Genomic DNA, 67,259 nt, shown 5'->3' with positions numbered 1-67,259 from the left:
GCGCGGCCCTTGGAGGAGGCGGGGTAGGCTGCCGTCACCTCTTAGGGGCCCTTGGAGGAGGCGGGGTAGGCAGCTGCCACCTCTTAGGGGCCCTTGGAGGAGGCGGGATAGGCTGCTGCCACCTCTTAGGGGCCCTTGGAGGAGGCGGGATAGGCTGCCGCCACCTCTTAGGGGCCCTTGGAGGAGGCGGGGTAGGCAGCCGCCACCTCTTAGGGGCGGCCCTTGGAGGAGGCGGGGTAGGCAGCCGCCACCTCTTAGGGGCCCTTGGAGGAGGCGGGGTAGGCTGCTGCCACCTCTTAGGGGCCCTTGGAGGAGGCGGGGTAGGCAGCTGCCACCTCTTAGGGGCGGCCCTTGGAGGAGGCAGGGTAGGCAGCCGCCACCTCTTAGGGGCCCTTGGAGGAGGCGGGGTAGGCAGCCGCCACCTCTTAGGGGCGGCCCTTGGAGGAGGCGGGGTAGGCAGCCGCCACCTCTTAGGGGCCCTTGGAGGAGGCGGGGTAGGCTGCTGCCACCTCTTAGGGGCGGCCCTTGGAGGAGGCGGGGTAGGCAGCCGCCACCTCTTAGGGGCCCTTGGAGGAGGCGGGGTAGGCAGCCGCCACCTCTTAGGGGCGGCCCTTGGAGGAGGCGGGATAGGCTGCCGCCACCTCTTAGGGGCCCTTGGAGGAGGCGGGGTAGGCAGCCGCCACCCCTTAGGGGCCCTTGGAGGAGGCGGGGTAGGCAGCCGCCACCCCTTAGGGGCCCTTGGAGGAGGCGGGGTAGGCAGCCGCCACCTCTTAGGGGCCCTTGGAGGAGGCGGGGTAGGCAGCCGCCACCCCTTAGGGGCCCTTGGAGGAGGCGGGGTAGGCAGCCGCCACCTCTTAGGGGCGGCCCTTGGAGGAGGCGGGGTAGGCAGCCGCCACCTCTTAGGGGCCCTTGGAGGAGGCGGGGTAGGTAGCCGCCACCTCTTAGGGGCCCTTGGAGGAGGCGGGGTAGGCAGCCGCCACCTCTTAGGGGCCCTTGGAGGAGGCGGGGTAGGCAGCCGCCACCCCTTAGGGGCCCTTGGAGGAGGCGGGGTAGGCAGCTGCCACCTCTTAGGGGCGGCCCTTGGAGGAGGCGGGGTAGGCAGCCGCCACCCCTTAGGGGCCCTTGGAGGAGGCGGGGTAGGCAGCCGCCACCTCTTAGGGGCCCTTGGAGGAGGCGGGGTAGGCAGCTGCCACCTCTTAGGGGCGGCCCTTGGAGGAGGCGGGGTAGGCTGCCGCCACCTCTTAGGGGCCCTTGGAGGAGGCGGGGTAGGCAGCCGCCACCTCTTAGGGGCGGCCCTTGGAGGAGGCGGGGTAGGCTGCCGCCACCTCTTAGGGGCCCTTGGAGGAGGCGGGGTAGGCAGCCGCCACCTCTTAGGGGCCCTTGGAGGAGGCGGGGTAGGCAGCCGCCACCTCTTAGGGGCCCTTGGAGGAGGCGGGGTAGGCAGCCGCTTGGAGGAGGCGGGGCCCTTGGAGGAGGCGGGGTAGGCTGCCGCCACCTCTTAGGGGCCCTTGGAGGAGGCGGGGTAGGCTGCCGCCACCTCTTAGGGGCGGCCCTTGGAGGAGGCGGGGTAGGCAGCCGCCACCTCTTAGGGGCGGCCCTTGGAGGAGGCGGGGTAGGCAGCCGCCACCTCTTAGGGGCCCTTGGAGGAGGCGGGGTAGGCAGCCGCCACCTCTTAGGGGCCCTTGGAGGAGGCGGGGTAGGCAGCCGCCACCTCTTAGGGGCGGCCCTTGGAGGAGGCGGGGTAGGCTGCCGCCACCTCTTAGGGGCGGCCCTTGGAGGAGGCGGGGTAGGCAGCCGCCACCTCTTAGGGGCCCTTGGAGGAGGCGGGGTAGGCAGCCGCCACCTCTTAGGGGCCCTTGGAGGAGGCGGGGTAGGCAGCCGCCACCTCTTAGGGGCGGCCCTTGGAGGAGGCGGGGTAGGCTGCCGCCACCTCTTAGGGGCGGCCCTTGGAGGAGGCGGGGTAGGCTGCCGCCACCTCTTAGGGGCGGCCCTTGGAGGAGGCGGGGTAGGCAGCCGCCACCTCTTAGGGGCGGCCCTTGGAGGAGGCGGGGTAGGCTGCCGCCACCTCTTAGGGGCGGCCCTTGGAGGAGGCGGGGTAGGCAGCTGCCACCTCTTAGGGGCGGCCCTTGGAGGAGGCGGGGTAGGCAGCCGCCACCTCTTAGGGGCCCTTGGAGGAGGCGGGGTAGGCTGCTGCCACCTCTTAGGCCCTTGGAGGAGGCGGGGTAGGCAGCCGCCACCCCTTAGGGGCCCTTGGAGGAGGCGGGGTAGGCTGCCGCCACCTCTTAGGGGCCCTTGGAGGAGGCGGGGTAGGCTGCCGCCACCTCTTAGGGGCCCTTGGAGGAGGCGGGGTAGGCTACTTTGGACCTACTAATCCTACTTTGGACGCACGTCGCCCAAAGTAGGATTCACTTTAAATTGTCATTATGAAAGTTTTGTTTTGGCGGAGCAGATTAATGTAGGCTACATAGAGCAAGGGGCACTGACGGTAGGTACAGCGCAGTCAGCACGCGCGCACACACACACACACACACACACACACACACACACACACACACACACACACACACACACACACACACACACACACACACACACACTCCACTCGCTCGACATCTGAGTGTAATTGGCCGTCCTGTCCATTTCTTATTATATATAATTATACAATACTTATTATTCTGAGCGGAGCGCAGTGAGTGTGCGAGCTGCGAGGTTTGATTGATTGATTGACATATTTATTAACAGTTTGCAGAATTACAGTACATTTCAAGCACAAACTCAATACAAAGGCTGTTAACTGTGATTGGACGACCCAATTAAGCATTACACTTGTTTACAAGAGGGTCCACCTTGTTCAATTCATCAAAACATTTAGAGACGTACAAATAGACACTTCTAAATAGACAAAGAACAGGGGGGGGGGGGGGTGGCGTGCCCCCACGACGATTATATGAACATTTCGTCCCTGGTGTGAGTGCTTGCCGTGCGTGCGCGCACGTGTGTGTGACTGTGGTGTGCGTGCGTGCGTGCGTGCGTGCGTGCGTGCGTGCGTGCGTGCGTGCGTGCGTGCGTGGGTGCGTGCGTCTGTGCATGTGTGTGTGCGTCTGTGCATGCGTGTGTGCCTTGGATACATTTAAATATAAATGCAGCTATTTTCAATTTCTTTACCATTTTAGCAACGATGACGTGTTGTGAGTGACATCATCCGTTGTGTACTTCCTTACTCTGAGGTTAGTGAGGTTGGATCCACTTCCTTACTCTGAGGTTAGTGAGGTTGGATCCACTTTACTCTGAGGTTAGTGAGGTTGGATCCACTTCCTTACTCTGAGGTTAGTGAGGTTGGATCCACTTTACTCTGAGGTTAGTGAGGTTGGATCCACTTCCTTACTCTGAGGTTAGTGAGGTTGGATCCACTTTACTCTGAGGTTAGTGAGGTTGGATCCACTTCCTTACTCTGAGGTTAGTGAGGTTGGATCCACTTTACTCTGAGGTTAGTGAGGTTGGATCCACTTCCTTACTCTGAGGTTAGTGAGGTTGGATCCACTTCTTTACTCTGAGGTTAGTGAGTTTGGATCCACTTTACTCTGAGGTTAGTGAGGTTGGATCCACTTTGGTTCCACTCTGAGGTTAGCTCACTAACCTCAGAGTGGAACCAAAGTGGATCCAACCTCACTAACCTCAGAGTAAGGAAGTGGATCCAACCTCACTAACCTCAGAGTAAGGAAGTACACAACGGATGATGTCACTCACAACACGTCATCGTTGCTAAAATGGTAAAGAAATTGAAAATAGTTGGATCCACTTTGGTTCCACTCTGAGGTTAGTGAGGTTGGATCCACTTTGGTTCCACTCTGAGGTTAGTGAGGTTGGATCCACTTTGGTTCCACTCTGAGGTTAGTGAGGTTGGATCCACTTTGGTTCCACTCTGAGGTTAGTGAGGTTGGATCCACTTTGGTTCCACTCTGAGGTTAGTGAGGTTGGATCCACTTTACTCTGAGGTTAGTGAGGTTGGATCCACTTCCTTACTCTGAGGTTAGTGAGGTTGGATCCACTTTACTCTGAGGTTAGTGAGGTTGGATCCACTTTGGTTCCACTCTGAGGTTAGTGAGGTTGGATCCACTTTGGTTCCACTCTGAGGTTAGTGAGGTTGGATCCACTTTGGTTCCACTCTGAGGTTAGTGAGGTTGGATCCACTTTGGTTCCACTCTGAGGTTAGTGAGGTTGGATCCATTTTGGTTCCACTCTGAGGTTAGTGAGGTTGGATCCACTTTGGTTCCACTCTGAGGTTAGTGAGGTTGGATCCACTTTGGTTCCACTCTGAGGTTAGTGAGGTTGGATCCACTTTGGTTCCACTCTGAGGTTAGTGAGGTTGGATCCACTTTGGTTCATCAACATCTACACACCCGTATAGAATTTAACAGAATTCTCCTACACAGCCCTACAGCCTTAAAGGGACACTTCACCCTTTTAAATTAATGATTTAACCAACTGTCCTACACAGCCCTACAGCCTTAAAGGGACACTTCACCCTTTTAAATTAATGATTTAACCAACTCTCCTACACAGCCCTACAGCCTTAAAGGGACACTTCACCCTTTTAAATTAATGATTTAACCAACTCTCCTACACAGCCCTACAGCCTTAAAGGGACACTTCACCCTTTTAAATTAATGATTTAACCAACTCTCCTACACAGCCCTACAGCCTTAAAGGGACACTTCACCCTTTTAAATTAATGATTTAACCAACTCTCCTACACAGCCCTACAGCCTTAAAGGGACACTTCACCCTTTTAAATTAATGATTTAACCAACTCTCCTACACAGCCCTACAGCCTTAAAGGGACACTTCACCCTTTTAAATTAATGATTTAACCAACTCTCCTACACAGCCCTACAGCCTTAAAGGGACACTTCACCCTTTTAAATTAATGATTTAACCAACTCTCCTACACAGCCCTACAGCCTTAAAGGGACACTTCACCCTTTTAAATTAATGATTTAACCAACTCTCCTACACAGCCCTACAGCCTTAAAGGGACACTTCACCCTTTTAAATTAATGATTTAACCAACTCTCCTACACAGCCCTACAGCCTTAAAGGGACACTTCACCCTTTTAAATTAATGATTTAACCAACTCTCCTACACAGCCCTACAGCCTTAAAGGGACACTTCACCCTTTTAAATTAATGATTTAACCAACTCTCCTACACAGCCCTACAGCCTTAAAGGGACACTTCACCCTTTTAAATTAATGATTTAACCAACTCTCCTACACAGCCCTACAGCCTTAAAGGGACACTTCACCCTTTTAAATTAATGATTTAACCAACTCTCCTACACAGCCCTACAGCCTTAAAGGGACACTTCACCCTTTTAAATTAATGATTTAACCAACTCTCCTACACAGCCCTACAGCCTTAAAGGGACACTTCACCCTTTTAAATTAATGATTTAACCAACTCTCCTACACAGCCCTACAGCCTTAAAGGGACACTTCACCCTTTTAAATTAATGATTTAACCAACTCTCCTATATAGGCCTGACGTTGAAATAAAAAAAAAACTTTCGCTCTGGAAGAATATATGTTCAAAGATTTGTGCCGCATTTTTACGATTCTTCAAAAATAGCAGACCTACAAGCTCGAGTGGCGCGCTACGAGCTTGTAGATCTGCTATTTTTCAATAGCTAAAGTATAACATAATGCTTTAAAACACCAAAAGGGGTTCCCGATCAGAATGGGTTAAAGGGACACTTCACCCTTTTTTGCAAAAATATATACGTTGAAGGTATATTCAGTGATTTCACTTAATTCAAATATCACTTATTTTTTCTTATTTTTTGGATAATCCTCCCTACTATAAAGTGTGCTGACCATATAAGGAGGTCCTCCCTGTCCCCAGTGAGCCCCTGGGGTCAAAAAACCCTAGTTTCGGTTTTGGCTTTGGGTGGCAAAGCCTTCATCCAATCAGGATGAGAGGGGCCTTCCTCCAATCATGATCAAGTGGGGCGGGCATTGGTGCACATGCTGTTGGTCTGTTGTACTTCCCCCACTGTAGAGCGTGTGCATGTGCACATCTTGTTACCGGGTGGACCGTTTTTTTTTCCAAATCACCCAAATCACTGAATGCTCCTTTAAAGGACAACTTTAGTTTTTTTCAACCAAGGTTCATGTTTTAGGTTATTAGAGAAAGTAAAAGATGAGTGTTAATTGTTTTTCATTTGCTGCTTTCTTTTGTTTTAGGGATTTTAGCTGTTTTTCACAGGGGGGGGCGGGGGCATTTGAGCATGGGGCTAAAGATCACAGGATCTACTGAATGTGAAGGAGGCCTACTAAGCCACACTGTGTGTCATAGGCTCAATAGGTCAGTTTGACACATTCAGTAGATCCCGTGATCTTTTGTGGCCAGATGTAATTTCCAGATGGCCGCGGCCCCATGCACCGCGGCCCCATGCACTGGCCCAATGGCTAATTTGGCCCTGATTACATGTGACATCTGACACAGCATTGTTTGGGGAATCCATTCCTTACAGCTCATGAATGATTGACACTTTCCTCTTGATTGACAGGAATGACCTGACGGAGGAGGAGTGACGTTTACCATCTGGACTCATTACAGGAATGACCTGACGGAGGAGGAGTGACGTTTACCATCTGGACTCATTACAGGAATGACCTGACGGAGGAGGAGTGACGTTTACCATCTGGACTCATTACAGGAATGACCTGACGGAGGAGGAGTGACGTTTACCATCTGGACTCATTACAGGAATGACCTGACGGAGGAGGAGTGACGTTTACCATCTGGACTCATTACAGGAATGACCTGACGGAGGAGGAGTGACGTTTACCATCTGGACTCATTACAGGAATGACCTGACGGAGGAGGAGTGACGTTTACCATCTGGACTCATTACAGGAATGACCTGACGGAGGAGGAGTGACGTTTACCATCTGGACTGATTCCTTCAACACTGTAATAAGGTAAGACACTGAGTGACAGCTGTCAGTCATTACTGATGTCATTAAACACTCTGAGTGACACCTGTCAGTCATTACTGATGTCATTAAACACTCTGAGTGACACCTGTCAGTCATTACTGATGTCATTAAACACTGAGTGACAGCTGTCAGTCATTACTGACGTCCCTGTAACACCCAGCGTTGCAATAATACAACATATTTTAATTATTGAATTAATTAATTAATACGAATTATGATCTTTTTTCACCTAAACGTCATCATTGATGTTCATTGCAATGCCATTGGTCCTGCTATTTGCATATAAATGCCCCCCACAGAGGCTGACATTCACACAAATTAAAAATCTCTGGACAATTTTGAACCTTTGACCTTTAACCCTGATACAAGTAAGTAAAATAACTAATATATGTTTTTTTGTGATCATTAGAATGTCTAGAACATGTTTTATGTATTATTATTATAGATATCCCCCAATGTAAATTATTAACCCTCTTATGGCCAGCCTAATTAATGTATTATTATTATTTTAATAATTATTATAAATTTGCATAACATTTGCATAAAACTTGTTTTTTATTTATTTTTACATAATTTCCTCTGATAAGTCCTAGTAGTAAAACTATTAGTAAGGTTGAAATCTCTTTTTTACAAGTATAAATTAATCCTGGTGTTGCTTAGAAAAGCGCTCTAAAAAGGCAACTCATTAATAAAAAAACACATCAAAGGTATCTTCAGTGATTTCACTAAATTCAAATATCACTTTTCTTTTTCTTTTTTTGTGATAATCCTCCCTACTATAGAGTGTGCTGACCATATAAGGAGTTCCTCCCTGTCCCCAGTTCACCCCTGGCGTCAAAAAAAGTGTAGGTTTCGTTTTGTGGAGACCTTCTTTAATGTCATGTTCATGTAGGTGTGTCCAGTTGGCTACAATGTGGAGACCTTTAACACCTTAGAAGCCCGGAACTATTTAATCCATTTCATCCAGGGTGCCCATCATTTGTAGCGCACGGACCACTTTTACCGGTGCACCGGAAGCTGGTGTGCATGTCTGTGTAGCAGCTAACAATAGCCACACCAGAGTCGAGTCAATCGACAACAACGGGAGGTAATAATAAATCTATCGCGACTAGCGACTGGACCGCTGAGCGCCGTCTAACACAGGATATTTTTTCAGAATTAGACGGGATGATTTAGATCGGGAGTTATGATCGTTTTAAGATTTTCGTTTTCGTCAGCTAAACAGGCAGGGGAGATTTTCGATGACGTGTCACTTTTTGACACGTCATCAGATCGGGCAACAATCGCTCCAAGGCTCTAGAGCGATGCGAACGGTTTTGTTTTCATTAATCTCCGTCTTGTTTATCAATCTCCGTGTTGGGCCCTTGACCGTGACCTTGAACTTGGACGGAGAACTCCGACTTGGACACTTAAGGTGTTAATGTCATGTTCATGTAGGCGTGTCCAGTTGGCTACAATGAGGAGACCTTTAATGTCATGTTCATGTAGGTGTGTCCAGTTGGCTACAATGAGGAGACCTTTAATGTCATGTTCATGTAGGCGTGTCCAGTTGGCTACAATGAGGAGACCTTTAATGTCATGTTCATGTAGGTGTGTCCAGTTGGCTACAATGAGGAGACCTTTAATGTCATGTTCATGTAGGTGTGTCCAGGTGGCTACAATGAGGAGACCTTTAATGTCATGTTCATGTAGGTGTGTCCAGTTGGCGACAATGAGGAGACCTTTAATGTCATGTTCATGTAGGTGTGTCCAGTTGGCTACAATGAGGAGACCTTTAATGTCATGTTCATGTAGGTGTGTCCAGTTGGCTACAATGAGGAGACCTTTAATGTCATGTTCATGTAGGTGTGTCCAGTTGTCTACAATGAGGAGACCTTTAATGTCATGTTCATGTAGGTGTGTCCAGTTGGCTACAATGAGGAGACCTTTAATGTCATGTTCATGTAGGCGTGTCCAGTTGGCTACAATGAGGAGACCTTTAATGTCATGTTCATGTAGGCGTGTCCAGGTGGCTACAATGAGGAGACCTTTAATGTCATGTTCATGTAGGCGTGTCCAGTTGGCTACAATGAGGAGACCTTTAATGTCATGTTCATGTAGGTGTGTCCAGTTGGCTACAATGAGGAGACCTTTAATGTCATGTTCATGTAGGCGTGTCCAGTTGGCTACAATGAGGAGACCTTTAATGTCATGTTCATGTAGGCGTGTCCAGTTGGCTACAATGAGGAGACCTTTAATGTCATGTTCATGTAGGTGTGTCCAGTTGGCTACAATGAGGAGACCTGACGTTGGCTCAGAATGGAGGAAACAACAGACTTCTTCCACCAGTGGAGCCACCGGCTATTCAGAAGCACCAGGTGAAACATTATGATAGAAATGAGGATTAATTTCATGTCAAGTAGGACTGTGTGTGTGCGTGCGTGCGTGCGTGCGTGCGTGCGTGCGTGCGTGCGTGCGTGCGTGCGTGCGTGTGTGTGTGTGTGTGTGCGTGCGTGCGTGTGTGTGTGTGTGTGCGTGCGTGCGTGCGTGCTCGAGCATAATAACCAGCTTCCATCAGAGGTGTGTTCTATTCACCCATTCAGGACAGGAACCTGTTGGTGTTTTAATCATTATGATCATCTGTGGTGAACACCTCAGATTGAGCACTGGCTGGGTGGTAACGGGAGGATGTAGGAAGTGATAAAGGGAAGTGATGTACCTGTGTATGGTTGTTGTTTGTTTGTTGGAAGTAAAGTTCAGAGACTCACATTCTCCGTCTGCTCGTCTCATTCCTCAACTTCCACAGTGGTGACCCTGAACGTTTGAAATTGAATTACTATGGATGAGGCTGTTGCGCCGGCTCCCGCTGTATATGCGGCGACAGTTAAACTGCCAGAGTTTTGGCAACACGATCCAGACCCGTGGTTCCAGCATATCGAGGCACAGTTTCACCTCAGAGGGATCACGGTAGATGAGACAAAATATTATCATGTCGTCGCGGCGTTGGATTCCACCACCACCCGCCGTATGATGGGATTTCTGAGGGATCCACCAGCGGCCGGCAAATACGTGGCTATCAAAGATAAGCTTCTGCAGTTGTTTCAGCTATCCGACGAAGAGCGCGCAGAGCGCCTACTGTCTCTGAATGGATTAGGAGACAGTAAACCCACGGAACTGATGGAGAATATGCTGGCACTGATCGGTTCAGGTGACACTACATTCCTTTTCATCCAACTTTTCCTGCGGCAGCTTCCCACTCCAGTGCGCACGGCTTTGGCCACCTCGCCACTGGTGCGCACGAAGGATTATCGCGGGTTAGCAGAAGAGGCGGACCGAGTACTACTGGCGTCCCGCGACTCCCGACAATATGTGGCGGCTGCGGTGCCTCAGCCTGAACGTCGGAGGGATGGTAATAGCAGCTCACTTTGTTATTATCATCGCCGTTTTGGCAACAAGGCGAAGCGGTGCATTCAGCCATGCTCTTGGGTGGAGCAGGGAAACGCACGAGCCAGCGCTCATTAACAGCTGTGAGCGCTGGCGCCAGCAACAACAAGCTGTTGTTCATTGAGGACACGTTGTCGGGTAGGCGCCTGCTTGTGGATTCTGGCGCCCAGCTGAGTATCCTGCCTGCATCATCAGCGGACGCGTTGGGAGACGGACAGGGGCCGCCGCTTGACGCTGCTAACGGCACTCCTATTCGCACGTTTTGCACTAGGGATGTAACGGTGTGTTTTCATGGACGTAAGTTCTGCTGGGACTTTGTCATTGCCTCTGTGTCAGTGCCTATACTGGGGGCTGATTTTTTGTGTGCTCACAGGCTATTAGTGGACATTTCCAACTGTCGGCTGATTGACGCTGTTTCTTTTGCCACATATCCATGCACACTGGGGGGGCCAGGGCCGCTTGCCCTGGCCAACTTGCTCGCCACGGGGGATGTGTACCAGCGCCTCCTCGCCGAGTTCCCTGCCCTGACCGTGCCCACCTTCTCCGCTGCCGTCGCTAAGCATGGGGTGGAGCATTACATCCCCACAGTTGGGCCACCCGTTTTTGCACGAGCGCGCCGTCTTGATGCGGCCAAGTTGGCAATAGCCAAGGAGGAGTTCTCTACAATGGAGCGGCTCGGGATTGTGCGCCGATCTAACAGCCCATGGGCCTCTCCTCTGCACATGGTCCCCAAGGCGGATGGGAATTGGCGGCCGTGTGGTGATTTCCGCCGCTTGAATAATATTACCACAAATGACCGTTACCCAGTCCCACACATACAGGACTTTTCTGCCCACCTGGCGGGGGCCACCATTTTTTCTAAGGTGGATTTGGTGCGCGGCTACCACCAGGTGCCGGTCCATCCGGTGGACGTGCCTAAGACTGCTGTCATCACTCCGTTTGGGCTGTTTGAATTTTTACGGATGCCATTCGGCCTTAAAGGGGCAGCGCAAACATTCCAGCGGCTGATGGACTCGGTGCTGCGTGGCATGTCATTTCTATTCACTTATTTGGATGACATTTTGGTGGCTAGCGGATCGGCACACCAGCACCAGACACATCTCCGGCAGCTTTTTGAGCGACTCAACGAGCACGGGCTGATCGTGAATCCGGCTAAATGCCACTTCGGCCTGCCGGCTATAGATTTCCTCGGCCACCACGTTTCCCCCCAGGGGGCTGTGCCATTGCCCACCAAGGTGGAGGGCATTGCTGTTTTTCCCCGCCCCCTCACGGTCAAGCCCTTGCAGGAGTACCTGGGCATGGTGAACTTTTATAACCGGTTCATACCACACGCGGCCCACCTCATGCATCCTTTGTACGAGGCGTTGAAGGGGAAGAAGGACAATGAGGATGTGGGCTGGTCCCCGGAGCGGGTCCAGGCGTTTGAGGACACTAAGGCGGCCCTCGCCAAAGCTGCCATGCTAGCACACCCGTCCCCTGCTGCTCCTATAGCCCTGACCACCGACGCTTCCGATTACGCAGTAGGAGCGGTTTGTGAGCAGTGGGTGGCCGGTGCCTGGCAGCCCCTCGCTTTTTTCAGCAAGAAGCTCCGGGACGCAGAGAGGAAGTACAGCACGTTTGATAGGGAGCTGCTGGCCCTTTTCCTCGCTGTACGGCATTTCAGATTCCTGCTGGAGGGAAGAGAGTTCACCGCGTTTGTGGACCATAAGCCCCTGACCTTTGCCATGGCCAAGACTACGGAGCCGTGGTCAGGGCGGCAGCAGCGCCAACTCTCTGCCATCTCAGAGTTCACAACGGACATTCAGCATGTGGCCGGTAAGGACAACCTGGTGGCGGACTGCCTCTCTCGGGGGCACATCAGTCCTGTGCACCTTGGCATCGATTATGTGGCACTGGCTGCTGACCAGCTCACAGACGTGGAGCTCCAGGCGTTCAGGACGGCCGTGACAGGACTGCGGCTGGAGGATGTGGCGTTTCATGACAGTGGCGCTACGCTCCTCTGTGACGTCTCCACAGGCCAGCCCCGCCCCATGGTCCCAACTGGCTGGCGCCGCCGCATTTTCAGCGCCATTCACTCCCTTTCACACCCAGGGGTGAGGGCGTCGGTTAAGCTGGTGGGGGCCAAGTTCGTCTGGCCGGGCCTCAGGAAGGAAGTAAAGGGGTGGGCAGCGTCCTGTGTGGCATGCCAGCGATCCAAGGTACACCGTCACACTAAGGCCCCCCTGGAGCCGTTTCTTATTCCAGAGAGGCGGTTTGACCACGTCAACGTGGACCTGGTGGGCCCACTTGCCCCGTCCCAAGGTTTCACATACCTTCTCACTATGGTGGACAGGACCACCAGGTGGCCGGAGGCGGTTCCCCTGAAGGCTAGCATGTCTGCGGAGGTTGCCCGTGCGTTCATCTCCGGCTGGGTGACACGGTTCGGCACGCCAATGGATTTGACTTCGGACAGGGGGGCCCAGTTCACTTCGGAGCTGTGGAGCGCCGTGGCCGAGAGCCTGGGAGTGAAACTCCATCGCACCACGGTGTACAATCCTAAGGCCAACGGGATGTGTGAGCGGTTTCACCGTTCCATGAAGCGTCTCTCCGGGCCACGCTCACAGACAGCAACTGGATTGACCGGCTGCCATGGGTCATGTTGGGCCTGCGTTCGGCCCCCAAAGAAGACCTGCAGTCCTCGTCAGCCGAGCTGGTTTTTGGGCAGCCGCTGAGGGTCCCTGGGGAATTCCTCGCTGAGCCTTCTGCCCCTTGGTCCGCTGCAGCTCATCGTTCTGCCGGTCGGGACGCTGCAAGAACTTTTGCCCCGTTCCCCGCACATCACTGCCTTCCCCGCTCCTACATCCCGAAGGACCTGATGGCGGCCCGCTATGTGTTCATCCGTCACGATGCCCACCGTTCTCCACTGCAGGCTCCCTACGATGGGCCCTTCCGAGTCCTCGAAGCGGGGGCCAAGTACTTTGTGGTAGACATGGGGGGTAATAAAGAGCAGATTTCAGTGGATCGTCTTAAACCTGCTCATGTGGTCCGAGACGAGCCGGTGGAGCTGGCGCAGCCCCCACGCCGGGGTCGTCCACCCAAGTCTGCCCCTGTCCCGTCCCCCCCATCCGTGGCTACCCCTGTTGTTCCACGTGGACCTCCTGCCCCTGCCCCTTCCACATTCCCTGCGACTGTGAAATACAGCCGGTATGGCCGCATGGTCAGACCTCCTGAAAGACACTAGAGACACTGTGTTGGGGGGTTGTATAATGATGTTTTGCACTGCAGGTCAATTCTGAAGGTTCGGGGGGGGCCTGTGTGGTGAACACTAGATGGGGTCTCTCACCTCAGATTGAGCACTGGCTGGGTGGTAACGGGAGGATGTAGGAAGTGATAAAGGGAAGTGATGTACCTGTGTATGGTTGTTGTTTGTTTGTTGGAAGTAAAGTTCAGAGACTCACATTCTCTGTCTGCTCGTCTCATTCCTCAACTTCCACACATCCATTATACTTTAGCTATTGAAAAATAGCAGATCGACAAGCTCGTAGCGCGGTGGTCTGCTATTTTTGAAAAATCGTGAAAATGTGGCGCAAATCTTTATATATTCTTTGTGTTTTTAACTCTGGGGGGGGGGGGGGGGTGGGGGACAACATATTTTCAGATGGGAGTCGACAGCCAATTACGTTATATATATATTTATAGGACCCCTATATTTTTGGGGTCCTTGACATGAAATATTGAGCACCACTGATTTAGAAACATGGGGTTTTTCAGTCAAACTGTCAGGATCTAGAAGACATTTTTTAAATTTCTACGTCAGGCCTAAATGGGTTAAAACACACAAATACTGGTTCTGTCTCATCTGTGACCATCCGGTCACTCTACCGCTGAGCCACCGCCGGGGTGGTGGGTTAGGGGTAGAGTGACCATCCGGCCACTCTACCGCTGAGCCACCGCCGGGGTGGTGGCTCAGGGGTAGAGTGACCATCCGGCCACTCTACCGCTGAGCCACCGCCGGGGTGGTGGCTCAGGGGTAGAGTGACCATCCGGCCACTCTACCGCTGAGCCACCGCCGGGGTGGTGGCTCAGGGGTAGAGTGACCATCCGGTCACTCTACCGCTGAGCCACCGCCGGGGCGGTGGTGGCTCAGCGGTCACAGCCGGATGGTAACCGCAAGGTTGCCAGTTTGAACCCTGTGGGCTCCCCCAGAGTCAGTGTCGAAGTGTCCTTGAGCAAGACTCTGAACCCCTAATTGCTCCTGATGTGCAGGTTGGTGCCTTGCATGGTTTCCTCCGCCATCAGTGTATGAATGTGTGTGTGAATGGGTGAATGTAATGCACAGTCTATGTAAAGCGCCTTGGATAAAGGCGCTATATAAATGCACCATTTACCATTTACCATTATATTTAATTAACTAATAATACTGGTTTAATCTCATCTGTGATCTGTATCAATATTATGTTTATTTTTCCAACCAGGGAAGAACAGCGACCCGTCAGAACTGAACATTGTTCTGATCGGGGAAGAAGGCCAGATAAACTCAGTGGAAAGAGTTCAGTAGGAAACATCATCCTGGGCAGAGAGGCTTTTAGAACAAACACATTCACATCTCAGAGTGTCATGAGACAAGAGTTAGTGTCAGGGAGACAGGTCAGTGTGGTCGACACTCCAGGATGGATGTCTGATTATCCCCTAGATCTGACCCCAAAACTGACCCAGTTGGAAATCCAACGGAGTGTGAGTCTGTGTCCTCCAGGACCACATGCCTTTGTTCTAGTGGTCAGATTGGACCTCCCATATACAGGAACAGGGATGTCAGCAGAGGAACATGTGAGATTCCTCCTCAGTGACACAGTGTGGAAACGCACTATTGTGGTGTTCACTGTAGCTGATAAAAACAACATGAGAACTGATCTCATTAGATCTAACCCTCAGTTAAGATATCTCACAGAGAAATGTGAAGGTCGCTTCCATGTCCTTGACATCAGTGACAGAGGAGATGGTGGTCAGGTCACAGAGCTGCTGCAGAAGGTAGATCAGATTGTGCAGAGTAATGGGGGTCACTATGAGACAGAAGAACACGTCTCAGAGGAACTGAAGGAGAAGGAGAGAAGTATCAGAAGAAGAGCAGAACAAAGGAGGAGAGACGCCCAGAAACCACCAACTGGACCTCCTCTGGGCCGCGGCTCGTCAGAAAGAGGTAAAAACACTGGATGAATTCATGAATTAATAACTGGCACTTAAAGAGTTAACCCATTTAGGCCTGACATAAAAATTAAATAAATGTCTTCTAAATCATGACAGTTTTTACAGTATACCAGTGGCTTTCAAACTATTTCATGTCAAGTACCCCGAAATGATCTGTAGTTGGCCGCCGACCCCCATCTGAAAATAGCCTATGTAGTTCCTGGACCCCCCCCCCCCCCCCCCCCCCCCCCACCCCAGAAGCAAAGATATGAGTTAAAACATTCGCTCTGAAAGAATATTCAAAGATTTGCGACACATTTTCAAGATTTTTCAAAAATAGCAGACCTACAAGCTCTTAGCGTGCCACTCGGTGCCGCGCTACGAGCTTGTAGATCTGCTACAGCTGAAGTATAACATAATGCTTAAAACACCAAAAGGGGTTCCCGTCCTGAATGGGTTAAAGCCCATATGGTTGAGCGGAGTTCCTCAGGGCTCTAAACTAGTATCCTGTCTGTTTCTGTTATTGTGGGGAAAGCTTTGTCTGAATATAGCAGATCTACAAGCTCACAACCCAAAGCAATATATGGATGCTGGGGTTTAAGTGGTTAAAAAAAGAAAAGTTCACCAAAACTGTTGATCTACAAGCTCACAACGCATCACAGTGTGAGGTGTTGTGAGCTTGTAGATCTGCTCTGTTCACTATTTGGCATAATAATTATAATAATGTATATAGGGCTTATACCCACATCCCCATTCTGGGGAAATAGCTGATCTACAAGCTCACAACGTGTCGCGTAGCATCGTGTTGTGAGCTTGTAGATCAGCTATTGTAGGCTAATATATTTAGTGTAGAGTGAAAACATGTAGAGGCCTAGTACACTTCCCTGGGGGACTCCACTCAACTAAGTATAGGGTTGACCGTGTATGTCCAAAACCCTTCCTTTTAGTTAGTATTCTTAAAACATTTAAAATATGTAAAAAAATATATATAGCAGATCTACAAGCTCATAACGCAGCGCATAGCAATGTGATGTGAGCTTGTAGATCATTATTATTATTTATTTTTTAAATAGGGACACCTGGGTCAGCGTGTTTAAACATTAACATGAAATAAAATCAAATTGTAGATCTTCTATTTTCACTACTTTAGTGACACTCCTGTATTATATGGTGAGGCAGGTCGTTAATTTACAGCAACGATGTATTTTGTTATAATGACAAATAGAGAAAACAGCAGATCTACAAGCTCACAATGTGTCACGTTGAGAAGCAATATGAGCTTGTAGATCGGCTATTGTAGTGTTTTTAAACTAAAACAAAAACGTTGAAGATGTCGTTAAACAAAGTGAAAGTAAACAATGTTTTCTCTGACAGGACGGACCGACCTCAGGATTGTGGTGTTGGGAAGGGAGGACTCTGGGAAGAGTTCAGCAGGAAACACCATTCTGACAGGAGGTGGTTTTCAAACTGAACTGAGGTCAGTGCAGTGTGAGGTGAGACAGGGCAGCGTAGCAGGGAGACATGTGACAGTGGTGGACTCACCAGGCTGGTGGTACAACCGTCCACTACAGGACACCTCAGAGATGGACAGACTGGAGATCCAGGACAGTGTGTGTCTCTGTCCTCCTGGACCACATGCTGTTCTTCTGGCCGTTCCTCTTGATGAAGCATTCACCAAAGAAATGAGAGTAGCAGTAGAGGAACACATGAGCCTTCTGCCACAGAGCCTCTGGAGTCACTCTATAGTTCTGTTCACCCATGGAGACCGTCTGGGAGAACGAAGCATTGAGCAGCACATTGAGGCTGAAGGAGAAGACCTCCGCTGGCTTCTTGACCAATGTGGGAACAGATATCATGTCTTCAACAACCAGAAGAGAGATGTCAGTCAGGTCACACAGCTTCTGGAGAAGATAGATGAGATGTTGTCAGGAAACACAGCTGGACACTGTGAAGTTGATGGAGACGTTTGTGAGAAGATGTCAGCGAGGAAGAGGAAGACGGAGGAACGTGTCCAGACACTGACCAGGAAACTGACCGCTCTGAAAGCTCTCTGTGAAGGTGATCTATCTGTCTGTCTGTCTGTCTGTCTGTCTGTCTGTCTGTCTGTCTGTCTGTCTGTCTGTCTGTCTGTCTGTTCTTTCTTTTGGACTTACAACTACCACAATATGTAAGTGTTGTACAATACAGTTACATGTTATTTTACTTACAGGGGTCCTTGAGGGTTAGGGTTAAGGGGTAAGGACCCCCAGGGGTCCTTGAGGGTTAGGGTTAAGGGGTAAGGACCCCCAGGGGTCCGTTAGGGTTAAGGGGTAAGGACCCCCAGGGGTCCTTGAGGGTTAGGGTTAAGGGGTAAGGACCCCCAGGGGTCCGTTAGGGTTAAGGGGTAAGGACCCCCAGGGGTCCTTGAGGGTTAGGGTTAAGGGGTAAGGACCCCCAGGGGTCCTTGAGGGGTTTCCAGGGGGTCCCACTGCAACATGTTCCATATGTTATACGTTGGTTAGTCATACATAGCAGATCTACAAGCTTGCTGTGCATCACTTCACTTGTACATCTGCTATTTTTGAACTTTTTAGAAAAGATTTGTATATATTAGCTTTTTTAACACAAATCTTCTCTTCTGGGGGTCCCTGACACACAGAACACTCTGATATGGGGGTCCCTGACACAGAACACTCTCACATGGGGGTCCGTGACACAGAACACTCTCACATGGGGGTCCGTGACACACAGAACACTCTCACATGGGGGTCCCTGACACAGAACACTCTCACATGGGGGTCCCTGACACAGAACACTCTCACATGGGGGTCCCTGGCACAGAACACTCTCACATGGGGGTCCCTGACACAGAACACTCTCACATGGGGGTCCCCGACACAGAACACTCTCACATGGGGGTCCCTGACACAGAACACTCTGACATGGGGGTCCCTGACACAGGACACTCTCACATGGGGGTCCCTGACACAGAACACTCTCACATGGGGGTCCCTGACACAGGACACTCTCACATGGGGGTCCCTGACACAGGACACTCTCACATGGGGGTCCCTGACACACAGGACACTCTCACATGGGGGTCCCTGACACAGAACACTCTCACATGGGGGTCCCTGACACAGAACACTCTCACATGGGGGTCCCTGGCACACAGAACACTCTCACATGGGGGTCCCTGACACAGAACACTCTCACATGGGGGTCCCTGACACAGAACACTCTCACATGGGGGTCCCTGACACAGAACACTCTCACATGGGGGTCCCTGACACACAGAACACTCTCACATGGGGGTCCCTGACACACAGAACACTCTCACATGGGGGTCCCTGACACAGAACACTCTCACATGGGGGTCCCTGACACAGAACACTCTCACATGGGGGTCCCTGACACAGAACACTCTCACATGGGGGTCCCTGACACAGAACACTCTCACATGGGGGTCCCTGACACACAGAACACTCTCACATGGGGGTCCCTGACACAGAACACTCTCACATGGGGGTCCCTGACACAGAACACTCTGACATGGGGGTCCCTGACACAGGACACTCTCACATGGGGGTCCCTGACACAGAACACTCTCACATGGGGGTCCCTGACACAGAACACTCTCACATGGGGGTCCCTGACACAGAACACTCTCACATGGGGGTCCCTGACACAGGACACTCTCACATGGGGGTCCCTGACACACAGAACACTCTCACATGGGGGTCCCTGGCACAGAACACTCTCACATGGGGGTCCCTGACACAGAACACTCTCACATGGGGGTCCCTGACACAGAACACTCTCACATGGGGGTCCCTGACACAGGACACTCTCACATGGGGGTCCCTGACACAGAACACTCTCACATGGGGGTCCCTGACACAAAAGAGTTTGAGAAACACTGCTTTACGTGTGTGTGTGTGTGTGTGTGTGTGTGTGTGTGTGTGTGTGTGTGTGTGTGTGTGTGTGTGTGTGTGTGTGTGTGTGTGTGTGTGTGTGTGTGTGTGTGTGTGTGTGTGTGTGTGTGTGTGTGTGTCAGGAGAACATCAGCGTCTATCAGATGTCAGGGTGGTGTTGGCTGGAGGGAAGCAGGATGAGAGGAACAGAGCTGGAAACCGCATTCTGCAGCAGGATGTGTTTACAGAAACTCCATTCAAGGTGAGTAATATGATCTGAATGAGATGTTATAATGAATGATCTCACAGTCAACAGTAAAGACATTAAATATACATGTTTTATGATGATAATGTGAAAGTATCTGCTGTCATCAGTGGTGTAACGGTGATTTTTCTTTTCGGTACCGCGGTCACGCACGTGCACGCACGTGCACTCGCATGCATGTTTGCTTAGCATGTGCACAGAACTGCTGACAGCCTACGCCTATATTGTTTATAGTGTATGAGACACACACACACACACACACACGCACGCACGCACGCGCACACACGCACACGCATGCACGCACGCACGTGCGCGCACACGCACACACACACACACACACACACACACACACACACACACAGTCACACAGACACACACACACACAGTCACACACACACACGCACACGCGCGCACACACACGCACACGCAGACACACACAGACACACACAGACACACACGCACGCACGCGCGTGCGCGCGCACACACACACACGCACACGCACACAGTCACACACACACACACACACACACACACACACACACACACACACACACACACACACAGTCTCACACGCACGCACGCACGCACGCACCCACACACGCACGCACGCACGCACGCACACACACTGATCCATACTGCTGTGCTGTGTTGCTCACATTACGTCTCATAGCAACAGCAACATGTTTAGATCTTGCAGATCTAAAAGCTCACAACTTGCTGCATGTCAACGTGTTTTGAGCTTGTAGATCTGCTAAAGCTGTAGCCAAAGTATAAAATAGGGCTTAAGGCCAAGACAAGTATTGGAATAATAATAATATAGTCACAATACCAAACATAAAAGTCCTCATTATGCAGAAATGAACATTTCACAATCTTATTATTGGATTGTAATTCATATTATTATGATGTATTCATGACTTTAATGTTATAATTAATAACACATTAATACATTCATCACTTTAATGTTATAATTAATAACACATTAATGTATTCATCACTTTAATGTTATAATTAATAACTCATTAATGTATTCATCACTTTAATGTTATAATTAATAACACATTAATGTATTCATCACTTTAATGTTATAATTAATAACACAATAATGTATTCATCACTTTAATGTTATAATTAATAACACTCATCATGTGCTCATCATTTTTAGGTTACAGATCATGGTATGCAGGGGTGGATAGATTAACCTATAAATCATAATTGATCAGTTATTATTATTATTATTATTATTATTATTATTATTATTATTATTAACATACAGTAAACCTCATATTCCAGGAGTTTAAAACCCAGCCTAAACTGACAGAATGTGTCAGACAACAGAGACGAGTTGCTGACAGAACAGTGAGTGTGGTGATGTGTCCAGACTGGTCGACTACACCTCCATCCCAGAAGACCAAAGACGTCCTTCTACACGGTGTGACTCTGTGTTCTCCTGGACCCCACGCTGTCCTGGTGATGGTCGATGTCAAGTCCAGTTTCTGTGAAGCTGACAGGAGATCAGTGGAGGAACACATGGAGCTTCTGGGGCACACAGTCTGGAGACACGCTCTGGTTCTGTTCATGTATGGATACTGGCTGGGAGGGAGACGTGTTGAGGAGTACATCGAGTCTGAAGGAGAACCTCTGAGGAGGATCCTGGAGAAATGTGGCTACAGGTACCATGTTCTACATGGTACCAAGTGGGACATTTCAGAGGTAACACAGCTGATGGAGAAAACAGAAGACATGGTGACGAGGAAAGGAGGACACTTTGAAACTTCAGGACACTTCAAGGTGGGACGAGGAGAAGAATGGAACACACGAGAAGAAGAATGGAAGAAGAGAGAGCAGGAGATGAGAGAGAGGATGCTGAGGTTCGTGGTGACGGAGCCAGAAGATCCAACCCATGAGACGAGACCGAAGACGCTGTTTGAAAGACTGAAAAGAAAGAAGACATTCACAGTAGAAGAATGGAACCGACGACGAGAGGAGAAATGGAAGAAGAGAGAAGGAGAGATGGGAGAGAGGATGCTGAGGTTCATGGCGACGGAGCCAGAAGATCCAACCCTGCCAGAAGAATGGAAGAAGAGAGAGCAGGAGATGAGGGAGAGGATGCTGAGGTTTGTGATGACGGAGCCAGAAGATGCAACCCCGTCAGCTGGTAGTAGATGGACCAGCGTGGAAGATAGTGAGTATCAGGCAGTAGAATGGATCTGCTAACAGACGTCAGTGGCATCGTTCTTTAAGATCTGCTAACAGACGTCAGTGGCATCGTTCTTTATGTAGTGACTTTGATCAGATCAACTCAGAAAGACACTGGGGAGGCAGTGACCTAAACCTTGTTAATTCCTCCTACAGTAATAGTGCACATGGTTTAAAATGATCATCTCTTTTTAAAATCATATGTTAACATGTCATATTATATCGTTGCTGTCGGGAGGAAACCTCATAACTCCATTTTTGAGGTTTTTGATTTTTTTCTCTCCATAAATCAGTGCTATTGAACACCCTTTACATCTGTGTGTTGTTCTATTGAACACCCTTTACGTCTGTGTGTTGTTCTATTGAACACCCTTTACGTCTGTGTGTTGTTCTATTGAACACCCTTTACGTCTGTGTGTTGTTCTATTGAACACCCTTTACGTCTGTGTGTTGTTCTATTGAACACCCTTTACGTCTGTGTGTTGTTCTATTGAACACCCTTTACGTCTGTGTGTTGTTCTATTGAAAACCCTTTACGTCTGTGTGTTGTTCTACTGAGCACCCTTTACGTCTGTGTGTTGTTCTATTGAACACCCTTTACGTCTGTGTGTTGTTCTATTGAACACCCTTTACGTCTGTGTGTTGTTCTATTGAACACCCTTTACGTCTGTGTGTTGTTCTACTGAACACCCTTTACGTCTGTGTGTTGTTCTATTGAACACCCTTTACGTCTGTGTGTTGTTCTATTGAACACCCTTTACGTCTGTGTGTTGTTCTATTGAACACCCTTTACGTCTGTGTGTTGTTCTATTGAACACCCTTTACGTCTGTGTGTTGTTCTATTGAACACCCTTTACGTCTGTGTGTTGTTCTACTGAACACCCTTTACGTCTGTGTGTTGTTCTATTGAACACCCTTTACGTCTGTGTGTTGTTCTATTGAACACCCTTTACGTCTGTGTGTTGTTCTATTGAACACCCTTTACGTCTGTGTGTTGTTCTACTGAACACCCTTTACGTCTGTGTGTTGTTCTACTGAACACCCTTTACGTCTGTGTGTTGTTCTACTGAACACCCTTTACGTCTGTGTGTTGTTCTATTGAACACCCTTTACGTCTGTGTGTTGTTCTATTGAACACCCTTTACGTCTGTGTGTTGTTCTACTGAACACCCTTTACGTCTGTGTGTTGTTCTATTGAACACCCTTTACGTCTGTGTGTTGTTCTACTGAACACCCTTTACGTCTGTGTGTTGTTCTATTGAACACCCTTTACGTCTGTGTGTTGTTCTATTGAACACCCTTTACGTCTGTGTGTTGTTCTACTGAACACCCTTTACGAAAATATTGAACCAATGGAAAGTAGTAAAAAACGCATTGGACAAAACCTCTTAACTCCATTGGACCATCAAACTGTCTGCTAAAGCAGCTAACTCCACCACCTCTCCCCCTCTCAAACTGTCTGCTATAAAGCAGCTAACTCCACCACCTCTCCCCCTCTCAAACTGTCTGCTATAAAGCAGCTAACTCCACCACCTCTCTCCCTCTCAAACTGTCTGCTATAAAGCAGCTAACTCCACCACCTCTCTCCCTCTCAAACTGTCTGCTAAAGCAGCTAACTCCACCACCTCTCCCCCTCTCAAACTGTCTGCTAAGGCAGCTAACTCCACCACCTCTCCCCCTCTCAAACTGTCTGCTATAAAGCAGCTAACTCCACCACCTCTCCCCCTCTCAAACTGTCTGCTATAAAGCAGCTAACTCCACCACCTCTCCCCTTCTCAAACTGTCTGCTAAGGCAGCTAACTCCACCACCTCTCCCCCTCTCAAACTGTCTGCTATAAAGCAGCTAACTCCACCACCTCTCCCCCTCTCAAACTGTCTGCTAAAGCAGCTAACTCCACCACCTCTCCCCCTCTCAAACTGTCTGCTATAAAGCAGCTAACTCCACCACCTCTCCCCCTCTCAAACTGTCTGCTATAAAGCAGCTAACTCCACCACCTCTCCCCCTCTCAAACTGTCTGCTATAAAACAGCTAACTCCACCACCTCTCTCCTTCTCATGCAAGTAAAGTCACAACACCAACTTTGATGAGGCAGTATTGCATCATTTAAAAAATATGTTTTTTTTTACATTTCCTTTAAAATGTATATTTTTAATTTCCTGAAAAATGAACATTTTGGAGTTAGGTAGTTTTCTTACTGACAACAACGATATTATCTTAACCCATTTTGACCTGGGAACGATTCTACAAATCTTCTAAATCCTGACAGTTTTCTGAAAAACCCTATGTTTCTATGTCAGTCGTTCTAAAACATTTTCATGTCAAGGACCCCCCCCAAAAATATATGTATTTGGCTGCCGACCCCTGTCTGAAAATATGTTGTTCCAGGGACCCCCCTCCAGAAGCAAAGATTTGAATACATATTCAAAGATTTGCGCCACATTTTCACGATTTTTCAAAAATAGCAGACCTACAAGCTTGTAGCGCGGCACTCGGTGCCGCTCTACGAGCTTGTAGATCTGCTATTTTTCAACAGCTAAAGCATAACATGATGCTTAAAACACCAAAAGGGGTTCCCGCCCAAAATGGGTTAATATTAATGGTTATAATAATGCTTAGTTATAGTTTATATTATCTTAGTATTAATGGTTATAATAAAGCTTAGTTGTAGTTTTATGTTCTTGTATTTTCATCATGGTAAATGTCTCGTTGCGTTCCAGTGAGTGTTGCAACGCCATCTGAGACAGGAAGTTTACACAGCTGGTCACCTGACAAGATTTCGCCCTCGCGTCGTGGATCAATAGCGACCTCTTCAGGATACGACAGCTGGTTCACTGGCGAGGCTTTGTCTTCGCGTCCTGGATCAATAACGCCCTCTTCAGGATACGACAGCATGAGCCAGGCCTCCAGTGGTGACAGAGATTCATTAATGAAGAAGATGTTTCAGAGACGGACAGGAAAGCAAAGATTGACAGAAGAAGACTGGAGAACACGAGACGATCAATGGAGGAGGAGAGAGCAGGAGATGATTGACAGGATGGTGGCGTCTGTGGTGATGGAGCCAGAAGATCCAAGAAGAACCAGCATGGACCTCAGTCCTCCAAGCAGTGAGTATCAATATCATTTGATCTACTAACCACGTCCCACTACTAATCGAGGACCAGGCGCCCGAGAGGCATCCTAACCAGATGCCCCGAACCACCTGAGCTGGCTCCTTTCCGAGTCTCCCTCGCGTGACTGAACTTCTCACCCTATCTCTAAGGGAGATGTGTGATGAATTGAACATGGTGGACCCTGTTGTAAACCAGTGTAAATGCTTTATCAGTGTGTCGTCCACAGTTAACAGTCTCTGTATTGAGTTGTGCTTTCATGTGGAATGTACCCGTTCTGCAAAGTGATAAAAACAGTCAATAAATGTCCATTCCAGTAGCGAAGGTATTTTCACTGAGGCGCCTTATTCCAGTTAAATGACCAACAGGAAGTTAGCATAAGCAATCCTATCGCGGGAAGATCGCGGATTCGTGGATTTATTTTTAACCATGTTCAGAATCGGACGTAAATAAAGCTTGTTTTGAATCTGGGATTAGGATCAGAGATAAAAGGTTTCAGATTTCGGCTAATCGCTAAACTGATGTGTTAAGACCTGAGACAGATTCTACTAATGCTTCGTCTGCCAAGGACCCCCAGCATGATATATATTTGGCAGTGGACCTCCAGCATGATAGATATTTGGCAGTGGACCCCCAGCATGATGTATATTTGGCAGTGGACCCCCAGCATGATATATATTTGGCAGTGGACCCCCAGCATGATATATATTTGGCAGTGGACCCCCAGCATGATATATATTTGGCAGTGGACCCCCAGCATGATATATATTTGGCAGTGGACCCCCAGCATGATATATATTTGGCAGTGGACCCCCAGCATGATATATATTTGGCAGTGGACCCCCAGCATGATATATATTTGGCAGTGGACCCCCAGCATGATATATATTTGGCAGTGGACCCCCCATCAGACCTTCTTTTTGTGCCAGCTAGGAACCCCCGCAAGAGATGATTAGTACAAAATAAATAAAACAAAATCATTATTATTCAAAAATCACTTTCACAAACGTTCAAAAATAGCAGATGTACAGCTGTTGTTGTCCAGCAGGGGGAGTGGTTCTGTTGTTGTCCAGCAGGGGGAGTGGTTCTGTTGTTGTCCAGCAGGGGGAGTGGTTCTGTTGTTGTCCAGCAGGGGGAGTGGTTCTGTTGTTGTCCAGCAGGGGGAGTGGTTCTGTTGTTGTCCACCAGGGGGAGTGGTTCTGTTGTCCAGCAGAGGGAGTGGCTACAGGGGGAGTGGTTCTAACAGCAGGGGGAGTGGTTCTGTTGTTGTCCAGCAGGGAAAGTGTTTCTAGCAGCAGGGGGAGTGGTCCAGCAGGGGGAGTGGTCCAGCAGGGGGAGTGGTTCTACCAGCAGGGGGAGTGGTCCAGCAGGGGGAGTGGTCCAGCAGGGGGAGTGGTTCTACCAGCAGGGGGAGTGGTCCAGCAGGGGGAGTGGTCCAGCAGGGGGAGTGGCTACAGAGGGAGTGGTCCGGCAGGGGGAGTGGTCCAGCAGGGGGCTTGGCTACAGGGGGAGTGGTCCAGCAGGGGGAGTGGTCCAGCAGGGGGAGTGGCTACAGGGGGAGTAGTCCAGCAGGGGGAGTGGCTACAGGGGGAGTGGTCCAGGGTGTAAATGTCTTGCTGTCTTGTGTTCCAGTGATTGGTGGAACGCCATCTGAGGCAGGAAGTCTCTGGTCACCTGACAACAAGGTTTCCGATTGGCTGCTGAAGATGCATCCTGGACCAATAGCATCCTCTTCAGGAGCTGATGTCACGACTGTAGCTCCTCCTCAGACAATCGCGTCCTCTTCAGGAGCTGATGTCACTACTGCAGCTCCTCCCCAGCCAATCGTGTCCTCTTCAGGAGATGACGTCACGGCTGAAGCTCCTCCCCAGCCAATCGCGTCCTCTTCAGGAGCTGATGTCACGACTGTAGCTCCTCCCCAGCCAATAGCGTCCTCTTCAGGAGATGACGTCACGGCTGAAGCTCCTCCCCAGCCAATCGTGTCCCCTTCAGGAGCTGATGTCACAACTGAAGCTCCTCCCCAGCCAATAGCTTCCTCTTCAGGAGCTGATGTCATGACTGTAGCTCCTCCCCAGCCAATAGCATCCTCTTCAGGAGCTGATGTCACTACTGTAGCTCCTCCCCAGCCAATAGCGTCCTCTTCAGGAGCTGATGTCACGACTGTAGCTCCTCCCCAGCCAATAGCGTCCTCTTCAGGAGATGACGTCACGGCTGAAGCTCCTCCCCAGCCAATCGTGTCCCCTTCAGGAGCTGATGTCACAACTGAAGCTCCTCCCCAGCCAATAGCGTCCTCTTCAGGAGCTGATGTCATGACTGTAGCTCCTCCCCAGCCAATAGCATCCTCTTCAGGAGCTGATGTCACTACTGTAGCTCCTCCCCAGCCAATAGCGTCCTCTTCAGGAGCTGATGTCACTACTGTAGCTCCTCCCCAGCCGGTGAGACATGAGGATTTACATTACATTACATACAATTATTATTTATATAATATAATATAATATAATATAATATAATATAATATAATATAATATAATATAATATAATATAATATAATATAATATAATATATTCTCTTGTATGATGTTTGCCTCCTCATTCTCAGCCACCATGTGTAAACATGTCTTCAGAGGAAGAGGAGGAAGATTCTGGTAAGAGACATACAGTAGATCATATTAATGTTTTACACTGTGAGCCTCCAAGCTGTCTGTGGTCCACTAACTGTCCTCTGTGTTCATACTGACTGTAGCCTCCTGTCTGTCTGTGGTCCACTAACTGTTCTCTGTGTTTATACTGACTGTAGCCTCCTGTCTGTCTGTGGTCCACTAACTGTCCTCTGTGTTTATACTGACTGTAGCCTCCTGTCTGTCTGTGGTCCACTAACTATCCTCTGTGTTTATACTGACTGTAGCCTCCTGTCTGTCTGTGGTCCACTAACTGTGTTCATACTGACTGTAGCCTCCTGTCTGTCTGTGGTCCACTAACTGTCCTCTGTGTTTATACTGACTGTAGCCTCCTGTCTGTCTGTGGTCCACTAACTGTCCTCTGTGTTTATACTGACTGTAGCCTCCTGTCTGTCTGTGGTCCACTAACTGTGTTCATACTGACTGTAGCCTCCTGTCTGTCTGTGGTCCACTAACTGTGTTCATACTGACTGTAGCCTCCTGTCTGTCTGTGGTCCACTAACTGTTCTCTGTGTTTATACTGACTGTAGCCTCCTGTCTGTCTGTGGTCCACTAACTGTGTTCATACTGACTGTAGCCTCCTGTCTGTCTGTGGTCCACTAACTGTGTTCATACTGACTGTAGCCTCCTGTCTGTCTGTGGTCCACTAACTGTCCTCTGTGTTTATACTGACTGTAGCCTCCTGTCTGTCTGTGGTCCACTAACTGTCCTCTGTGTTTATACTGACTGTAGCCTCCTGTCTGTCTGTGGTCCACTAACTGTGTTCATACTGACTGTAGCCTCCTGTCTGTCTGTGGTCCACTAACTGTGTTCATACTGACTGTAGCCTCCTGTCTGTCTGTGGTCCACTAACTGTCCTCTGTGTTTATACTGACTGTAGCCTCCTGTCTGTCTGTGGTCCACTAACTGTCCACTGTGTTTATACTGACTGTAGCCTCCTGTCTGTCTGTGGTCCACTAACTGTCCTCTGTGTTCATACTGACTGTAGCCTCCTGTCTGTCTGTGGTCCACTAACTGTCCACTGTGTTCATACTGACTGTAGCCTCCTGTCTGTCTGTGGTCCACTAACTGTCCTCTGTGTTTATACTGACTGTAGCCTCCTGTCTGTCTGTGGTCCACTAACTGTCCACTGTGTTCATACTGACTGTAGCCTCCTGTCTGTCTGTGGTCCACTAACTGTCCTCTGTGTTTATACTGACTGTAGCCTCCTGTCTGTCTGTGGTCCACTAACTGTCCTCTGTGTTTATACTGACTGTAGCCTCCTGTCTGTCTGTGGTCCACTAACTGTCCACTGTGTTTATACTGACTGTAGCCTCCTGTCTGTCTGTGGTCCACTAACTGTGTTCATACTGACTGTAGCCTCCTGTCTGTCTGTGGTCCACTAACTGTCCTCTGTGTTTATACTGACTGTAGCCTCCTGTCTGTCTGTGGTCCACTAACTGTCCACTGTGTTTATACTGACTGTAGCCTCCTGTCTGTCTGTGGTCCACTAACTGTCCTCTGTGTTCATACTGACTGTAGCCTCCTGTCTGTCTGTGGTCCACTAACTGTCCACTGTGTTCATACTGACTGTAGCCTCCTGTCTGTCTGTGGTCCACTAACTGTCCTCTGTGTTTATACTGACTGTAGCCTCCTGTCTGTCTGTGGTCCACTAACTGTCCTCTGTGTTTATACTGACTGTAGCCTCCTGTCTGTCTGTGGTCCACTAACTGTCCACTGTGTTTATACTGACTGTAGCCTCCTGTCTGTCTGTGGTCCACTAACTGTGTTCATACTGACTGTAGCCTCCTGTCTGTCTGTGGTCCACTAACTGTCCTCTGTGTTTATACTGACTGTAGCCTCCTGTCTGTCTGTGGTCCACTAACTGTCCACTGTGTTTATACTGACTGTAGCCTCCTGTCTGTCTGTGGTCCACTAACTGTCCTCTGTGTTCATACTGACTGTAGCCTCCTGTCTGTCTGTGGTCCACTAACTGTCCACTGTGTTCATACTGACTGTAGCCTCTTGTCTGTCTGTGGTCCACTAACTGTTCTCTGTGTTCATACTGACTGTAGCCTCCTGTCTGTCTGTGGTCCACTAACTGTCCTCTGTGTTTATACTGACTGTAGCCTCCTGTCTGTCTGTGGTCCACTAACTGTGTTCATACTGACTGTAGCCTCCTGTCTGTCTGTGGTCCACTAACTGTCCTCTGTGTTTATACTGACTGTAGCCTCCTGTCTGTCTGTGGTCCACTAACTGTGTTCATACTGACTGTAGCCTCCTGTCTGTCTGTGGTCCACTAACTGTGTTCATACTGACTGTAGCCTCCTGTCTGTCTGTGGTCCACTAACTGTCCTCTGTGTTTATACTGACTGTAGCCTCCTGTCTGTCTGTGGTCCACTAACTGTCTTCTGTGTGTATTATCTCTACAGAAGACTGCATGGACCTGATGAAGATCATGAAGAGGATGGAGATAAGTGGAGAGGAAGGTAAAACATTTAACACTACGATGAACTGTGAGTGTTGGTGTGAATAATACAACGTGAAGGATTAACACAACTAAATGGTTTCTCTTTAATGTCCTTCCTGTGCAGAGCTGAAGGAACCTGAAGATTCTGATGATGGTAGGATATGGATGGATGGATGGATGGATGGATGGATGGATGGACGGACGGACGGACGGACGGACGGACGGACGGACGGACGGACAAATGAACTATTGTGTAACCATAATGTTTTGTCCCTCCAGATCAGCTGTACTTCAGACCATGCTGTGAAAAATGCCAACATGTCCAGCAGGTCAGTTTGATCTCAGCAAATAATATACTCTTCTTGATATGCGTCATATACACCGTGTCTGCCATTATTCCGACCTCTCAATATTCCGACCATGCCTTGGATTGGATGTGAGGAGGTGCACTGCTCAGTGACATCGTTGACCCTGTGAAAAGACGTAACAAACGCTTTCTTTATCCTGTTCATTCATCATAATATGTATCAGTGCACAAGCAACTTCAAAGGGTAATGGTGGATCGCTTTGTAACTGTGTCCAACTTCAAAGGGTAATGGTGGATCGCTTTGTAACTGTGTCCAACTTCAAAGGGTAATGGTGGATCGCTTTGTAACTGTGTCCAACTTCAAAGGGTAATGGTGGATCGCTTTGTAACTGTGTCCAACTTCAAAGGGTAATGGTCGATGGCTTTGTAACTGTGTCCAACTTCAAAGGGTAATGGTCGATGGCTTTGTAACTGTGTCCAACTTCAAAGGGTAATGGTCGATGGCTTTGTAACTGTGTCCAACTTCAAAGGGTAATGGTCGATGGCTTTGTAACTGTGTCCAACTTCAAAGGGTAATGGTCGATGGCTTTGTAACTGTGTCCAACTTCAAAGGGTAATGGTCGATGGCTATGTAACTGTGTCCAACTTCAAAGGGTAATGGTCGATGGCTTTGTAACTGTGTCCAACTTCAAAGGGTAATGGTCGATGGCTTTGTAACTGTGTCCAACTTCAAAGGGTAATGGTCGATGGCTTTGTAACTGTGTCCAACTTCAAAGGGTAATGGTCGATGGCTTTGTAACTGTGTCCAACTTCAAAGGGTAATGGTCGATGGCTTTGTAACTGTGTCCAACTTCAAAGGGTAATGGTCGATGGCTTTGTAACTGTGTCCAAGTAAGTTGTTGGTTTATCCACATGGTAGTAGTAAACATTTAGCCTCCTGAAAGACTGTTGACGATGTTGACTGTTGACGATGTTGACTGTTGACGATGTTGACTGTTGACGATGTTGACTGTTGACGATGTTGACTGTTGACGTTATTTACTGTAGCTCGCCTCCATCACTGTCTCAGTGTTACGTTTATGTTCTGTAGCTCACCTATAAATGTATTTAAACATTGAGCCCGGCCCAAAGCCAGACTAATATGTATTTAAACATTGAGCCCGGCCCAAAGCCAGACTAATATGTATTTAAACATTGAGCCCGGCCCAAAGCCAGACTAATATGTATTTAAACATTGAGCCCAGCCCAAAGCCAGACTAATATGTATTTATACATTGAGCCCGGCCCAAAGCCAGACTAATATGTATTTAAACATTGAGCCCAGCCTAAAGCCAGACTAATATGTATTTATACATTGAGCCCGGCCCAAAGCCAGACTAATATGTATTTAAACATTGAGCCCAGCCTAAAGCCAGACTAATATGTATTTAAACATTGAGCCCGGCCCAAAGCCAGACTAATATGTATTTAAACATTGAGCCCAGCCTAAAGCCAGACTAATATGTATTTAAACATTGAGCCCGGCCCAAAGCCAGACTAATATGTATTTAAACATTGAGCCCAGCCTAAAGCCAGACTAATATGTATTTAAACATTGAGCCCGGCCCAAAGCCAGACTAATATGTATTTAAACATTGAGCCCAGCCTAAAGCCAGACTAATATGTATTTAAACATTGAGCCCGGCCCAAAGCCAGACTAATATGTATTTAAACATTGAGCCCGGCCCAAAGCCAGACTAATATGTATTTAAACATTGAGCCCGGCCCAAAGCCAGACTAATATGTATTTAAACATTGAGCCCGGCCCAAAGCCAGACTAATATGTATTTAAACATTGAGCCCAGCCTAAAGCCAGACTAATATGTATTTAAACATTGAGCCCGGCCCAAAGCCAGACTAATATGTATTTAAACATTGAGCCCGGCCCAAAGCCAGACTAATATGTATTTAAACATTGAGCCCGGCCCAAAGCCAGACTAATATGTATTTAAACATTGAGCCCGGCCCAAAGCCAGACTAATATGTATTTAAACATTGAGCCCAGCCTAAAGCCAGACTAATATGTATTTAAACATTGAGCCCGGCCCAAAGCCAGACTAATATGTATTTAAACATTGAGCCCGGCCCAAAGCCAGACTAATATGTATTTAAACATTGAGCCCAGCCTAAAGCCAGACTAATATGTATTTAAACATTGAGCCCGGCCCAAAGCCAGACTAATATGTATTTAAACATTGAGCCCGGCCCAAAGCCAGACTAATATGTATTTAAACATTGAGCCCAGCCTAAAGCCAGACTAATATGTATTTAAACATTGAGCCCAGCCCAAAGCCAGACTAATATGTATTTAAACATTGAGCCCGGCCTAAAGCCAGACTAATATGTATTTAAACATTGAGCCCGGCCTAAAGCCAGACTAATATGTATTTAAACATTGAGCCCAGCCCAAAGCCAGACTAATATGTATTTAAACATTGAGCCCGGCCTAAAGCCAGACTAATATGTATTTAAACATTGAGCCCGGCCTAAAGCCAGACTAATATGTATTTAAACATTGAGCCCAGCCCAAAGCCAGACTAATATGTATTTAAACATTGAGCCCGGCCTAAAGCCAGACTAATATGTATTTAAACATTGAGCCCGGCCTAAAGCCAGACTAATATGTATTTAAACATTGAGCCCAGCCCAAAGCCAGACTAATATGTATTTAAACATTGAGCCCGGCCCAAAGCCAGACTAATATGTGACAAATTCCTACTTATTTCCGTTGGTGATCCTTAACGGTCTCCTGTGTGTGTTTGCTTGGTAGAGCTTCGGCAATGAGAAGATCACCCCTGAGAAACTGTCCAGAGGACGCTTGCAGTGAGTCTGGACATCACTTTGACATCATCTGCTGAACTGCTTTCATTATTTTCTTATTCCTTATGAGAATTTTCATTTTGGCGTGTGCGTGCGTTCCTTCCTTAGGGCTCAGCTGGAAGGACAGGGGACATATGAGTGTGAGTTGACAGGCTTGATATTCGAGGCGTTGGAGCGAGTTCTGGTGGTCTATTCCATCCTGTCCTGGTCCAAGTTCAACACTTTGGTCCAGAACCCCTGGATGGTTGCTGGGCCCATATTCAACATAAAGACCGTGGACAAGGACCCCTCTGCCCTCAAGTCCATCCAGCTCCCCCACTCCCTGTGCCTGGCTGGTGAGAACATGTTTTATTGACTGTACAACCTGCCCCACTCCCTGTGCCTGGCTGGTGAGAACATGTTTTATTGACTGTACAACCTGCCCCACTCCCTGTGCCTGGCTGGTGAGAACATGTTTTATTGACTGTACAACCTCCCCCACTCCCTGTGCCTGGCTGGTGAGAACATGTTTTATTGACTGTACAACCTGCCCCACTCCCTGTGCCTGGCTGGTGAGAACATGTTTTATTGACTGTACAACCTCCCCCACTCCCTGTGCCTGGCTGGTGAGAACATGTTTTATTGACTGTACAACCTCCCCCACTCCCTGTGCCTGGCTGGTGAGAACATGTATTATTGACTGTACAACCTGCCCCACTCCCTGTGCCTGGCTGGTGAGAACATGTATTATTGACTGTACAACCTGCCCCACTCCCTGTGCCTGGCTGGTGAGAACATGTTTTATAACAGTATATATAATATATAATATATACTGTTATATAACAGTATTATTGACTGTACAACTAAACATCTTCCTTGGACAAACCAAATAAGTGATATTTCTGTTACACTATTCTTTAGACTTGTTTGTCCTCCATTCATTCATGACTTCTTGTCTCCATAAAACTGTCCCTCCATCCATTCCTCCTCCTCACTATCCTCACCTGCAGGCCAGCAGAGAGAGAAGGTGTTTGGTGTCCTACACGTCACTGGAAAGCAGCCCATCATTGAGACAGTCCATGAGTCCTCTGGTAGTCATCTGAAGTGGTCGGTGTCCTCCCTGTCCCCTGTGGGCGCCATCGCCCGCGACACGCAGCAGGACGAACACCACGGAATGGTGCTGCTCTACGAGGATCTGTGGAGCAGTGTGGACACTCGCACCTTCCGGGTCTACCTCGCCCGCAACTGCGGATCATGGTATCTGGTAAGGATGGCACCAAGATGACACGGAAAGGTTGCATCTGGTAAGGATGGCACCAAGATGACACGGAAAGGTTGCATCTGGTAAGGATGGCACCAAGATGACACGGAAAGGTTGCATCTGGTAAGGATGGCACCAAGATGACACGGAAAGGTTGCATCTGGTAAGGATGGCACCAAGATGACACGGAAAGGTTGCATCTGGTAAGGATGGCACCAAGATGACACGGAAAGGTTGCATCTGGTAAGGATGGCACCAAGATGACACGGAAAGGTTGCATCTGGTAAGGATGGCACCAAGATGACACGGAAAGGTTGCATCTGGTAAGGATGGCACCAAGATGACACGGAAAGGTTGCATCTGGTAAGGATGGCACCAAGATGACACAGAAAGGTTGCATCTGGTAAGGATGGCACCAAGATGACATGGAAAGGTTGCATCTGGTAAGGATGGCACCAAGATGACATGGAAAGGTTGCATCTGGTAAGGATGGCACCAAGATGACACGGAAAGGTTGCATCTGCGTTTCAGTTCAACATTATTTTGATGATACATAATAAGCCTTTAATTGATCCAGTGCCCTTATAGCAGCACACATACATATAGGAGTAGAGCCTCAAGAGTACAACTAATAAGAAAGGAGTTAAGAGTAACAGTCTGACATCACACTGAAGCCCTAAAAGGATCCCTGGCTAATAACGACACACATGCCTTAAAACATTATACTTGCCCTCTACAACTAAAACAAATAAAATAAAATAACACCTTAAATATTGTATTAATTTCATAAATAAAGAATCTTTCAGTCAATAGGAACTGCTCCCGTCGCTAGTTGATGATGTCATATGTCCATATGGTCTAGCTAGCTCTATGGAATGTATGGAGTGCATATGCTAATTAAAAAAACAACTAACTTCCTTCCTTCTTTCCTTCCTTCCTTCCTTCCTTCTCTCCTGTGGTCATCACCGTGTCTGCATGTTGTTCTTGTGTGCGGCAGGACATCAACAAGGAGTTGGAGACAGAAGAGAAAGGACGTTTCAGTCGGATTGTCAGGAACACCCAGTGTACTCTGGCAGAGCAGAAGTACCATCTGCTGAGTGAGCCAAGGGGAGAGATTGATCCCCCTGACACGTCTGAGGTGTGTGTTCGTCTCAATGCTCATTCTGCAGACCTCTCCAGAGAGGTCTGCTCTGGTCATTAAGGTCCACAGAATGAGAGGTCTGCTCTGGTCATTAAGGTCCACAGAATGAGAGGTCTGCTCTGGTCATTAAGGTCCACAGAATGAGAGGTCTGCTCTGGTCATTAAGGTCCACAGAATGAGAGGTCTGCTCTGGTCATTAAGGTCCACAGAATGAGAGGTCTGCTCTGGTCATTAAGGTCCACAGAATGAGAGGTCTGCTCTGGTCATTAAGGTCCACAGAATGAGAGGTCTGCTCTGGTCATTAAGGTCCACAGAATGAGAGGTCTGCTCTGGTCATTAAGGTCCACAGAATGAGAGGTCTGCTCTGGTCATTAAGGTCCACAGAATGAGAGGCCTGCTCTGGTCATTAAGGTCCACAAAATGAGAGGTCTGCTCTGGTCATTAAGGTCCACAGAATGAGAGGTCTGCTCTGGTCATTAAGGTCCACAGAATGAGAGGTCTGCTCTGGTCATTAAGGTCCACAGAATGAGAGGCCTGCTCTGGTCATTAAGGTCCACAGAATGAGAGGTCTGCTCTGGTCATTAAGGTCTACAGAATGAGAGGTCTGCTCTGGTCATTAAGGTCCACAGAATGAGAGGTCTGCTCTGGTCATTAAGGTCCACAGAATGAGAGGTCTGCTCTGGTCATTAAGGTCCACAGAATGAGAGGTCTGCTCTGGTCATTAAGGTCCACAGAATGAGAGGTCTGCTCTGGTCATTAAGGTCCACAGAATGAGAGGTCTGCTCTGGTCATTAAGGTCCACAGAATGAGAAGTTCAGGGGTTGAACGTTAGGGTACCATTGTAAACCTGGTACCCCATCTAGGCCTGTAGCAAACATTTCAAATTTGAATTATGCTCTAAGTAGCTTGTGACATGTCAAACTAGGCGTTATGATTTTGAATCCATTCCAAGCATTGGTTTTGTACGAAAAACACTCCTTGGGCTAAAAATGGCCGTAGCCACTTGCCCAAATGTGATGACCTCATATATGCATGTTATTTCTTTAATGTGGGATTGCGTTCATTATTAATACCATGTGTCTGTGTGCAGGGCTTGCCATTCACCTTCGAACCACCACTCTTTAAAGGTTTCTTTGAAGCATACTATGAGCAGCCACCTCCCTTCAAATTCAATCTTAAAGCGAGAGGTTCAGACGATCCTACATGGACTACAAGCATTCGACAAGGTATACCTACCGCATACACACAGTCACCTGATTATCGTCCTCATGTACACAGTCTCCTGATTATTGTCCTCATGTACACAGTCTCCTGATTATTGTCCTCATGTACACAGTCACCTGATTATTGTCCTCATGTACACAGTCACCTGATTATTGTCCTCATGTACACAGTCACCTGATTATTGTCCTCATGTACACAGTCACCTTGTGACACCCTTGTTTGGCTAGTAGCGTCAGATCGGCGCTTGAGCAATTAGCAATTAGCTCTTCACTAAACCCCACCCCCAAAAAGCGATTGGCCGACGCCAGTCCATATAGTTTACACTGTGTGAAAAGAGGAGTTAACAGGCAATTATGGCCACTGTATTTTGCCCGTAAACCTCCAGTTTAGCAGCATATACAGTTAATATACGGTAATATACAGTTAATATACAGTTAATATACGGTAATATACAGGTAATATACGGTAATATACAGTTAATATACAGTTAATATACGGTAATATACAGGTAATATACGGTAATATACAGTTAATATACGGTAATATACAGGTGTGATGGTACAATTCGGGAGTTTACCGGAGTTTGTTGGAAAGTTTAACGGGAGTTTCCTATAATGTACACATCCGTATTCCATGCTTTTAGCGCAGTGTTAGCAACGGTTGCTATGCAGGTCAAGCTTTCGCCACCTCATAGCAGCCAGTGTTATTTTGCATGTCTGTGTTGTGGAACACATACACGGCTGTTAACCGGAAGTTGCCGGCCGGCTCTTAACCGGCAGTTGCGGCCACGAGATGGAGCGGGGGTGGAGTGACATAATGAGATGGAGCGGGGGGGGAGTGACATAATGAGATGGAGCGGGGGGGGAGTGACATAATGAGATGGAGCGGGGGGGGAGTGACATAATGAGATGGAGCGGGGGGGGAGTGACATAATGAGATGGAGCGGGGGGGGAGTGACATAATGAGATGGAGCGGGGGGGGAGTGACATAATGAGATGGAGCGGGGGGGGAGTGACATAATGAGATGGAGCGGGGGGGGAGTGACATAATGAGATGGAGCGGGGGGGGAGTGACATAATGAGATGGAGCGGGGGGGGAGTGACATAATGAGATGGAGCGGCAGCGGAGTGACATAATGAGATGGAGCGGGGGGGGGAGTGACATAATGAGATGGAGCGGGGGGGGAGTGACATAATGAGATGGAGCGGGGGGGGAGTGACATAATGAGATGGAGTTGGGGGGGGGAGTGACATAATGAGATGGAGCGGGGGGGAGTGACATAATGAGATGGAGCGGGGGGGGAGTGACATAATGAGATGGAGCGGGGGGGGGAGTGACATAATGAGATGGAGCGGGGGGGGAGTGACATAATGAGATGGAGCGGGGGGGGGGGGTGACATAATGAGATGGAGCGGGGGGGGGAGTGACATAATGAGATGGAGCGGGGGGGGAGTGACATAATGAGATGGAGCGGGGGGGGAGTGACATAATGAGATGGAGCGGGGGGGGAGTGACATAATGAGATGGAGCGGGGGGGGAGTGACATAATGAGATGGAGCGGGGGGGGAGTGACATAATGAGATGGAGCGGGGGGGGAGTGACATAATGAGATGGAGCGGGGGGGGAGTGACATAATGAGATGGAGCGGGGGGGGAGTGACATAATGAGATGGAGCGGGGGGGGGAGTGACATAATGAGATGGAGCGGGGGGGGAGTGACATAATGAGATGGAGCGGGGGGGGGGGAGTGACATAATGAGATGGAGCGGGGGGGGAGTGACATAATGAGATGGAGCGGGGGGGGAGTGACATAATGAGATGGAGCGGGGGGGGGAGTGACATAATGAGATGGAGCGGGGGGGGAGTGACATAATGAGATGGAGCGGGGGGGGAGTGACATAATGAGATGGAGCGGGGGGGGGAGTGACATAATGAGATGGAGCGGGGGGGGAGTGACATAATGAGATGGAGCGGGGGGGGAGTGACATAATGAGATGGAGCGGGGGGGGAGTGACATAATGAGATGGAGCGGGGGGGGAGTGACATAATGAGATGGAGCGGGGGGGGGGGGAGTGACATAATGAGATGGAGCGGGGGGGGAGTGACATAATGAGATGGAGCGGGGGGGAGTGACATAATGAGATGGAGCGGGGGGGGGGGAGTGACATAATGAGATGGAGCGGGGGGGGAGTGACATAATGAGATGGAGCGGGGGGGGAGTGACATAATGAGATGGAGCGGGGGGGGGAGTGACATAATGAGATGGAGCGGGGGGGGAGTGACATAATGAGATGGAGCGGGGGGGGGAGTGACATAATGAGATGGAGCGGGGGGGGGAGTGACATAATGAGATGGAGCGGGGGGGAGTGACATAATGAGATGGAGCGGGGGGGGAGTGACATAATGAGATGGAGCGGGGGGGGGAGTGACATAATGAGATGGAGCGGGGGGGGAGTGACATAATGAGATGGAGCGGGGGGGGGAGTGACATAATGAGATGGAGCGGGGGGGGGAGTGACATAATGAGATGGAGCGGGGGGGAGTGACATAATGAGATGGAGCGGGGGGGGAGTGACATAATGAGATGGAGCGGGGGGGGGAGTGACATAATGAGATGGAGCGGGGGGGGAGTGACATAATGAGATGGAGCGGGGGGGGGAGTGACATAATGAGATGGAGCGGGGGGGGAGTGACATAATGAGATGGAGCGGGGGGGGAGTGACATAATGAGATGGAGCGGGGGGGGGGGGAGTGACATAATGAGATGGAGCGGGGGGGGGAGTGACATAATGAGATGGAGCGGGGGGGGAGTGACATAATGAGATGGAGCGGGGGGGGAGTGACATAATGAGATGGAGCGGGGGGGGGAGTGACATAATGAGATGGAGCGGGGGGGGGAGTGACATAATGAGATGGAGCGGGGGGGGGAGTGACATAATGAGATGGAGCGGGGGGGGAGTGACATAATGAGATGGAGCGGGGGGGGAGTGACATAATGAGATGGAGCGGGGGGGGAGTGACATAATGAGATGGAGCGGGGGGGGGAGTGACATAATGAGATGGAGCGGGGGGGGGAGTGACATAATGAGATGGAGCGGGGGGGAGTGACATAATGAGATGGAGCGGGGGGGGAGTGACATAATGAGATGGAGCGGGGGGGGAGTGACATAATGAGATGGAGCGGGGGGGGAGTGACATAATGAGATGGAGCGGGGGGGGAGTGACATAATGAGATGGAGCGGGGGGGGGAGTGACATAATGAGATGGAGCGGGGGGGGAGTGACATAATGAGATGGAGCGGGGGGGGGAGTGACATAATGAGATGGAGCGGGGGGGGAGTGACATAATGAGATGGAGCGGGGGGGGAGTGACATAATGAGATGGAGCGGGGGGGGGAGTGACATAATGAGATGGAGCGGGGGGGGGAGTGACATAATGAGATGGAGCGGGGGGGGGAGTGACATAATGAGATGGAGCGGGGGGGGGGGAGTGACATAATGAGATGGAGCGGGGGGGGGGGAGTGACATAATGAGATGGAGCGGGGGGGGAGTGACATAATGAGATGGAGCGGGGGGGGGAGTGACATAATGAGATGGAGCGGGGGGGGAGTGACATAATGAGATGGAGCGGGGGGGGGAGTGACATAATGAGATGGAGCGGGGGGGGAGTGACATAATGAGATGGAGCGGGGGGGGGGAGTGACATAATGAGATGGAGCGGGGGGGGAGTGACATAATGAGATGGAGCGGGGGGGGGAGTGACATAATGAGATGGAGCGGGGGGGGAGTGACATAATGAGATGGAGCGGGGGGGGGGGAGTGACATAATGAGATGGAGCGGGGGGGGGGGAGTGACATAATGAGATGGAGCGGGGGGGGAGTGACATAATGAGATGGAGCGGGGGGGGAGTGACATAATGAGATGGAGCGGGGGGGGGAGTGACATAATGAGATGGAGCGGGGGGGGGAGTGACATAATGAGATGGAGCGGGGGGGGAGTGACATAATGAGATGGAGCGGGGGGGGGAGTGACCTAATGAGATGGAGCGGGGGGGGAGTGACATAATGAGATGGAGCGGGGGGGGAGTGACATAATGAGATGGAGCGGGGGGGGAGTGACATAATGAGATGGAGCGGGGGGGGAGTGACATAATGAGATGGAGCGGGGGGGGGGGGAGTGACATTATGAGATGGAGCGGGGGGGGAGTGACATAATGAGATGGAGCGGGGGGGGGGAGTGACATAATGAGATGGAGCGGGGGGGGAGTGACATAATGAGATGGAGCGGGGGGGGAGTGACATAATGAGATGGAGCGGGGGGGGGGGAGTGACATAATGAGATGGAGCGGGGGGGAGAGTGACATAATGAGATGGAGCGGGGGGGGGAGTGACATAATGAGATGGAGCGGGGGGGGAGTGACATAATGAGATGGAGCGGGGGGGGAGTGACATAATGAGATGGAGCGGGGGGGGAGTGACATAATGAGATGGAGCGGGGGGGGAGTGACATAATGAGATGGAGCGGGGGGGGGGGAGTGACATAATGAGATGGAGCGGGGGGGGGGGGAGTGACATAATGAGATGGAGCGGGGGGGGGAGTGACATAATGAGATGGAGCGGGGGGGGAGTGACATAATGAGATGGAGCGGGGGGGGAGTGACCTAATGAGATGGAGCGGGGGGGGAGTGACATTATGAGATGGAGCGGGGGGGGAGTGACATAATGAGATGGAGCGGGGGGGGGGAGTGACATAATGAGATGGAGCGGGGGGGGAGTGACATAATGAGATGGAGCGGGGGGGGAGTGACATTATGAGATGGAGCGGGGGGGGAGTGACATAATGAGATGGAGCGGGGGGGGGGGAGTGACATAATGAGATGGAGCGGGGGAGGAGTGACATTATGAGATGGAGCGGGGGGGGAGTGACATAATGAGATGGAGCGGGGGGGGGGAGTGACATTATGAGATGGAGCGGGGGGGGAGTGACATAATGAGATGGAGCGGGGGGGGGGGAGTGACATTATGAGATGGAGCGGGGGGGGGGGAGTGACATAATGAGATGGAGCGGGGGGGGAGTGACATAATGAGATGGAGCGGGGGGGGAGTGACATAATGAGATGGAGCGGGGGGGGGAGTGACATAATGAGATGGAGCGGGGGGGGGGGGAGTGACATTATGAGATGGAGCGGGGGGGGGAGTGACATAATGAGATGGAGCGGGGGGGGGGGAGTGACATTATGAGATGGAGCGGGGGGGGAGTGACATAATGAGATGGAGCGGGGGGGAGTGACATAATGAGATGGAGCGGGGGGGGAGTGACATAATGAGATGGAGCGGGGGGGGAGTGACATAATGAGATGGAGCGGGGGGGGAGTGACATAATGAGATGGAGCGGGGGGGGGAGTGACATAATGAGATGGAGCGGGGGGGGGAGTGACATAATGAGATGGAGCGGGGGGGGGAGTGACATAATGAGATGGAGCGGGGGGGGGAGTGACATAATGAGATGGAGCGGGGGGGGAGTGACATAATGAGATGGAGCGGGGGGGGGGAGTGACATAATGAGATGGAGCGGGGGGGGGAGTGACATAATGAGATGGAGCGGGGGGGGAGTGACATAATGAGATGGAGCGGGGGGGGGAGTGACATAATGAGATGGAGCGGGGGGGGGAGTGACATAATGAGATGGAGCGGGGGGGGGGGGAGTGACATAATGAGATGGAGCGGGGGGGGAGTGACATAATGAGATGGAGCGGGGGGGGAGTGACATAATGAGTGACATAATGAGTGACATAATGAGTGACATAATGAGTGACATAATGAGTGACATAATGAGTGACATAATCGAATTTCCATTCCTCTTACAGTCGGCAGGAAGACCTCTGAAGCACCAAGGGAAGAAATCACCGGTAAGACATGTTTGGTAACATGCTGTTAGACCAATCACATTGTGATAGACCAATCACATTGTGATAGACCAATCACGACCTCAAGAGGTAGAGCAGGTAACATGCATTGTGATAGACCAATCACGACCTCAAGAGGTAGAGCAGGTCGTCCAATGATCCATGGGTCGGCGGTTCGAATCCCGGCTCCTCCTGTCTACATGTCGAAGTGTCCTTGGGCAAGACACTGAACCCCAAATTGCTCCTGATGTGCTGGTTGGTGCCTTGCATGGCTTCCGCCGCCTTCGGTGTGTGAATGTGTGTGTGAATGGGTGAATGTAATGCACAATCTCTGTAAAGCGCCTTGGATAAAGGCGCTATATAAATGTACCATTTACCAATCACTATAAATAATGCCATTGATTATGGTTCAGCCTCAACATTAAGATAAGATAATGCCACTCTGATCCCCATGATCGCAGGCCAACATTAAGATAAGATAATGCCTCAACATTAAGATAAGATAATGCCACTCTGATCCCCATGATCGCAGGCCAACATTAAGATAAGATAATGCCTCAACATTAAGATAAGATAATGCCACTCTGATCCCCATGATCGCAGGCCAACATTAAGATAAGATAATGCCTCAACATTAAGATAAGATAATGCCACTCTGATCCCCATGATCGCAGGCCAACAGCTCTCCTCTTCCTCATCCAACAGCACAGTGCCAATAATATATATCATTGATAAATGTGTCTTTGCTTATTTTGTGAGGGCCTCCTATGTCCATCTTTGTGTGTTTGTGTGTGCCAAATTTGAGATGATTTGATTGGCGGACATGAAATGCTCTGTATGAAGATGAGAGCGCTAGCCTCATCTTCACACGGGGTGTGATTTTTGAGGGGCACTAGCCCCTCCTATATACAGCTAGCCCCTCCTATATACAGCTAGCCCCTCCTATATACAGCTAGCCCCTCCTATATACAGCTAGCCCCTCCTATATACAGCTAGCCCCTCCTATATACAGCTAGCCCCTCCTATATACAGCTTTTCTCCCCACACGTCTCAATATTTGCCATAGACAATGAAAGGAGAATGACGTGAAATATGACGTAAATTAAACACAAACAGCAAATGGGCGAAACAATCACATACATTCAGTTGTTCATGAGATGATGTATAATGATAAGAGTGCCCCTCACTTCACACAGGTGTGATTTTTACATTCATCTTTCTTCCAGGCGGAAAACGGAGATGTGACTCAGCAGTGGAAGGAACCTCCAGTAAGAGATATCTACATGAGTCAGGTACATTTATACTGTGTCTTATAGAGATATCTACATGAGTCAGGTACATTTATACTGTGTCTTATAGAGATATCTACATGAGTCAGGTACATTTATACTGTGTCTTATAGAGATATCTACATGAGTCAGGTACATTTATACTGTGTCTTATAGAGATATCTACATGAGTCAGGTACATTTATACTGTATGTCCTTATAGAGATATCTACATGAGTCAGGTACATTTATACTGTGTCTTATAGAGATATCTACATGAGTCAGGTACATTTATACTGTGTCTTATAGAGATATCTACATGAGTCAGGTACATTTATACTGTGTCTTATAGAGATATCTACATGAGTCAGGTACATTTATACTGTGTCTTATAGAGATATCTACATGAGTCAGGTACATTTATACTGTGTCTTATAGAGATATCTACATGAGTCAGGTACATTTATACTGTGTCTTATAGAGATATCTACATGAGTCAGGTACATTTATACTGTGTCTTATAGAGATATCTACATGAGTCAGGTACATTTATACTGTGTCTTATAGAGATATCTACATGAGTCAGGTACATTTATACTGTGTCTTATAGAGATATCTACATGAGTCAGGTACATTTATACTGTGTCTTATAGAGATATCTACATGAGTCAGGTACATTTATACTGTGTCTTATAGAGATATCTACATGAGTCAGGTACATTTATACTGTGTCTTATAGAGATATCTACATGAGTCAGGTACATTTATACTGTGTCTTATAGAGATATCTACATGAGTCAGGTACATTTATACTGTATGTCTTATAGAGATATCTACATGAGTCAGGTACATTTATACTGTGTCTTATAGAGATATCTACATGAGTCAGGTACATTTATACTGTGTCTTATAGAGATATCTACATGAGTCAGGTACATTTATACTGTGTCTTATAGAGATATCTACATGAGTCAGGTACATTTATACTGTGTCTTATAGAGATATCTACATGAGTCAGGTACATTTATACTGTGTCTTATAGAGATATCTACATGAGTCAGGTACATTTATACTGTGTCTTATAGAGATATCTACATGAGTCAGGTACATTTATACTGTATGTCTTATAGAGATATCTACATGAGTCAGGTACATTTATACTGTGTCTTATAGAGATATCTACATGAGTCAGGTACATTTATACTGTGTCTTATAGAGATATCTACATGAGTCAGGTACATTTATACTGTGTCTTATAGAGATATCTACATGAGTCAGGTACATTTATACTGTGTCTTATAGAGATATCTACATGAGTCAGGTACATTTATTCTGTATGTCCTTATAATGGGAAAAATACATTAAAAAAATGTATATATCTCCTCGTTTAGGAGACTTTCACACATTTGTTACATCATGGATGTATGCAAAGGCTCAACTTATGTAATTTAGATAACACTTTATGTTATAGCATTTTATACAGACTTATAGCATTTTATGTAGACATAGCACTTTATAGTATTTATGTATAGTTTCATTATATAGATATTCCACTGTTACGTTCTTAGCTTACGCATGTTTCATGATAACTACTTGTTATGTATGTGATGTATTGATAACTCATGTTTCTTGATAACTACTTGTTATGTATGTGATGTATTGATAACTCTTGTTTCATGATAACTACTTGTTATGTATGTGATGTATTGCCATGCGTTTTGTTCTTGCCGGCCGGCAATGTAAATCGCTCTGGATTAAAGGGATAGTTCAGATTATTTTTAACTTAATCTGTATGAAATGCTTGCCATTAATATAGTGGTTGCAACTGTGTAACTGCTCCTAAACCATCTTCATCTGGTGCAGAGATAACTGATATATATCTGTATATAGTACAGTACAGTATACAACTGTATATCTTATCAACTGATTGTACTTTTTCTTTCTCAGGTGCATCAGCTGTGAAAGAACCTCCGGTTAGCCAGACAACAGGTAGGACCTTCTGACCTTTATGTTTGACTCTGAAATAAACTAAATGTAAAGTCTTAAAAAGACAAAAACGTGGCCACTCACACTCATAGCCAAAGTGCTATAATATAGGATAATACAGGATCATATAGGATCATATAGGATCATATAGGATCATATAGGATCATATAGGATCATATAGGATAGCATATAGGATCATATAGGATAATATAGGATCATATAGGATAGCATATAGGATCATATAGGATCATATATGATAATATAGGATCATATAGGATCATATAGGATAGCATATAGGATCATATAGGATAATATAGGATAATATAGGATCATATAGGATCATATAGGATAATATAGGATCATATATGATAATATAGGATCATATATGATAATATAGGATCATATAGGATCATATAGGATCATATAGGATCATATATGATAATATAGGATTAGGATATTTTACAAACATTGCCGCAAATCACGAATGGAATGTCCAATCCATCCCAAATTTGAATCACAGGTTGCGTGTGGTTCAATCAACCCAGAGCCAAAATCAATTACATTTTCATCCATAGGGGGCGCCACTAAAGCAATTGGGATAAAATCCCATGCATTGTCTATGGGAGACGAGAATTATAAATAAAGTTAAATATCTAAAAAGGTATAAACTTTTTCAAAACAACGTTTTCACCAATGAAAATTCAAAGATAGATGAACATTTTAAAGTTTGAATGGAGTTTCAAAGTGAAAGTATGACGGAGTAATTAGAGCACGAAAAAGTCAACTGAAAAATGGGACCTTTCTTCCATCTACTCTCATTATAAAGAATGTAAAAAGTTTAAAAGTTTAAAAGTTAAAGTATAAACAATTGTAAAAATAAAAATACAAGCATAAATAACTGCAAAGAGCTGAACAGTTTGAAGTTTGATTGTAAAAATAAAAATACAAGCATAAATAACTGCAAAGAGCTGAACAGTTTGAAGTTTGAACTACATTTCTAGCATAAAGTGTGTGAGAGCCCACAATAAGGGATCCAATGCAAGTATTTCTTTCCCCTTGGAGACCGTATAAGCGCCATATTTACGAGACTTGGGGGGGAGGTTCATAATAATTATGAAAATGTATTGAAAAGGAATTACATCAGTCGGCCTCATGGTGGCGCTATAACAGCCCACTTTACAATTGTCCCTATAACTCTTGAACCGTAAGTTGTAAAATCAAAATTAATTTTTCGATGGATTCTTTGGGTCATGACGCATCTCCGCATATAGGCCACGCAAATTGGCACCTCGGAAGAATTTCCACCAAATTTGAATTTTCTTCAAAACACACTTTTTGCTCTTCCACCTAGAGATTTTGTCCAAATCTCACACAAATTGGCACCAATTAACTCTGGACCTATCCCATTAAAACACCACAGACCGAATTATGATAGTTCGTACTGTTCGGCCATAATCGTCCAACCAAAGTTAGTAGGAGGGGTCTATTTTACAAACATTGCCTCAAATCACGAATGGAATGTCCAATCCATCCCAAATTTGAATCACAGGTTGCGTGTGGTTCAATCAACCCAGAGCCAAAATCAATTACATTTTCATCCATAGGGGGCGCCACTAAAGCAATTGGGATAAAATCCCATGCATTGTCTATGGGAGACGAGAATTATAAATAAAGTTAAATATCTAAAAAGGTACAAACTTTTTCAAAACAACGTTTTCACCAATGAAAATTCAAAGATAGATGAACATTTTAAAGTTTGAATGGAGTTTCAAAGTGAAAGTATGACGGAGTAATTAGAGCACGAAAAAGTCAACTGAAAAATGGGACCTTTCTTCCATCTACTCTCATTATAAAGAATGTAAAAAGTTTAAAAGTTAAAAAAGTATAAACAATTGTAAAAATAAAAATACAAGCATAAATAACTGCAAAGAGCTGAACAGTTTGAAGTTTGAACTACATTTCTAGCATAAAGTGTGTGAAAGTAGTAGGAGTGCGAAGAATGAAATCTGTGGATAACAATAGTGTGCTCGCTGAGGCGAGCCCACAACTAGAAAGGTCGCAATTTTAAAAAATTGCAAAGTGTGGTTGCCGCAGTGGCTTACATATGCCCCTCCCACTAATATTGCCAGCCAATTACAATGTCACGGCACCCCTGCGATCATGCGTAAGTAATTCGGAGGGGAATTATCCCCCAAAAATCATGTTTTTGCGACAAACGGTTACATTTCTACTTGGTTGATTCAACCACCTGCGACATGTGATTCAAATTTTGGATGGATTGGACATTCCGTTCGTGATTTATGGCATTTTTTGTGATATAGGCCCCTCCTACTAACTTCGGACGACGATTACGGCCGAACGATACGCACTACCAAAATTCTGCAGTTGGTGTTTTAATCGGATGGGTCCCGAGATCATGTGTGCCGATTTTTGTGAGATTTGGACAAAATCTGTAGGAGGAAAAGCAAAAAGTGTGTTTTGGAGAAAATTCAAAATGGCGGAAAATCTATCATGACGCAAATGGGCGTGGCCTATATGGGGAGATGCGTCATGACCCAAGGAATCCAGGGAAAACATATTTTGATTTTACGACCTACGGTTCAAGAGTTATAAGCCAAAACGTAAAGTGGGCTGTTATAGCGCCACCATGAGGCCGACCGATAACATTATAAGTTAATTAATTTTAGTAATTATTATGAACCTCCCCTCCAAGTTTTGTAACTATAGCCCTTACAGTCTCTGAGGAAAAAATACTTGAATGTTATTTTTCGCACTTTCCCATTCATGTCAATGGGGAAATTTAAATCACTAATAAATTCATATCAATTAAACTATAGAACATTTCTCTTAAAAAAATACAAGCACATCCTTCCCGATGAAGCCGGTCAATGACGCGCAAGAGTGAGACGTGCGCGGAAGCAGCAGCAGAGGGCGGCGGTTTGAAAGCGGTTTGACAGGAGATACTAACAAACTTGTTTTACTACTAAAGTAAGTAAAAACAAATAAACAGCACACGGTAATCAAAGTTATGCCACCGAAAAAGACACGCTCTAATCCGACGATGGATGATGAAAATGAGGAAATCCGCAAGTCGCTTGACTTTATGTCAGCGGAGCTGTCAAATGTCACGAAGCAGCTCAAGCAACTAACGGAGCTTGTCAGCGAAATAAAACAACTGAAAAACGTAATCAAGGAAAAGGACAAAACCATCGAGGGTCTGGAAAGAAGAGTGCAGGACCTGGAGCAATACACTCGCATGGAAGATGTAATCATTTCGGGACTGGAAGTTAAACCCCGGTCCTATGCGAGAGCTGCAGCTGATGGAGGACAAGTCAGCGAAGATGCCGGGATCGAAGACCAGCAAACGCTGGAGATGCAGGTTCTGCAATTCCTAGAGAGTGTCGACATCCACGTCGACCCGAACGGCATCTCAGCGTGCCACACCCTTCCTCGGAAGGCAGTAGTGGACCGTGACGGGAATGTCCTGAAGCCCAAACCTGCAATCATAATTCGTTTTGCGAACCGTAAACACAAAACCAAACTGATGATGCAGTGGAAGAAGTTGTTAGACACCCAGGTTTACCTGAATGAACACCTAACAAAGAAGAATGCCGACATAGCACGCGAGGCCCGCTCTCTGAAGAAAAGCGGCAAAATACAAGCAACCTGGACGAGGAACTGCAAGGTTCTGATACGGCTGCATGGATCGACCCCAGAGGAGGCTAAAGCTGTCATGGTAAGGGAACTCAAAGACCTTGATCAATACAGATAATGCTGCCGCTCCCTCTATCCTCTATCTCCTTGACCATGGCAATGATGGCATATACAGTTTTTCGTTTTCTAAATAATACATTCGCAATGACTCATAACAGCCAAGGCTACTTATATGACAGACTATGGCTTTTGCGTGGAGATCCGTTGCATGATGATGATATATATTTTTTGCTTTCATGGCATGCATTTTTGCTTCTTCTATACAGCATTGATAAATGCGTGGAACGATTACATTTCATTAGCTTTTTGCCTGGACTTCACTTTTGCGCAGGATTACTGGCATTAAATATAAGCAAAGGATTATTTTCCCTTTTTGGAACCGGGTTTTTGCACGTATGGGAAAATCGGACTGCTGGGTTTACTCCCGGCGCTATGGAACGCTTTTTTATATGGTTCTTCATCACCCCATTTGAGGACTTGAAGTTGACACTTGAGAGTATGGCTGTGGCCTCCTCTTTTTTTTTTTTTTTTCTCTTTTCGGGAAAGACTGCTCGAACCAATACCGTGTTGCGCTCTCTCTTTCTCTCGCCCGCTCTCTCTCTCTCTCTCTATCTCTGGCGCGCTCTCTCTCTCTCTGGGTCTCTCTCTCTCTCCCTGGGTCTCTCTCTCTCTCTCTCTTGCTCTCTCTCTCTCTGTGTGTATGCGTGCGTGGCTGTGCAGAGTGTGGGTGTGTGTGTGTGTGTGTGTGTGTGTGTGTGTGTATGTGAGCATTGCAGCGCTGTGCGTGCCGGCTCGTGCACATTACATGCCGCCGCTGGGCTGGCACTATATGACTCTGCTTGCCCTAACGTTTCAACATGCATGATATGAACCGAGACATTGATCCTGAGAGTAACTTCTTTATGAATGTAAACGACAACTGCTGTTACTTATCAGAGGTTCAGTTTAATAACAATATAAAATGTGATCATGGTATATCAGTCATACACTTCAACAGCAGGAGTCTTTATGCTAACTTTAATAATATTAAAGAATACCTGAGACAGTTTAGCACACCATTCAATATAATTGCTATTTCTGAAACTTGGCTCAGCCTGGAGAGGGGGGTGGACTTTGAGATGGAGGGTTACAACCTCAATTTTATAAACCGATCAAATAAAGTTGGAGGGGGGACTGCTCTATATGTAGACAATAGATTAAAATATAATATTGTAAATAGCATGACTGCTGCTGTTGATGATGTATGTGAATGTGTCACTGTAGAGATCTCCATGGAAAAAAAGAGAAACATCATTGTCAGCTGTGTTTACAGAGCTCCAGATAATAGCATCGAGGCCTTCAAGTGCTTTATGGAGGGGACGTTTGCAAGGATCGAGCATAAGGTCGCCTATATCTGTGGGGATTTTAACCTTGACCTTTTGAACCCGAAACATAATGCATTAATTGATGAATTCATGGCTGCAATGTATAGCATGAGTTTATATCCCGTTATAACAAAACCGACTAGAATAACTACACACTCAGCTACTATATTAGACAATATATTTACTAATAATATGGAGAACAATATAGTGAGCGGCATACTAATGAACGACATTAGTGACCATCTGCCGGTCTTTGCGATCTATAACTGTGACCACAACATGAAGAAGAAAGAACACATAACAACGTCATATAAAAGAGTGAGAACAGAGGAAGCTCTAAATACATTCCAGAGAGACTTAGCATCCCAAGACTGGAAGCATGTATATGAAGCTGAGGATGTCGATGTAGCTTATGATAATTTTTTAGAAGAATTCCTATTATTATATGATAGAAACTGTCCAATACTCGAATATAGAAAAAATAATAAAACTGTCGACAAGCCGTGGATGACTAGGGGTTTGGTTAATGCTTGTAAAAAAAATAATAAACTATATAGAGACTTCATGAAACATAGAACCATAGATAATGAAACTAAATATAAAATATATAAAAATAAATTAATGGATATTATTAGAAGAGGTAAGAAAGAGTACTATAATAAACTATTTGAAAAGAATAAAAATAACATTAAGGGCACATGGAATATATTAAATTCAATTATTAAAAATAGATCAAACCCCAACTACACAGATCACTTTATTGATAATGATAGAATAATCAACAACATGAATGAGGTGGTGGAGGAGTTTAATAACTTCTTTGTGAGTGTGGGTCCAAATCTGGCTGCCGAAATAAAACCACCCCTAGGAGGTGGTGTTGCTCAACTGCATGATGAAAGAAATCCTGCCTCAATCTTCCTACACAACACAGACAAACAGGAAATACTAGATATTGTCCACAAGTTAAACAACAAAACATCTACAGATGGAGATGGTATTAACATGGCAGTTTTGAAGAAGGTTATTTGTGCTGTGGCAGACCCCTTAGCACATATCTGCAATCTATCTCTCAAAACAGGTTTTTTCCCCACCCAAATGAAAACGGCCAAGGTTATCCCAGTTTACAAAGCTGGTGATAAACATTGCTTCACCAACTATAGGCCCATATCCCTGCTGTCTCAATTTTCAAAAATTCTGGAAAAAATATTCTCTGCAAGGTTGGACAGTTTTATAGATAAACACAATATTCTTATGGAGAGTCAATATGGATTTAGATCTGGCCGGTCAACTACAATGGCACTGATTGAGCTAATTGAAGAATTAACTACATCAATCAACAGTAATAAATATGCCCTTGGTATCTTTATTGACTTAAAAAAGGCATTTGATACAATAGACCATGACATATTACTGCAAAAAATAGAAAAATATGGGATTAGAGGGGTAGGGCTTAATTGGGTTAAGAGTTACATAAAAAACAGACAACAATACGTACAGATAGGGGAGCATAAGTCTAGTTGCTCACCCATTAACTGTGGGGTACCGCAAGGTTCAATTTTAGGTCCTAAATTATTTATACTATACATAAACGACATATGTAAAGTTTCAAGTATCTTGAAGTATGTTGTCTTTGCCGATGACACTAACATCTTCTGTGCTGGGGAGAACCTTCAGCAATTGTTGAAGGAGGTCTCATTTGAACTGGGTAAACTAAAACTATGGTTTGATACAAATAAACTATCACTCAACTTGGGAAAAACAAAATTCATGATCTTTGGAAATAAATCAATACAATCAAATTCACCAGTTGAGTTAAAGATCGACAATGTAAACATAGAAAGAGTTAATGAGAACATATTTTTGGGAGTGATTATAGATGACAAATTCAGTTGGAAACCCCATATAAAATATATCCGTTCTAAATTAGCTAGAAGTGTTGGTGTACTAGGCAAAACCAGACATATACTAAATTATAAGTCACTGATTACATTATATAACACACTAATATCACCATATCTGACATATTGTGTGGAGGTGTGGGGAAACACCTATAGAAGCAACCTACAGCCTTTAATTATAATGCAAAAAAGAGCATTAAGAATAGTACATAAGGTAGGTTACTATAATCCTACAAATGAACTGTTCTTAAAGTCTTCCACACTGAAATTATTAGATTTAGTTGAATTTAAATCGGCACAAATTATGTACAAAGTAAGGAATAAACAACTTCCTGTGAATATCCTAAAATTGTTCAAGGATAGGGAGGGACGATATCAGTTAAGATGGGACCTAAACTTTCAACAACCTTGTGTTAGCACCACCCGGAAGAGCATGTGTATTTCTGTCTGTGGGGTTAAAATATGGAATGGCTTGACTGAGGATGTGAAACACAGCAGACACATCTCTCCATTCAAGATACTATTCAAGCATATCCTTTTGGCTAAATACAGTATATCATAAGTTAATTTGTATATAACATATTTAACCTATGAGGATGATGATGATGATGATGATGATTATGGTAATTACTTTATAGTGATCCTGGTGGATCTCTATGGTGACACGGGGGTGGGTGGGGTATGTGAGGATACGTGAGGACTTTTATTTTATTTTGATGTTCGTAGGATAGGCATTTATAAGCTTTCAGCTTCAGCCTATTCCTTTTGATCACCTCCAGTTCTTTTTGGTTATGTAACCGTGTGTTAACGAATAAGTTGTTTTGTTACTGTGAAGATGATCAAATAAACTAAACTAAACTAAAAAAATTGAGATATGGCTCAAGTGCGTACATTCAAAACTGTGGGAGGAGTAGGGCGTCAAACAAAAGACTAATCCTATGGAATAATAATAATAAAGTGTTACAATTACAATAGTCTGGTTGCCCTTTGGGCAACCACACTAATGAAGCTGACATGTTAACATTGTGTGTTTGTAACAGAATCCACCATGGGGACACTTAAGCAGCGCATGTTGGATACTCTGGATCATCTGCTTCACGATGAGTTTGACAGGTTCAAGTGGCATCTACAAGTTCCTGAAAATGTTGAAGGTCTCAAGCCGCTCACAAAGAGTGTTCTGGAGAACGCCAAGAGGACAGACACAGTGAACCTGATCGTGCAGAGCTACCCTGGTAGAGAAACTCAGATCATGCTGAATGTTCTGACAAAGATACACAGGATTGATCTAGTGGAGGGGTTTAAAACCACACCAACAGGTAGGTGAAGAGAGGATAGAGATTTTAAGTTTATAAATGAATACTAGAAAGGTCGCAATTTTAAAAAATTGCAAAGTGTGGTTGCCGCAGTGGCTTACATATGCCCCTCCCACTGATATTGCCAGCCAATTACAATGTCACGTCACCCCTGCGATCATGCGTAAGTAATTCAGAGGGGAATTATCCCCCAAAAATCCTGTTTTTGCGACAAACGGTTACATTTCTCGCACTTGCGGCGCCCCCTATGGATGAAAATAGAATTGCTTTTGGTACATGGTTGATTCAACCACCCGCGACATGTGATTCAAATTTGGGATGGATTGGACATTCCGTTCGTGATTTATGGCATTTTTTGTGAAATAGGCCCCTCCTACTATCTTCGGACGATGATTACGGCCGAACGATACGCACTACCAAAATTCTGCAGTTGGTGTTTTAATCGGATAGGTCTGGAGATCATGTGTGCCGATTTTTGTGAGATTTGGACAAAATCTTTAGGAGAAGGAGCCAAAAGTGTGTTTTGGATAAAATTCAAAATGGCGGAAAATCTATCATGACGCAAATGGGCGTGGCCTATATGGGGAGATGCGTCATGACCCAAGGAAGTCAGGGGGAAAAGAATTTTGATTTTACGACCAACGGTGCAAGAGTTATAAGCCAAAACGTAAAGTGGGCTGTTATAGCGCCACCATGAGGCCGACCGATAACATTATAAGTTAATTAATTTTAGTAATTATTATGAACCTACTTTCCAAGTTTTGTAACTATAGTGCTTACAGTCTCTGAGGAAAAAATACTTGAATGTGATTTTTCGCACTTTCCCATTCATGTCAATGGGGAAATTTAAATCACTAATAAATTCATATCAATTAAACAATACAACATTTCTCTTAACAAAATACAAGCTATCGATTCCCGATGAAGCCGGTCAATTTGAGATATGGCTCAAGTACGTACAGTCAAAACTGTGGGAGGAGTAGTAGTTTGAAATTTAGGGTTACTCTAGATAGTGAAACTAGAAAGGTCGCAATTTTAAAAAATTGCAAAGTGTGGTTGCCGCAGTGGCTTACATATACCCCTCCCACTGATATTGCCAGCCAATTGCAATGTCGCGTCACCCCTGCGATCATGCGTAAGTAATTCGGAGGGGATTTATCCCCCCAAAAATCATGTTTTTGCGACAAACGGTTACATTTCTCGCATTTGCGGCGCCCCCTATGGATGAAAATAGAATTGCTTTTGGTACTTGGTTGATTGAACCACCCGCGACATGTGATTCAAATTTGGGATGGATTGGACATTTCGTTCGTGATTTATGGCATTTTTTGTGATATAGGCCCCTCCTACTAACTTCGGACGACGATTACGGCCGAACGATACGCACTACCAAAATTCTGCAGTTGGTGTTTTAATCGGATAGGTCTGGAGATCATGTGTGCCGATTCTTGTGAGATTTGGACAAAATCTGTAGGAGGAGGACCAAAAGTGTGTTTTGGAGAAAATTCAAAATGTCGGAAAATCTATCATGACGCAAATGGGCGTGGCCTATATGGGGAGATGCGTCATAACCCAAGAAATCCAGGGAAAAAAATATTTTGATTTTACGACCTACGGTTCAAGAGTTATAAGCCAAAACGTAAAGTGGGCTGTTATAGCGCCACCATGAGGCCGACCGATAACATTATAAGTTAATTAATTTTAGTAATTATTATGAACCTCCCCTCCAAGTTTTGTAACTATAGCCCTTACAGTCTCTGAGGAAAAAATACTTGAATGTTATTTTTCGCACTTTCCCATTCATGTCAATGGGGAAATTTAAATCACTAATAAATTCATATCAATTAAACTATACAACATTTCTCTTAACAAAATACAAGCTATCGATTCCCGATAAAGCCGGTCAATTTGAGATATGGCTCAAGTGCGTACAGTCAAAACTGTGGGAGGAGTAGTAGTCTGAAGTTTAGGGTTACTCTAGAAAGAAAGTGTTACAATTACAATAGTCTGGTTGCCCTGTTAGGGCAACCACACTAATAATAAAGTGTTACAATTACAATAGTCTGGTTGCCCTTTAGGGCAACCACACTAATAATAATAATAGGTTATATAATTTGTATAGCCCCCTCCCACAAATGTTGCTAGCCAATTACAATGTCAACTCACCCATGTGATCATGTCTAAGTATTTCGGATTTAAAAAAATCATGTTTTGGCTACAAATGGTTACGTTTTTCATATTTGCGTGGGGAAAAAAAGCCCTCCCAGTAATTGTGCTAGCCAATTACAATTTCAAGTCACACCTGTGATCATGTATAAGTAATTCAGGGGGGGGAGGGGATTTATGCCCCCAAAAATCATGTTTTTGCGAGAAATGGTTAAAGTTTTCGCATTTGCAGCGCCCCCTATAGATTAAAATGGAATTTCTTTTGGCTTTTGGTTTATTAAACCACCCCGGACATGTGATTCAAATTTGGGATGGATTGGACATTCCGTTCGTGATTTATGGCATTTTTTTGTGATATAGTCCCCTCCTACTAACTTCGGACGACGATTACGGCCGAACGATACGCACTACCAAAATTCTGCCGATGGTGTTTTTAATCGGATAGGTCCAGAGATCATGTGTGCTGATTTTTGTGAAATTTGGACAAAATCTGTAGAAGGAGCAGCAAAAAGTGTATTTCGGATAAAATTCAAAATGGCGGAAAATCTATCATGACGCAAATGGGCGGGGCCTATATGGGGAGATGCGTCATGACCCAAGGAAGTCAGGGAAAAAAATATTTTTATTTTACGACCTACGGTTCAAGAGTTATAAGCCAAAACGTAAAGTGGGCTGTTATAGCGCCACCATGAGGCCGACCGATAACATTATAAGTTGATTAATTTTAGTAATTATTATGAACCTACCCTCTTAGTTTTGTAACTATAGTGCTTACAGTCTCTGAGGAAAAAATACTTGAATGTGAGAAAATGCGAAAAATCGCATTTTCCCATTCATGTCAATGGGGAAATTCTATTCACTAATAAATTCATATCAATTAAACTATACAACATTTCTCTTAAAAAAATACAAGCACATCCTTCCCGATGAAGCCGGTCAATTTGAGATATGGCTCAAGTGCGTACAGTCAAAACTGTGGGAGGAGTAGCGTATCAAACAAAAGGTTACTCTAGTGGAATAATATGCATGAGTAATAATAAAGTGTTACAACTAGAAAGGTCGCAATTTTAAAAAATTGCAAAGTGTGGTTGCCGCAGTGGCTTACATATGCCCCTCCCACTGATATTGCCAGCCAATTGCAATGTCGCGTCACCCCTGCGATCATGCGTAAGTAATTCGGAGGGGATTTATCCCCCCAAAAATCATGTTTTTGCGACAAACGGTTACATTTCTCGCATTTGCGGCGCCCCCTATGGATGAAAATAGAATTGCTTTTGGTACTTGGTTGATTCAACCACCCGCGACATGTGATTCAAATTTGGGATGGATTGGACATTTCGTTCGTGGTTTATGGCATTTTTTGTGATATAGGCCCCTCCTACTAACTTCGGACGACGATTACGGCCGAACGATACGCACTACCAAAATTCTGCAGTTGGTGTTTTAATCGGATGGGTCCGGAGATCATGTGTGCCGACTTTTGTGAGATTTGGACAAAATATGTAGGAGGAGGAGCCAAAAGTGTGTTTTGGAGAAAATTCAAAATGGCGGAAAATCTATCATGACGCAAATGGGCGTGGCCTATATGGGGAGATGCGACATGACCCAAGAAATCTAGGGAAAAAAATATTTTGATTTTACGACCTACGGTTTAAGAGTTATAAGCCAAAACGTAAAGTGGGCTGTTATAGCGCCACCATGAGGCCGACCGATAACATTATAAGTTAATTAATTTTAGTAATTATTATGAACCTAGCCTCCAAGTTTTGTAACTATAGCCCTTACAGTCTCCGAGGAAAAAATACTTGAATGTTATTTTTCGCACTTTCCCATTCATGTCAATGGGGAAATTTAAATCACTAATAAATTCATATCAATTAAACTATATAACATTTCTCTTAAAAAAATACAAGCACACCATTCCCGATGAAGCCGGTCAATTTGACATATGGCTCAAGTGCGTACAGTCAAAACTGTGGGAGGAGTAGTGATACAAAGTTTAGGGTTACTCCAGTAAATGAAAAGAATAATAAAGTGTTACAATTACAATAGTCTGGTTGCCCTGTTAGGGCAACCACACTAATAACTAGAAAGGTCGCAATTTAAAAAAATTGCAAAGTGTGGTTGCCGCAGTGGCTTACATATGCCCCTCCCACTGATATTGCCAGCCAATTACAATGTCGCGTCACCCCTGCGATCATGCGTAAGTAATTCGGAGGGGATTTATCCCCCAAAAATCATGTTTTTGCGACAAACGGTTACATTTCTCGCATTTGCGGCGCCCCCTATGGATGAAAATGGAATTGCTTTTGGTACTTGGTTGATTGAACCACCCGCGACATGTGATTAAAATTTGGGATGGATTGGACATTTCGTTCGTGATTTATGGCATTTCTTGTGATATAGGCCCCTCCTACTAACTTCGGACGACGATTACGGCCGAACGATACGCACTACCAAAATTCTGCCGATGGTGTTTTAATCGGATAGGTCGAGAGATCATGTGTGCTGATTTTTGTGAGATTTGGACAAAATCTGTAGGAGGAGGAGCCAAAAGTGTGTTTTGGAGAAAATTCAAAATGGCGGAAAATCTATCATGACGCAAATGGGCGTGGCCTATATGGGGAAATGCGTCATGACCCAAGGAAGCCAGGGAAAAAATAATTTTGATTTTACGACCTACGGTTCAAGAGTTATATGCCAAAACGTAAAGTGGGCTGTTATAGCGCCACCATGAGGCCGACCGATAACATTATAAGTTAATTAATTTTAGTAATTATTATGAACCTACCCTCCAAGTTTTGTAACTATAGCCCTTACAGTCTCCGAGGAAAAAATACTTGAATGTTATTTTCCGCACTTTCCCATTCATGTCAATGGGGAAATTTAAATCACTAATAAATTCATATCAATTAAACTATATAACATTTCTCTTAAAAAAATACAAGCACACCATTCCCGATGAAGCCGGTCAATTTGAGATATGGCTCAAGTGCATACAGTCAAAACTGTGGGAAGAGTAGTAGTCTGAAATTTAGGTTACTCTAGAAATAATAATAAGAAGAAGTATAAAGTGTTCCAATTACAATAGTCTGGTTGCCCTTTAGGGAAACCACACTAACTAGAAAGGTCGCAATTTTCAAAAATTGCAAAGTGTGGTTGCCGCAGAGGCTTACATATGCCCCTCCCACTGATATTGCCAGCCGATTACAATGTCGCTTCACCCCTGTGATCATGCGCAAGTAATTCGGAGGGGATTTATCCCCCAAAAAATCATGTTTTTGCGAGAAATGGTTAAAGTTTTCGCATTTGCGGCGCCCCCTATAGATGAAAATGGAATTGCTTTTGGTTTTTGGTTGATTAAACCACCCCGGACATGTGATTCAAATTTGGGATGGATTGGACATTCCGTTCGTGATTTATGGCATTTTTTGTGATATAGGCCCCTCCTACTAACTTTGGACGACGATTACGGCCGAACGATACGCACTACCAAAATTCTGCCGATGGTGTTTTAATCGGAAAGGTCCGGAGATCACGTGTGCCGATTTTTGTGAGATTTGGACAAAATCTGTAGGAGGAGGAGCAAAAAGTGTGTTTTGGAGAAAATTCAAAATGGCGGAAAATCTATCATGACGCAAATGGGCGTGGCCTATATGAGGAGATGCGTCACGACTCAAGGAAATCAGGGAAAAAATAATTTAGATTTTACAACCTACGGTTCAAGAGTTATAAACCAAAACGTAAAGTGGGCTGTTATAGCGCCACCATGAGGCCGACCGATAACATTATAAGTTGATTAATTTTAGTAATTATTATGAACCTACCCTCCAAGTTTTGTAACTATAGTGCTTACAGTCTCTGAGGAAAAAATACTTGAATGTGACAAAATGCGAAAAATCGCATTTTCCCATTCATGTCAATGGGGAAATTCTATTCACTAATAAATTCATATCAATTAAACTATACAACATTTCTCTTAAAAAAATACAAGCACATCCTTCCCGATGAAGCCGGTCAATTTGAGATATGGCTCAAGTGCGTACAGTCAAAACTGTGGGAGGAGTAGCACATCAAAAAAAAGGTTACTCCAGTTGAAAAAATAAAGTGTTCCAATTACAATAGTCTGGTTGCCCTTTAGGGCAACCACACTAATAAAGTGTTACAATTACTATAGTCTGGTTGCCCTTTGGGCAACCACACTAATAATAAAGTGTTACAAGTACTATAGTCTGGTTGCCCTTTAGGGCAACCACACTAACTAGAAAGCAGTTCCTGTAGAAACTGCGTGGGCTCGCTAAAAACGCAATGTATAAAGTTATAGCTGTGTCTGTGGGACCACCCACCAAGTCTGAACACTGGAAAAAAGTACAAAAAGTTAAAAAGTATAACATTTAAAAAATAATAATAATATAAGCATAAATAACTGCATAAAGCGGAACATGTTGAAGTTTGAACTACATTTCTAGCATAAAGTATGTGGAAGTAGTATGATGCCCAAAAAGTGGCAGAATAAAGTAAGTAAAGTTATAACTGTGTCTACTAATGATTTGTAATGTATGAATAATGCTTTACAATGTATTCTTGATTAATTAAGAAAGGGTAAAAAAAAATGGAGCATAAATATAAAAGCATTAATGAGCTTAACAGAAATTGTATTAAATAGCATACTTTTACATGTAATAAAGGGTCAAATGGCATATAGGCCTATCTATAAAAGCACAATGATTATTGATAACGGTCTAAGATTGTAGAGACACCGGATGTAGAAAATGAATGGAAAGCACAGATAAGTGCCATTCTCAAATAAAACAATGTCCAAACGAACACCGGATGTAGAAATTGACTATATCTCTTGTCCCTTCCTAACATTTGAGTCTAGTTGTATGGTTGATTTTTTTTCTTTTTTTTCCTGGGAGATTCTTTGATTGTCCTAGGGAGAAAGAGCACAATCCTCACATGTCCTCTGTTAGCTCAGTTAGCTAGTGTGCTGGTCCAGTGAGCCGATTATCTGTGGTACGATTCCCACATTTTCCCAAAAGTATACAGGGAGTGAGTGGGCAAGTGGTTTTTTTTGGTCCCTTCCCCCTGGGCAACAATTTGGCTAGTCAAAAGTACCCTTTTTAATTGCTTATTGTAGCCCTTCGGGCATACATTATGTGAATCTTTTGTAGAAAAAAAAGGTTCTGACTGGGTGACACAGGCTGGGTGTGGAGAGTGTCGCTTTGGCCTAGGCAAGCCTTTGTAAAAGTAGTTTTGGATTCTACAGATTATGAAAATGTATTGAAAAGGAATTACATCAGTCGGCCTCATGGTGGCGCTATAACAGCCCACTTTACAATTGTCCCTATAACTTTGTCCCTATAACTGTCCCTATAATTTTCCCATGGATTCTTTGGGTCATGACGCATCTCCGCATATAGGCCACGCAAATTGGCACCTCGGAAGAATTTCCACCAAATTTGAATTTTCTTCAAAACACACTTTTTGCTCTTCCACCTAGAGATTTTGTCCAAATCTCACACAAATTGGCACCAATTAACTCTGGACCTATCCCATTAAAACACCACAGACCGAATTATGATAGTTCGTACTGTTCGGCCATAATCGTCCAACCAAAGTTAGTAGGAGGGGCCTATTTTACAAACATTGCCGCAAATCACGAATGGAATGTCCAATCCATCCCAAATTTGAATCACAGGTTGCGTGTGGTTCAATCAACCCAGAGCCAAAATCAATTACATTTTCATCCATAGGGGGCGCCACTAAAGCAAAAAAATGTAACCGTTAGTTGTAGAAAATGATTTTTGGGGGTGTGGCTACACAATGACCAAAGAACATGCGTCTAAAGTGAATATTTTGGCCGGGACGACAATTTGTTTGGTAAATTTCCAAGGAAAGAATTTCAGTTTCCACCCTCTAGTCTACAAGGCCCGGCACTCTAAGCGGGCACTAATTAGGCCAGGCCTGCGATTGAACTGCGACTTCGGAAAAAACCTGTAACGTATTCGAATACGGTTTGAACCACGAGAAAGTCCAAAGTCGTGTGAGCTTGCTAAAGTTTAAATCACGTTTCTACGACAAACTATGCCTGAGTAATGAGGCTGCAAAAGTGAGGTTGATTTGGGATAAAATCCCATGCATTGTCTATGGGAGACGAGAATTATAAATAAAGTTAAATATCTAAAAAGGTATAAACTTTTTCAAAACAACGTTTTCACCAATGAAAATTCAAAGATAGATGAACATTTTAAAGTTTGAATGGAGTTTCAAAGTGAAAGTATGACGGAGTAATTAGAGCACGAAAAAGTCAACTGAAAAATGGGACCTTTCTTCCATCGACTCTCATTATAAAGAATGTAAAAAGTTTAAAAGTTTAAAAGTTAAAGTATAAACAATTGTAAAAATAAAAATACAAGCACACATAACTGCAAAGAGCTGAACAGTTTGAAGTTTGAACTAAATTTCTAGCATAAAGTGTGTGAAAGTAGTAGGAGTGCGAAGAATGAAATCTGTGGATAACAATAGTGTGCTCGCTGAGGCGAGCCCACAATAAAGTGTTACAATTACAATAGTCTGGTTGCCCTTTAGGGCAACCACACTAATAAAGTGTTACAATTACAATAGTCTGGTTGCCCTTTAGGGCAACCACACTAAATATCACGGAGTAATAGTGTGACTTATTTGTATGTTGACAGAGATGAAAATTAACTTTGTGAAGAAGAACTGGAGTTCCCTGATCCAGCGCGTCACAGAGGTCCAGAGCATCGTGGATGACCTCTTTGGAAACGGCATCCTGGGAAATGAGGCATGCAACAACATCAGGGCAGCCAAGACCAGTCAAGAACAAATGAAAATGCTGCTTGACATTATAAGCAAAAAAGGAAGAAAAGCAACGTCGGCATTGTACGACGCCCTGCAAAAGAACGAACTGTGTCTCCTTGAAGATCTGGGTAAGAACTAACTACTTCACATCCCTCTTTCAGTTCAGTCTTTGTGTGTGACGGACATGCTTTTAATTTTCTGTTTGTCTTTCAAATTCCAGAAGAAGACCAGGGCAGATAATCCTCCCAGAAGAAGACCAGGGCAGATAACCCTTCCAGAAGAAGACCAGGGCAGATAATCCTCCCAGAAGACCAGGGCAGATAATCCTCCCAGAAGAAGACCAGGGCAGATAATCCTTCCAGAAGAAGACCAGGGCAGATAATCCTCCCAGAAGAAGACCAGGGCAGATAATCCTTCCAGAAGAAGACCAGGACAGATAATCCTTCCAGAAGAAGACCAGGGCAGATACCCCTCCCAGAAGAAGACCAGGGCAGATAATCCTTCCAGAAGAAGACCAGAGCAGATAACCCTCCCAGAAGAAGACCAGGGCAGATAACCCTCCCAGAAGAAGACCAGGGCAGATAACCCTCCCAGAAGAAGACCAGGCCAGATAAATCCTGCTGCTTCATCTCCCAGAGAGAGGCTGAATACATCACAGACAGAGCCATACTACCTGCTTGACCCCCTGGTTGACCTCCGACCCCCTGGTTGACCCCCATGGTTGAACTCCGACCCCCTGGTTTACCTCCGACCCCCTGGTTGACCTCAGACCCCCATGTTGACCTCCGACCCCCTGTTGACCTCCGACCCCCTGGTTGACCTGGTTGACCTCCGACCTTCTGGTTGACCTCCTGGTTGACTTCCGACCCCCTGGTTGACCTCCTGGTTGACCCCCTGGTTGACCTCCGACCCCCTGGTTGACCACCTGGTTGACCTCCGACCTTCTGGTTGACCCCCTGGTTGACCTCCAACCTTCTGTTTGACCCCCTGGTTGACCTCCGACCCCCTGGTTGACCTCCGACCCCCTGGTTGACCTCCTGGCTGAACTGAACTGAACGTGAACTGAACTGAACTGATAGTGAACTGAACTGATAGTGAACTGAACGTGAACTCATTCTGCTGAATGGTTACTGGTGAACTGAACTGATAGTGAACTGAATGGTTACTGGTGAACTGAACTGATAGTGAACTGAACTGCTAGTGAACTGAACTGATAGTGAACTGAACTGATAGTGAACTGAATGGTTACTGGTGAACTTAACTGATAGTGAAGTGAACTGAACGTGAACTCATTCTGCTGAATGGTTACTGGTGAACTGAACTGATAGTGAACTGAACAGATAGTGAACTGAACTGATAGTGAACTGAACTGATAGTGAACTCAACGTGAACTAATTCTGCTGAATGGTTACTGGTGAACTGAACTGATAGTGAACTGAACTGATAGTGAACTGAACTGATAGTGAACTGAATGGTTACTGGTGAACTGAACTAGGTCCGTTAAGGTTCCATTCCAGCTCTCAACGATGTGTGGAAGTGTCCCTGAGCAAGGCACGGACTGACCTGAACCCCTAACTGCTCTGTGGGCAGCAAGGCACGGACTGACCTGAACCCCTAACTGCTCTGTGGGCAGCAAGGCACGGACTGACCTGAACCCCTAACTGCTCTGTGGGCAGCAAGGCACGGACTGACCTGAACCCCTAACTGCTCTGTGGGCAGCAAGGCACGGACTGACCTGAACCCCTAACTGCTCTGTGGGCAGCGCTCAGCTGGCGCAGCACTCAGCTGAAAAGTGAAGTTAAAGCTGTCACTCAACAAGCTAATAACATCATCATCAATGGACACAGGGGGGCTTTTTAAACCATCCTGTTCTTATAAACTGACAGTTTAACCGGTCAATGCCACTCTGTGAGGCTCCAAGGGCTTTAATAAAACTCTTATTGTGGCCGGACAAAAGAAAACGAGGACTGTACATCTGTTGCTTTAGCATTAGTATGAATTAATAAATACCATTGTAACATTAGTATTAATTAATAAATACCATTGTAACATTAGTATTAATTAATAAATAAATACCATTGTAACATTAGTATTAATTAATAAATATGTCTGGGTACGACTGCTGCTCTGAGTCCTAGAGCTCTCTTCTGTCTGTCTGGGTACGACTGCTGCTCTGAGTCCTAGAGCTCTCTGCTGTCTGTCTGGGTTTTAAAGGTGTAGGGAAACGGAAATGGTGGGCATTTTACTCCGATTTAAACATGAAACGCTGGCTCTGAAGTCTCTGAACCAATCAGAGTGTTGCATCCCTTCAGGCGATGGGACGGTAGCTAGGGACGGTAGCTATGCTACACAGACACATGGAGTGTTTGTTTACAAATCAGATAGACGGCCAGCTGTACCAGTTTACTGTTATGTGGCTTTATTTCTACCCTATAATGTTTTCAGATACATATTTTAGCGTGATGATTAAGTTGAAACCGAGTAATACACTCTCTGGATGTTATCTTGAATGGGAATAAAAACGGAGGATTTCTGTAATCAGTAGCAGCTGTGTTGGACAGTGTTGGATGGTCACATATGGGGAATACATTTTTTTTTATTGGCTTTCATCAACGTGGGCCTCGACACGTCATCACGCAGTACGTTTTCGTTTTCAGGAAGTAATTAAAATTCGATTTGCATGGACTTTTGATATAGACAAATACACAAAAATGAAAATGTACCCATTTTTTTTAAAGTTTGCTCATACATGTATGATGACCACGGATGTGGTCTAAAAGTGTGAAAATTTCACTATGCCTTTAAACGCAGCAGTGGTCATTGGTCCCTAATTGGCCGGTGGGGTACACCGGCATACATACATACATATATACATACATACATACATACATACATACATACATACATACATACCCAGCCGATACAAACACCCTATTGCCTTACAATTTAGGCATTTATCAGATGCTCTTAATCCAGAGCGATTTACAATAAAGGACCACTTCACCACTTTTCAACCTATCTTCATATAATAGGTCCTCACTAATACTCATGAAAAAATGGCACGATTTTATTCTACTCGGTCTGTGTCTCATAGGAGGGCTGTGGGCATTTTAGAAACCGTCCTCCAGTGACGTCATCATTAGGCAGATTTTTTTTTAAAACAAGATGTATTTACAAAAATATTTAGATTTTCATTATCGTGAGAACGATGGCCTCCATTTTCGCATTGCAACTTTTCAGGACTAGAAAGCCTGCAGTTTCTATTAGCTTGTAGGCCTATTCCCCATCGATGATGTCACTGGAAGACTGTTTCGGAACTGCCCACAGCCCTCCTATGAGACAGACCCATTTTTTCATGATTATTAGTGAGGACCTATTATATGAAGATAGGTTGAAAAGTGGTGAAGTGGTCCTTTAAGCAAGAACAAAAAGCATGGCAATACATCACATACATACATAAAAAGTAGTTATCATGAAACATGCGTAAGATAAGAACGTAACAGTGGACTATCTTGAAACTATACATTTATACTATAAAGTGCTATGTCTGTATAAAATGCTATCTAAGTTACATGAATTGATCCTTTGCAGGCAGGCAGGCAGTCAAGTAACTCCCCTCAGCCACTAGATGGCGGGCTTTGCCCAGGTTTGTGTGTTTCTGCAGACGTGTAGCACAACAACCAAGATGGCTGCAGCGTAGAGCGTAGTGTGTGTGTGTGTGTGTCAATGTCAACGGTGTAAGATCACAGCGGATGAATGAATGAATGAATGAATGAATGAATGAATGAATGAATGAATGAATGATGCTGGAGTTGGTTTGTGTCAGAGGTTAAGAAACGGCCGGCGGGGTTGAGAGGCGGAGCTTACATTC

At 46.0% G+C, this 67,259-nt stretch overlaps 3 protein-coding genes across 3 annotated transcripts; all 3 read left to right on the top strand.

Annotated features, from left to right (window-relative positions):
• Positions 1-15,212: 15,212 nt before the first annotated feature.
• LOC306917729 (GTPase IMAP family member 8-like) lies at positions 15,213-25,078 on the top strand (the record flags this gene model as incomplete). The annotated part of the gene is made up of 5 exons (XM_079530631.1): positions 15,213-15,600; positions 16,962-17,645; positions 19,624-19,742; positions 21,039-21,930; positions 24,663-25,078. 5 exons carry the CDS (start codon positions 15,213-15,215, stop codon positions 25,076-25,078), a joined length of 2,499 nt encoding a protein of 832 aa, XP_079386757.1.
• Positions 25,079-27,418: 2,340 nt separating this feature from the next.
• LOC306917728 (uncharacterized protein) lies at positions 27,419-45,991 on the top strand (the record flags this gene model as incomplete). The annotated part of the gene is made up of 13 exons (XM_079530630.1): positions 27,419-27,487; positions 27,651-27,696; positions 30,141-30,197; positions 30,303-30,332; positions 30,458-30,507; positions 33,295-33,347; positions 33,453-33,679; positions 34,334-34,587; positions 35,582-35,722; positions 36,816-36,951; positions 42,816-42,871; positions 44,081-44,146; positions 45,986-45,991. The coding sequence occupies exons 2-13, from the start codon at positions 27,666-27,668 to the stop codon at positions 45,989-45,991; spliced, it is 1,107 nt and encodes a 368-aa protein (XP_079386756.1). The 5' UTR covers positions 27,419-27,487; positions 27,651-27,665.
• Positions 45,992-54,132: 8,141 nt separating this feature from the next.
• LOC306917727 (apoptosis-associated speck-like protein containing a CARD) lies at positions 54,133-63,527 on the top strand (the record flags this gene model as incomplete). The annotated part of the gene is made up of 2 exons (XM_079530629.1): positions 54,133-54,400; positions 63,262-63,527. 2 exons carry the CDS (start codon positions 54,133-54,135, stop codon positions 63,525-63,527), a joined length of 534 nt encoding a protein of 177 aa, XP_079386755.1.
• Between the last annotated feature and the right edge of the window lie 3,732 nt (positions 63,528-67,259).

Source organism: Electrona antarctica, assembly GCF_951216825.1.
Source record: "Electrona antarctica genome assembly, contig: scaffold_309, whole genome shotgun sequence".
In the NCBI taxonomy this organism is placed as follows: domain Eukaryota; kingdom Metazoa; phylum Chordata; class Actinopteri; order Myctophiformes; family Myctophidae; genus Electrona; species Electrona antarctica.
Note: the sequence above shows the minus strand (reverse complement) of the source record. Positions and strands in the feature narration are given on the sequence as shown.